The following is a 72,089-nucleotide window of genomic DNA, read 5'->3' as shown; positions in this document are numbered from 1 at the left end:
AGTTATCATAATCTATCCTCTGAACTACTGGCCCACTCTTGCCTCTCCCCCAAACCATTCTCCAAAATTCATTCAAACTATTTTTTTAATTTAACTGAAAATCTGATCACATTTCAATCACTTCTCTTCTTAAACATATCAATGTCTTCTCCTTTTCTTAAGATAAGACAAAAATCCTTAACATGCCCTATGCAGCTCTACATTTTCCTCTGCTTATTTTTTCAACCACAGCTAGCCACATTCTCTTTCTCCATTCCTATGCTCCAGCCACAATTTTTTCAATGTGCCCATGCTTTCACCCACCTCAGAGCCTGCCACATGCAATTCTTCTGTTCCTCCTTGCAATTAGTGCCTTTCCTTTGATTAGTTAATTTGTCAATAATCCTGCAGAACTCAAATGTCCTTTGATCTCTTTGACCACCAGACTAGATCAACTCTGTCAGTATGCATTCATGTAGCATCCAGGACATTTATTTCATGGGATTCACCATGTTTTGTAATGAAGAGAAAATAGCCAAACTTGTCTAGCATATACAGACTCTAAATTCAGTTGAGATTGTGTGGAAGAGGTAGCCTGAGCCCTAAAAAAGGAAATGTGTGACCCATAGAGGCGGAGGCAGAGACTTCTTGATAAGTACCATTTCCCACTATAAAAAACCAGCACTTCTTTAAAAAGTGTTAATACTATGTATAGGACAGGAAGTTTAACTGGTATAGGACAAGTTAAAACTGGAATATATTGTCAAACCAGAAAGAGAAATGAAAAACTGTAGATTAAGAGACACAAGAGAGTGGGAGGAATCTCAACCAATTTCAATGTGTTAACCTTGTTTTCATTTTTATTCAAAATAAATTATTAATAACAATTTTAAAAGAAACAGTGAAATGTGTAAAAATTGGAAGAGATATCTCTTATTGGTTGAATTGTGTCATGTCAAAATTTGTATGTTAAAGTCTTAAACCCCAGTATCTCAGAATGTAACTGTATTTGGAGGTAGAGCCTTTAAAGAGGTGATTATGTTGAAATGAGGCTATTGAGGTAGGTTCCAAACCAATCTGACCAGTGCCTTTATAAAACAGGGGAATTTAAACACACAAAAGAGACCCCAGGGGCATGTGTGCACAGATGGGTGACCATTTGAAGAGGCAGCAGGAGGGTGGCCATTTACAAGCCATGAAGAGATACCTCAAGAGAAGCCAAAAATTATGAGAAAATAAATTTTTGTAGTTTAAGTCACCTAGTCTGTGGTATTTTGTTATGGCAGTCCTAGCAAACTAATACAGATGCTAAAATGATAACTATGTCCACCATTCAATTAAACTTGAAAATGCATATGGGGATATAGAAGTGAATATATCATGTATCCTGGAGCAATAATTCTCAATTGATGAGATGTAGACAGTCAAATCTTCTGGAGAGAATGTGGGTCATATATAATTTTAAAAATTCCCAAAAATGATTCTAAATTTCCTTCTCTTCCCACTTAGAAAAACTATCTTAGACTCAACTCTGTGGAATAGCACACATAAATAAGGGCAAGGGTATATTACTACTTCTCTTGGCCACTCAATTAATTCTATTTACACTTTTATAGTGATAGCATATACAATTTCACCAACTAGAATATAAACATTATCACTAGGTATCTACCTTATGTATAATATTGGGACTGATGTTACTCATTCCCTTCCATTTTCATTCAAAATTTTATGGCAATTTACCACTTACATTGGAGTTTATAAGGAAATGAAAGAAAATTGTTTTTCTTTGAAGGGGGCATAGATAAAGAGTGGTAAGACAGGGGAAAGAGCAATAAGCAGAATAACTGAGAATATTCCATGAGATTCTTTATTCTCACATATAAATTCTCCATCCTATTAAAAGACATGACTGTGACAGTTCCAAGTTTCAGCTGCCCACTATGTTCCCATCCACTTCATTTCCCAAATGTGTTTAAAGCATTAACAACAGCTTGTGTTTCATCCTAGAGACAGCTGGGTTTCAGTCAGAAGTAAATGTTTCATTATCTCACTCTATTGTCCAAGACAAATGTGCTATTGTATTACGTGTGAAATGTCATCTTTGAAGTTTATTAAGGATGTGCTGTGAAATGAGCCATCTGGAAAACACAGTGTAGACTGAAAAATAATTATAAGCCAGTTTATTGCTTTTTTTTCCTGTTAAGCCTACCATGACACCTGCTGAAAACACTATGTAGTGTAAAGAGTAGAGGCTTTGAAGTCACACAGTTTATACCCCACCTCCAACAATGGTTAGATAATATACAAGTTACTTAAATTCTCTGATCTTTTTGTCTTGTCTGTAAAATTGAGATATTGATACATGCCACACAGAAGTTTTATGAGCACTAAATTAAATAACAGTCGTAAAGCACTTAGGACAGAGTAGACAATAAGTTTGATTTCTCTTCTCTTAAATATAGAGAATATTTAATATTCTTTATAGAGAGTAAATATTAGATAAAATCCAATATTTGGAAACTAGGTTGAGCTGGTCAGTTTTGCAAAGAAGTCCATTGAGTTTCCATGGGATCCTTTTTATTTCAGGATAGAAAAAGACTTTGGAACATCAAGTTTGAAGCTTATTTCAGAGTTCTCAGTCTGGAGCAGGTTAGGACCACCCAGACATGCGTGTTAGCAAAGCGCTGTCCGTGGTGCTAGTAAGCGCGAATGCCTCTGGCAACCTTTTCCCTGCGTAAAGTTCTCCATTCAACTTGCTTAGCGAAGCTCACATATCCATCTGGCGGAAGATTCTCAGTCATTCTGTTCATTGGCTTGTTCCCTATCTTACCACTCTTTATCTATGCCCTCTTCCAAGAAAAACAATTCTCTTCCATTTCCTTATCAAATCCAAACAGTCTTTATTTTTCAGATGCGTTGGCCATGCCTACCACCTAAGAAAGTGGCTCAGAAATCAGATCAGACTTTTTTCCTAACTTTTTTCTTTTTGAGACAGAGTCTAGCTCTGTTGCTTGGACTAGAGTGCAGGTATCATCATAGCTCACTGCAATGTCAAACCCCTGGGCTCAAGCGATCCTCCAGCCTCAGCCTCCCAAGTAGCTGGGACTTCAGGCGCATGCCACCATGTCCAGCTTATTATTTTTCATAGCAACAGTTTCTCACTATTGCTGAGGCTGGTCTCCTTACCCCTCAGCCTCCCAAAGTACTAGGATTACAAGTGTGAGCCACTGTGCCCAGCCTCTTTTCCTAACTTTTTGATAAGTTTCAGAGAAATCCAAAGTTCAAGGCAAGAACACAGGAAACAGTTCATTTCTAATGCATTCGTTTAAAACATTCTTCAATTGGCACCTTCTCTCAGAAACTTTCCCTGTACCTCCACCCTGAGTTAACTCCCTCTCTTCCTTACTCCCAAAGTACCCTGTAGATATATCTCTCAGTAAAGTTATCATATTAAATTGAAACTCGATTTATTAGAGTGCCACTAGAGAAAGTTTCTTAAAAGTGAGAGTCCATGTTTTATTCAACTGTGGATTTCTAGAATATAAGACATGCTGAATTAAGTTTTTTCATACTAAATTTAATTACTATTACTGGATCCATGAGAGAGAAGGTCCCAACAATGTTCCTTAAAAGGCAACCTTCCTTGTTGCATTTGACAGATATTATGGTAGCTAGGCTTTTCCAGTGAAGATATTATGTAATGAGTACATTTGCCACCACATCCACCAACATCAGTCTGGTGACGAAGCCTCTCAAGGTGACTGGTAAAGAACCAATTTACTTCAAAGGCTCCAGCTTCCCACTGCCCATCTTTTCTCCTCCCATTTTACCTACACACCTGTAATCCTCAGTACATTGTGCATGGGGACTGGTTCTCTAGATAAAAACTGCTTGTCAATGCTTTTCATCCAGAAGTAGACTTCTGTTCTTCTAGTTGAACCTAAGAATGGAGTGACCATCAATAAATTTTAAAACAACAACATTTTTTACAAATAAATGTAAGAGTTCAAAATAAGATTGAATTAAACTGAAAACTAAGAAATGGGGGTGGGATGGCAAAGAAGAAGAAATTGTTATTAATGCTGTCCCCTGTTCTCCTTTGTCCAGCTGGATTTTAGGACTGCTGAGCCTCAGTCAGTGTATCTTCAGCCCTAACTACCATTTCCATGGGCCCCACTGTCTTTAAAGGAAAAAGCCTTCCTTCCTTCTGCAGGGATTTGGGGGAGAGGGAGTTAGAGCTAAAGTATGCTAGGGAAAAAATGTGGAGTCTCTCATTTTTCAATAATCAAGCAATTGGCCTCCCTTTAAAAGTTGTCTTCCTTAGCATTCTCAACCCAAATGATTTTGTAAATAAAAATTGTTCAGTGTTAGGACAGGTTCACTCTTACGTAGTTCCTCACCAAAGTTTTTAGGCAACAGATACACAACTTGTGCTTCTCTTTTTATTCAATGTAGTATCAGCTGTAATTTTCTAAATCCTTAAAGCACTAAATATGTTGATTCAAACTCACCTAGGAAGATTAGGAAGAAAAAAAAGCACTTGGCCTTCAAATCTTCAGAAGAGAATTTAATGACAGGTTCAGCCTGTTTAATGACAGGCCCAGTACCACACCTCTGTTTTATTATGTTTCTTTATTACTGCATAACTTTCCTTTATTACTCATGATAAACAAAAATCAAATACTTGCCAAGGTGGGTTTAAATAGGTAAAAGTGCAAACAAAGATATACTGTACAAATATGAAACTGGGATCTCAGATTCTTAAAATATATATTTTTTGTCTTATGTGTGCCAGATTTTCACTGTCAGTCTCAAACTAGTTTTTGTTTTTGTTTTGTTTTAGGAGCGTATCCATAATTCAAAGATGAAAAAAGAATTAAAAAGCACCTGTAGGCCAGGCGCGGTGTTTCAAGCCTGTAATCCTAGCACTCCGAGAGGCCGAAGCGGGAGGGTTGCTTGAGCTCAGGAGTTAGAGACTAGCCTAAGCAAGAGTGAGACCCGTCTCTACCAAAAAGAAAAGGAAAAAAACAGCCGGGAATTGCGGAGTGCAACTACAGGGGAAGCTGGGGCAGAAGGACCGCTTAGAGCCCAGGAGTTGAAGGCTGCAGTGAGCTACAATGACGCCCTGCACTCTCTACCCAGGGCGACAGAGTGAGACTCTGTCTCAACAAAAAAACAAGCCAACTGAACACCCCTCTTCACAACCCCCACCCTTTCAAACTTAAAATAATAATAATAATAATAAAGCCCATGTAAAACCGGACTCTCAGGATTTTTCACTATTTTTATGGTTGATTCGAATCGGAAGACCCACGCAAAAGCAAATTGCTAAGGTTGATACAAGAGGTGAAAGTTGGGAAGTTCGAGCGCTGTTTGGGGATGAATTTTACTGGCAATGACAGAAGCAAACCTGCCGCATTTCAGGCAGGAGTTACTTTCAGTGCCTCTGGGTGTCCACTAACGTCTCCAGCCGGCCCCAGGCGGAAGGAGCCGACGCGCTGCGCTCCGCCTGCTGGGGCTTAGGCGCCGCGCGAGGGCAGGGGTCCGCATCTCCAAACCTTAGCCCTGGCCTTGCGCGGCGCGCAGCGAGCAGCCCCGCCGGCGTTCCGGGCGAGGCCGGGGCCCAGCCTCCGGCGCATGCGCCGCGGCACCTCCTGGCGCGCGGCCCCGCCCCCCGCCGTCGGTGACGGAAGCGGCGGCGGGCCTGGCCTCCCCGCAAGTTCAGTGGGCAGCGCCCGCCGCGGCCCGCCGACGAGGGGCGGAGCACAAGGGGGTGGGGAGAGCCGGCCGCGCCGCCAGCTGAAAACGGAATTCTTTCCCAGCTGGCTCCCCACTCTGCCAGAGCGAGGCCGGGCGGGGCGGGCGCCGCGACGCGTCCGCACTCGGGGCGGCCGTGCGCTTGGCCGTGGCCGCGCGAGACGCGCTTTCCCAGGGCCGGGCCAGGCGGGTCCTCCGCTTCGCGGGCGCCGGCAGAAGCCCAGAGCTAGCCGCCGGCCGCTCAGCCGCTGCACGGGCCCCCGGGCCGCAGGAGGACGGCGAGAGGGGGCTGAGGCTGAGGCGAGCGCTCCAGAGCGGGGAGCGTGCGCCGGGGCCGGGCGCGGAAGGAGGGAGGAGGGTCGCGGAGCTCACGGCCAGCAGCGGATTATCCGGGCCGCTCCGTGCCTGGGGGCCGCGGCATGCGCGAGGAGAACAAGGGCATGCCCAGTGGTGGCGGCGGCGATGCGGGCCTGGCCTGCGCCGCGGCGCGGGGGCAAGTGGAGAAGGTGCGACAGCTCCTGGAAGCGGGCGCGGATCCCAACGGAGTCAACCGCTTCGGGAGGCGAGCGATCCAGGTAGGTGGGGCCCCGGGCCCGGCCGGCAGGGGGCGCGCGAACGCCGGCGCGGCCTCGGTCCGCGGGCCCCGGCCGGGACTGCGCTCACCGACGTAACTTGCGCAGCGGCCGCTCTTGCGGGAGGTGTAGAGCCCAGGCGTACAGCAGGCTTTCACTCTGCAAAAATCGTGAAGAGAGGGACTGGAAAACCTACTGCTTCGGTCTGGTTTTCTTTTTAATGGTGGGAAAATATAAATATTTTTCTGCCATCTCGTGACCAGAGATTTAAAGAATAGATTCAATTAGGGGGGAAAGGAAAGGTTATTTGGGGAGGAGGATTATTTTGTCCGTCTGCTTTCAACGATAAAGATAAGTCAATTATAATCTACACAATCTGGATTGGATTTAAGGAATTCTACAAACTCATAGCACCATGAAAAAACTTCAAGGTGAACTTTTAAGCCGCTGTTCGAGATCTTTTGTATTCTTTTCTTATAGAGGCAAACTGAGTTCAAAGGAATGCGACAGGATTCCTCAACCACAGTACTTAATTCCTTTTATTTTATCTTAGCAGCGTCCCTTGAGTGAGGCATAAGATTTTTTAAAATGCTTTTATAGATTTTTTTATGTTTAATTATCGTACTCAATGCTGTTAGGTCCTCTTTGAATGGCAAAGGGTCTTCATAAATAATGTCTCTTCATTGTTAAAATATGCTTGTTAAATGTTTTACTAATCCTAATCCCACTTTAATTAGTATTGATTTTTTAAATTCCTTTAAAATCTAAGATAATGGCTTTGTACTCTGTTTACTATTATGGTTATATTCAGTATTCACCTCATCATCACCCTCCATAATTAAGCTAATATTAAGGAATCTTGTTAACAGTGTAGATTTTTAAGAAAAATGTTCATTCCTTTTGAATTATTAGAAAAGTGGTATAACAAATAAGGGATATTTTAAAACAGCAAAAATATTGTAAAGTGGTACTTAAAAACAAAACTCTATACAAAACACTTTTTTCCCCTCTTTTGTGTATGTAAAATACCCTTTACATCACTAGTAAGAAATGGTAACTTATGGTTATGGTTTTTAAGGGAGGAAATAAACGTTTCTAATATTCATGAAACAAGCAAACAAACACAAAACACTAGAGGCATAATGCCTTTAAATTAAATGGTACATTTTAAAGCACATAAACCCACAAGAACAAATAACTCCATTTTGAAAATTTAGTTATCAAAAATTATTTTATCATTAACTTATAATACAAAAGTAAATGCATGCATGATGTACATGTACACATATGGCTGCTATAGGATGACTCCTTTAAAACACTGATTTACTTAGTGAAGCACCATTCTGACTTGACTGCTAACATCTAAGCTCTTTTTATGTAGAAAATATTTGCTACTTAACATAAAATCTTAGTAATTATAGAATCCTGTACAATGTCAATATAGTGTTAATTTTACATGTTACATTGAATATATTGCACTATTAATATAGTTAATGTAACATGTAAAATTAAATGTTTTAATATAACATTGACTTCAAATATTAAAAATAGTGAACTGTTTATTTAAAACAAATCATTCGTTTTCATCATTTTTATAAGATTACGTGTGACTTGGTTTAGTTTTTCCCTTCTGATCTCCAATTTTGGCTCAAATGATGAGACTACAATACTTTTATGAGCACAGACACATATGACAATGAAAAACAAAAGCCTTCCACAAGGGATTTCCTAGGAGAACTAAACAAGCTAAACCTTCTTAAGAAACTTATTTGTTGCTTATTTTCCCCCCTTAAGCATTACTCCCCACTTCTAAAAAGAAATACCAGTTGACTACCTAATTAATATTTTTAGACTTGGATTATGGAGGGGTTGGGGAAAGCAGGAAGAAAGAGCTTTAAAAGCCACTTGAACTTCACCCCATAAATTAACAAAAGAGATTCCCATGTGCCCATGGAAATCAATAACTTTTTTCCTACAATGACGATAATCACTTTACCATCAGCTGGTTCTTGTCTCTGCACGTTTGGAGAATAAAATGTAATTTTAATTAATGCTGGGTAAAGAGTACAGTAACTTGGGGGGGGTGGAGATTGTGTCAGCAAATGAAGAGAAACCAGCCGCCAGATGCTTGCGCCCTCTGCTTTGCTGGGTCTTCGCCGGTAGATACTTCGATTAAGGGCCTCCCGTGCCGCGCGGGCGCCGCCATCTTCCGCCCGCACCCTGGCCCTGACCGCTGTGCCCTCTCCCGCCCGCAGGTCATGATGATGGGCAGCGTCCGCGTGGCCGAGCTGCTGCTGCTCCACGGCGCGGAGCCCAACTGCGCGGACCCCGCCACCCTCACCCGACCGGTGCACGACGCCGCCCGCGAGGGCTTCCTGGACACGCTGGGGGCGCTGCACCGGGCCGGGGCGCGGCTGGACGTGCGCGACGCCTGGGGCCGCCTGCCCGTGGACCTGGCTGAGGAGCGAGGCCACCGCGACGTCGCACGGTACCTGCGCGCGGCCGCGGGAGACTGACGGAGGGTTCACCCAGCCGCCCACGACGACTCTTTTCCTCCCCAGTTCCCCACCCCCACCTAGTCCAATGAAGGCTACCAACGTGGAGCGGCGGAAAGCCTGCAAGCCTTCCGGAGCGACTCCACTCCCTGGAGGAAGGAGGAGCCAACCGGGAACAAGTTTATATTCGTTTTCTCTTAATCTGGAGCTAACCCTCAACACTCACCGTGAAGCCAAACGCGGAGAGGTGGATTTCCAGCCATGTTAAGCAGTGCGTGCGGGAAGCTCCAGGGTTTCCGAGTTTTCTGATGCACGATGCCCGGGTGGAGTGGGAGGAGGCGTTGGGGTCGTCGGTGTGCTCCCCCGCTGACTGCGGGAGAGCTCCGAGCTTGCTCCCACTCTTCGGGCGTTAGCCCCTGGGGGCAAGAGAAAACCTGAAGACTGAGGCCAAGAGGGATGACGGTTGAGGTGTGGGCTTCAGTAGGTGCCAAGTGCTTTACTCTCTATTCCCTGTGCGGTGTGCTCTGCTCGGTGCTCAGTAAGTCACCAGTAAAATGATTCTCTCTGGAAGCCCTAGGGACAGGAACTTGGCTCCACCAGCTAGCAGAGGGGAGGAGAGGGTGTGGAAGCAACAGCAACGGCTGATCTGCTTCATATCCTAAAATCCCAGGATCACGATGTTGCAGGGGGCAGCTATGGGACAGGTGCAGGCTCTGGCTCTTATTCCGTGAAGAGGAGATTCCCACTGAGTTCTGGATGCGCCGAGTCTAACAGGATGAAGTGGTGGATTGCAGTGAGAGCAATTGTAACGGTTAACTGTAACATTTTGCTTCATCTAATAAGATGCAGAAATCCCCCTATGAATTGCTACTTGAAAAGATTTCGTGATATTTTGTACTTTTGAGTTGTTCTTCAGTAACAGTCTTATTTAATTGGAAGACTTTACATAACAAAATAACTCGTGTCCTTCAGTAAAGAGGTGAGGAAGAACTCTTAAAGCTATGACACTGGCAAACTCGGTGCGAACCCCTAGATTGCCTTCATCCTTAACCTATTTATTTCTTTGTTAAATTCTTCTGATTGTTTCTTTATAGAATGTCTGGGGGGGGGGGTCAAACTATGAAATATTCCAAATGTTTTCTAGAAGATAGATGCACTTATTCCATAAATTAATTATCTCGGGATATTTCCCAGGGGTTGCTAAAAAAGTAGATTGAGTATAAAACTGTGGAAAATATGTGATGAAGGCTTGTGGAGTATCTTAATATCTGCTGAACAAACTAAAGGTGCACTGCTTTGGGATTTAATTTCCAGTATTACTTGATTCATTGTATCATTGGAACAACTCATACTTCACTACTTTAATAAAGAATTAACAGTAGAGATTGAACTCCAAGGTGTGGATAATTTGGTTTAGAAAAGATATATTCAGGTATATACCACTAACTTCAGACAAATCTTAAGAGTTCAAGGGGTTTCCCTTCTCTCACCCCTTCTAATAACTGTTGATAAGCAATACCAACAATTTATAAAAACTGCATACATATAGAAAGTTAAATATAAGATTTATACATGTTTTATGCTCCTAAGTGTCCATTCTACTATGTATGTATACATTTAAAAGACAGAAGAGGACTCTAAAAAAAGTAATTTGAGAGTAGAGACTTATAGGAAGTGATGCCTTTGAGCTAAATACACAAATCTTTACTTATCTATCAATTCCTATTCCTCAAATTAATGTATTACTAGGGAAGGTTAGTTCAGAATCAGAGCCTATCATATTGGGGAAATGATACATTTATTTACACATAATTTGTACCAGGCATACTTTAAAATATATTTATTCATTTAACACTTAAACCTGAGAGATAGGTATTGTTTCCCAGATAATAAAGCAGAAAAATATTGAATAACCTGCCAAAGGTCACAAGATATTCATTCTATGGATGTGTGAAGTAAGTTCACCTGGCTCCAAAGCTTGTAGTTTAGTTTTGGTTTTTCTTCCCACTGCACCATCTTATCCTCCAAAATCATTAGTGATACATATGAAGACAACCAATTTAAAAAAACAAAACAGAAATACACAGTGGTCTCCCTTATAAATTCCTGGCATGGCTTTTCTTTAACATCTAGTAAATATAAACAGATTGTTTTAAATCTATTTTAGAATGTCAACAATAGGAGAATAGTCCCCAAAAGAAACACCTATAAAAACCAAAACTTTTGGAACAAAAATAATGGAACCCTCATTTTCAAATTAAGCTACAAAGACAGAAAGTACAACTCTAGTTATCATTTAAGCACTCAAATCATTATTGGCTACAAGAATACTTTTAGAGTTTATATTACTTTACAATTACTAAGAAACATTCTGTATAAAAGAAGTCAATTGGTAATTTCAAATCCCCCATTTGATTTATAAAATCCTTTAATTTTTCCTCTATTTCTTAAGTTCCAATATGTTTAAATTTGCTAGTTGTATGAGATTGAGTCATGAAAAATGGTAATCTTTTTGAAATACATATGAAACATGTTACTTTAGTCCTAATTTAAAGAAATTGTGGAATCTCTCTTAATGATAACCTGATATTAAAGGAAACTAAAACAAGAAAATGTGATTGTGAATTCCACAGTACTATATTACATTGGTTTTTAGGCTTTTTGTTTGGTATAAAGTAAAACCAAAAATTACTCAAATTAATTACCACCTGGTGGGACTGCAATAGTAACTTACTAATGATATATAAAAGTTAAGTTTTCAAAGCCACCTGGAAGACAGGTTTGGCTACTGTGTTTTATCAACAGCACAAGGAAATATATGCTGTTAAATCTGTTAAGGATTTCACTTTGAGGGATACAGTCAAGAAAATATATAGTTACTATTAATATATTCCTAAATCCTGCTTCTGGCTCCATTGTGGAATTACAGAAATTAAATATTATGCCTGTTAATTTCTGTATCAAAGTCTAAAACATTACCAAAGTTTATACAAATTCTACTACCTGACCTTTATTCCAAGAAGATCTGGAAGTTAAATAAATTTAGAAATTTAATAACATTCATTTTGTCTAATTTTTATATTTCCTTTCTCAGCTAAGTGGTGGGTTTTTTAAATGATGATTTGTTATGAAAGCAAAATCTACTTAATTGGCCTGTGCTTTAATGGTTAAAATTAGTAATTTCAGAATTAAAGAATGAGACTGATTCAAAAGTGGAGCTAGAGTTTCATAAAACCCCAAACACCTTTGGGAAAGTGTGTACTTAGGAATGCTTTTATGATATTTTATTTCTCTATTATGGTGAACACAATGGAGTGTCCAGGACCAAATAATTATCATAGGAAAGTAGGTAACTGACCTTCAGCAAATACAACTAATTTCACACTTACATTGAGACTCTATAGTACCCTTCCTTTATCCAATATGTTAAAAAACAACTGTGCATTAGCATGTTATAGTCAATAGGGATTCTTTTTACTACCTTTATAATCACTTCTCAACTATTCCCAAAAGTGAAAGACATGCTCATTTTCCCTGTATGTGTTACCAGAACCTGATTATTTTTATAACAGGACATAATTTTTACAGTGTTTAATACACTGACATTCTACCAAAAGTGGAGCAAGTAGAATTAATATTACGCAAAACTTATAGGAATCATCTGAAGACTCCTTGGGGACTGCTTTCTTGGGCAAATGCAAAAGTCTGTGTTGTGTAAATAAAGTACATTGATGTCTGCCCTCACATTTTATATCAGCAACTAATCATAACCAAATTTTGACATGCTCCGCAGATTTTCATTATTAACAGAAACTATCTAGTTATTTAGTGAAAACTTGAATAATTCTTAGTTTGGTGTAATTTCACAGTGTTCAATTACTAAGCTACAAATAGATACATAGATACATTGTCACATATAAAAGAAAATAAGAAAATTTTAATTTTAGAAATTAATTGAAGGAGCAACAAAGTTTATTAAAGATATTTTCAGTATATTCTTTTTATATTTATAATTCCAGGAAAGAGGGAATGGAGGAAAGGACTTGATTAGAAGATAGAAGACCTGAGTTTCCATATTGATTTTTTAACTAATTCAATATAGCACTATTAAGTCATGTGACTTTGATTAGCCTCAATTTTCCTCATCTATAAAAGTAGGAGTTGGGCTACATTACATCTAAGTTCCCTACCAACACTGAAGTTCTATACCTTTATGAATTTGTTGCATACATGACTGTGGTGGTTCTTTTATTAGTAACAATTTTGCCATAGTGTGAGTGAAGGAAAGATGCATAGAGAGGAATGGGGAGAGGGATGAAGAAAAAAGAAACTTATTTTAAAATTCTGGAGCCCTAGGGAGAAAAAATATATGTAACACATCCACCAGTTCATTGAAAAATTACAGACATGTTTCAAAGAACTAGGACAGAAAGGTGTCCTTGCAAAATAAATACCTAGTTTAATTTTTAAGCTCTTTTTCACTTCATCTTCTGATTTTTCCTGTTGCCTTTTGCATTTCCTCATGCCACATAGAACCACTAGAATAATTAGCTTCTTAAAGTGAGCTGAGTAGGTTCAATAAATTTATAAAATATCACTGAAGGCAGGTATTTACAAACTAACATAAGTGCTCTGAAGGGAAAAAAAGGTGGTTTTTATATAAGCATATAATAAGAGTTTCTGACCTAACTGGGATTAGTGTAGGGAGTTAGGACCAAGAGAAAAAGGTGGGAATTTTGGCAAGAACAGAAAGTTCAAAGGTAAGAGAAGCTAAAATATAGAAGAAATCAGAGGCTGAGTAACTCTCTATGAACATCTGTCATGAATTTATAGACCCATTATTAAGGGTCTAGTACTTTCTGATTTGTTTCCATGAGATTTTTTGAAACTTTAGATTCTTAAATCTTGCCTGACTGATAGTAGGAACTAGCTAGTTAGGGAAGATGTCTGTATCACTTCAATATGTACACGTCAGCCATTTCAGGGGGGCAGAGAATGAGATTTCTAAAAGGGAACAGAAGGAGTGGAAGGAGAAGCAGCATGGTGGTGTTTTGTGGAAGATGGATCAACAGTCCAACAGAATTAATCAAACCAAGACAAATTGTGTCTGGTAAATGCTGATGAGATTTGTGAAATATTTCCAGGCCTAAAATAATGGCAATGTGTTCATTCTCTACTACTATCCTGATTTTCCATAAAACTTTTTTCAATTTCAGCTGTCCAGATGGAATTCCTTACTCCTTATTTGCCTCTTGAACCCCCTACTCAAAGATTTTAATATCATTCCTTGCACAAGAAAAAAAAACTTCATTTTACAGAAACTCAGTAACTTTCAGATATAGCTGTATTAATTACATAAATAAAAGGAAATTTGCTTTAATACTAGTGCTGCTAATGAAATAATATGTAACTGACATGGATTATATATTAAGCACAGTAATATAAATTAATGCATGGGTCAAAAACAAGCACCAATTCTGACTAAATTGAGGTCACTAAATATAAACCAAATAGTTTGCTGGAAAAAGAACTATGAACCATGTATTAATATGACATGCTGACTACCTCACAGCTATCCACATTATACTAGAAGTTTACAAAGGAATCCCAAACACCTATTAATCCATTTTCCACTCAGTAGCCCCTGGCATTAAACTTCCAGTAGCTTCCAGTATACAGAGTCAGTGCTGGCACAGAAAATATTTTACAGCAGAGTTCAAGTCAAAACTTTAAGGCCAATTACAATAATTAAACCATGCCTCATTTCCCTTCCATATTTGGCCTCCTCTCCAAATGCATAATCTTCTATTTATCTATCCTCCCATTATCATAATTCTCTCTATTATGATGCGGTTGGGGCTACTTCCTCTGAAATCTGTCTTATGTGATCTCTGGGTCTCCATTCCATTTTAAACAAACTCCCAGCTACCTTATATCTGTTCAAAACTTTCTCCATTTCCATTGCTTTGGCTAAAAACTGTATCTTCCTCAGAATTCAATTCCACTTTCTTCCACACCAGATACTAGGTACTGAGCTATGGATAACAGAGAAGGAGTTAAGACCAGAAATGTGTGGTGTTGAGGTAGCTTTCAACATAGTCCAAAACCAAATATTTAAGGATTATGCATTTTTCTTCAGGTTTCTCTTTTAGTATAAATATGGTAATTGCATTTTGTTTTCCTTATCTAATTGAGCTGGAAATAGTGTCATTGTATGTTATTCGTATTTTATAATTATAAGAGATAATACATAAACATAAAACAATAAAAAGTTTATTCTGTTCATAAACCCACAGACAGATCAGCAGAATATTAACACATGACATGGAGTTTTCTTCTGAAGGGTAACTATTGGAAAGATTTATATAGTATAGCTCCTTATTCCATCTGATTTATGAATTTCTAAGCTCTGCCACTTTTACTAGGGCACAGAAGTGCCCTTTACTGTTCCCTGTATTCTCTACCAGCATGCCACCTAGAGTTACAAGCTATTATCTTACTTGGAAAATATTTGATCATCCTCTACTACTCTCTAATTTCTGGACTGCCTTTGATATTTAGAGTTATTAAAATAAGCCTGTTCCAAAATTTCATGGTGACTTCTGATCTGTTTAAATTCCACCATAAACAGAAATCCCCTTTCTATGGAAAAATTTAATAAAACTTCATTCTACATTTGCCCCCCTAAGTACTTCTTATACCTATGCAAAGATGGTGTTGGCCCCAGTAGTCACTTCACTTGAGGGCCATTAGTTTAAATCATTTCCATGCAAGAGAATTGGTTATCAACCCTGGCTCCACATCAGAATCACCCATGGATATGTTTTAAAATTCAGATTTGCTCTTTGGCTCCAGGTCTACAAAATTAGAAATCTCTAAATTTCTGTGGTTGTTATTTAATAATTCTTGCTCACAGTAAACTTTGAAACAGCCCAGAAAGCAAAAACAAAGTAAAAATCTTCTAAAACCTCCCCACCCCCCATTCTTGCTACACATGGGTAAACATTATCAAAAACATTTTAATTACCCTTCCAGAAATACAGGTACATATAATTGTAAACATCCCTCTCTCAGCATGTACATTTAGAAAAGACAAATGGGATCATACTATGCTATTATATTACATGCTTTCTTTAATTAGCAATAGCTCTTTGACAACTTTCATTATTAGTGCATATAGATATACTTCCCTTTTTTATGGCTGCACAGTTTCATATTTTATATATGAACTATAATTTTTATAGAAAACTAGTCTCTTATCACAAACATGTCAACTGTTTTCTCTTTTGCATTTTTTTGCTACTACATACTGCTATAAAGAACCATTTTTGCATACTTATGCAAGCTATAAATTGTAGCGATTTATAGGAGTAAAATTGCTGCAGTTAAAGATACATCTGTGTATGTGTGTGTATAAAATCTATCCATGCTTATATGTGTATATATATTTGTGTGTATATCTTTCCATACTTATAAATATGTGTATGTGTATACATATATATATCATATATATTTTTCATACTTATATGAGTTATAGGAGAATTACTGAGTCAATGGGTATATACATATTTTTATACATACACATATATACAAACATATTTTTCGTATTTATATATACTGTATTATATATAGTATATATGTATTTTCATACATTGTGTGTGTATCTTTGCACACTTATGAGTGAAATAGCTGGGTCAAAGGGCACATACATACACATACAATTTTGACAGATATTGTAAAGTTGCCTTCCAAAAGAATTATACCAAGTGATAATAGTGTGTAAGAGTGATTGTCTTCAGAAAACTTTGCCAATGTTATCACTCCTTTTTCCTTTTGCTACACTTACAGTTATATGCCAGTAAGTTTCTGTTTGTTTCTGTTTACTTTTGTAATTAATGAGTGAGATTATCTTTTCATTTATTTTTTGACCATTTGTATATACTCTACTGAAAACTGCCTATTGTATTCTTTGTATATTTTTTGACTGGATATTTGTTTTATTGCTTTATATATTTATGTGTTCTAGAAATTATGTATTCTAGAAATTAATTTTTGTTACATATGATCAAATAATTTTTTTTTTCAAAATAGAGTCTTGCTCTATGCCCCAGCTAGAGTGCAGTGGCATGATGCTCACTTCAACCTCAAACTCCTGGGCTCAAGCGATCCTCCTGCCTCAGCCTTCTGAGTAGCTGGGACTACAGACACACACCACCATGCCTGGCTAATTTTTTCTTTTCTTCTTCTTCTTCTTCTTTTTTTTTTTTAAGTAGAGATGCGGTCTTGCTCTTGCTCAGGCTGGTCTTGAACTCCTCCCACCTTGGCCTTCCAGAGTGTTAGGATTACAAGCTTAAGCCACCACGCCTGGCCTTAAATAATTGTTTTTAAATCTTATGCTGTCTTTTGTGTTGGGCCTTTGGGGTTTTGAGTTTGAGCATATGCAATATTAGGAAAGTTTCTCATGGAGTTTTGATAATCAAGAGTTACCTAAGGGATAAAGCTAATGTCCCAGGATATTAAGTAGGAGGAAGAAGACAAGGGACGTTCAGTAAGAATTTCTCTCCTATCTCTACCTATGCAATGAATTTGCTGATCCAAAACAGAAAACTGCTTTCCTCTATTAAAAATCAGAGAATTGACTGTCAGTTTTTTACGCCAATGGAAGAGAGCACAGAAAAGCTCCAATATTCAGTGATTCTGTCTGCATAAGTGAGTGACCCACAGATAACTCAGTCCTTACTGACTCTGGCCTTTGGGACAATAGAAAGACCACAAGGCTTGTAGTCCAAAGACTTTCCTGAAGATTCCAGCCCTGGTACCCACTGGCAATGAAGTATCCAAAATTTGAGCCTCTCTGGGCCTCAGTCTTTTCACCTGTAAAATATAGATAATAATCCCAAATTCAAAGGGCCGCTATGAGGATAAAATAAGTAATACAAGTGAAAAGTAAACACACATAGTACTACTCAATTTTTCATTATTAATTTTTTGAAAAGCACATAGCCAAAAGTAATTTGGAATTCCAAAGGTTTTTGGAATACCACATATTAAATGTTATGCCAGAGAATCGCCTTCATAATTATATTTTCTAAGACTAATATTAAAATTAAAATTCCCCTGCATACCATAACTGATAGAGAACAAGTATTAAGCAGCAGGGGACAACCAAGATGGAATTTAAAAGTTCAAATTTTATAAACTACATTTTTGAACAGAGAGTTTACTATGAAATCATCCTCTTACTCAAAGGGCATTCCTCTGAAGTCATCAACTACGCTTATCTTCAGGACAAGTTCCCATGGAGAGAAAATTATTACAGTTTAAGATATAAAGTTCTTATAAATAAAGACTGATCCCTGAATTTAAATTTGGCCCTCAGAAAACTAAGGGTTAGAGGACCCCTCAGGTATAATGGAAATAATGAGATGGTTAATTTTATGTATCAACTTGGCTAGGCTGCGGTATCCAGTTTTTTTGTCAAAAAACAAATTCTAAATGTTGCTATGAAGGTATTTTTTGAGTGAGATTAACATTTAAGTCAGTAGACTTTGAGTAATGCAGATTGTCCTCAATAATGTGAGTGGGCCTCATCCAACTGTTGAAGGGCTTAAGGGAAAAGACTAAGGTCTCTCAAGGAATTCTGCTTCCAGATTGCCTTGGGATTCAAGACTACAGCATCAAATATTTCCTGGGTCTCCAGCCTGCTGTGCTAAGCTGCAAATTAGCGTCTTGCCAGTCCCCCCCCCAATCTCCTGAGCCAATTCCTTAAAATAAGTCAGTCAGTCAAGACTCTTTATCCATTATGCAGCATATATGTGTGTGGGTGTGTATATATACAGAGTCACGCAGCACATATGTGCATTTATACGCACACACAGGTACTGCACAACGATGCTCCAGTCAATGATGGACAACATATACAATAGTGGTCACACAAGATTAAAATGGAGCTGAAAACTTCCTGTCACCTAGTGACATCACAGCCATCCTAACATTATAGCACAAGGTACTACCTTTTCTATGTTTAGATATATTTAGATAAACAAATACTTACCGTTGTGTTATAATTGCTAACAGTATTCAGTACAGTAACATGCTGTAAAGGTTTGAAGTCTAGAAGCATTAGGCTATACCATACAGCCTAGGTGTGTAGTAGACCACGCCATCTAGGTTTATATAAGTACACTCTATAATGTTCCCAAGAGGACAAAATCACCTAGCAATGCATTTCTCAGAACATATCCCGTCATTAAGCAACTTATGACTGTGTGTGTTTATAAATATACACATACTGTATATATACAGACACACAGTTGGTTCAGTTTTCCTGGAGAACTGACTAATATCGTTAACAGTTTCAAGAGATGTGTAATAAGGGCCTTTTCTCCCCTCTCCACCAAGGTTTATTGCCACAGCTAATCACACTGTCTAGGCCCAAGAAACCTTTCACCTCTCCATTCCTTCAAAATCTTCAAATGAGACTATCCTGGCATCAGGCATCATTTTTTTTTTCCACGATGCTTTCTTTGAACTAACTAACTCCCCTCCTCCCAGAGTGCCCTTCCTCTGTAGGCTATAAAACCAAATGCCCTCATTATAATCCTAGGTTTTTACCAGGCCCCTCTCTTCCCTGACGTTCATGACAGGGGTGGGTGGGAGGTGGGGTGGGCGTAGGCGCAGACCAAGACAGAGTAGCGTCTAGTTCCCAAAGAACTTACATTCTACTGTGAGAGACACACACAACAAACATATACACAAATACACACTTAAGATAATTTCTGTATGCTAAGTGCCAGAAGGAGAAAAAAACAAAACAGAAGATATGATGATGCCTAAAAAGAGCATTTCTGAGGGTGAGGGGGTACTGGAGAAGAGATCTGTTTTAAGGAGCTAGCCTTAGGATGAGCAAGAAAGAGCATTCAGTCTAGACCGAGAGGTGGCAAATAGCCCTGGCACACAGCGCCGGTGTTCAGTAAATCTTAGCGAATCAGTGTATTTGTGAAGTTATGGATAGATATTAGAGTGGCTACTTAAGAGTCATAGCTAAATCTTACCTCATCCAACCAGCCCCTTCTTCAGTCTTGGATTTGGACAGAGGGGCGGCAGCAGCGTCACGTGACGGGGTGGCGGATGGTGAAGGAGAAGCAGCCTGGGGCTCCTCGGTAACCCGCACCGGAGCTTGGCCAGCCCAGGCCTCACCTTCCCCGGTAAAGTGGAAGGTCTAGGCGTCCCATCTATCAGGCCCTGCCGGCTCACGCTGAGGTTCCACTTCTTCAGCTAGGCCACTAAGCCCAAGCACCTGAGCGGGAAGCCACTGAGAAGCAGGCCACATTTCCAGGCTCCGAGAGCTGGGCCTAGTCCCACATCCTCTTGCACACGCCCAGCCGCTCAGGCCGCGGCTCCAGCCCGCAGGGCTCTGGACAGATCCAGACGGACCGCGCGCTCCGGAGGGCTGGGCAGCGGGTCAGCGCGGCTGGCCGGAAAGCGGCGTCCTGGGCTCGACTTTTCGCTGTCGGAGTAGCGGCAAGCCCGCGTCCCAGCCCCGGCGGAGAGCGGAGCCTCGCTAGACTGTGCTCTGGGACCCGGCGTCTCCATGTGCTCGGCCGCCTCCGTGCTCTCGACTCGCCCCTCCTTTCTGCTCCTTCTTTTCCTCCCCCCGCGCTCCCCGCTTTCCTGTTCTGAGACCAGACCGCTGTTACTGTCTCCGAGTGGAGAGAAGGAAGGCAGGGCGTCCAGAGAGAACGGCTCAGTGATGTGGAAGAGAAGAGGGGGGCGGAGGAGGCGGCGGTGGGTGAGAGAGCACGCCGGGTCGCCAGGCAGCCAGAGCGCAGGGTGTCGGGGCGCGGGGACAGAGCGGAGGCGGCTGCGGGCCGCGGCCGGCGCGAGAGCCCGGAACGCCGGGGACCGGGCCGGGCGCGGAGCCGCCGTGGGGGAGGGGAGCGCCGCGGGAGGAAGAAAGAGGAAGAAGAGCTCTGATGCTCGGCTGTGCCACGAAGGTTAAAACCGAAAATAAAAATGGCCTAGAAGAAGCGGACTACGGCGTCCGGCGGCGCGGGGAGCTGGGAGGGGCAGGAGCGCGGAGAGTCAGCTGGGACCCCGGGGTCCGGCTCCGCCTACCTGGTCCGGCGCCCGGCCCGCAGCTCCAACGGCGCCAGCGCCGCGCAGTGTCCAGATGTCGCGCCGGCTGCGCGCAGCGGTTTTGTTTAATTTTGTTTGTTTCCCAAATCTAGAAGCGGAGCGGAGCGGCCTTTTTGTTCAAAACTGACATTCAGCCTCCTGATTGGCGGATAGAGCAATGAGATGACCTTGCTTTTCTTTCTTCTTTTTTCCCCCCCTCTTTTAAATAAATCCATTCTGGAGAAACAGACTTTCGAAGAGGGGAGCGCGGCGGTTCCTGGTAGGGCCGTGTCAGGTGACGGATGTAGCGAAGGGGCGGGCTGCCTGGAGATGCGTTCCCGCGTCAGGCGCTGGGGCTGTCACCGCATGGGGCGCCGGCGCCGACGGTGGGAAGGTGGTGGGGCGGAGGGGGGGCGCGATAGGGCGGGAAAGTGGCTGTAGGCGGGAGGGAGAGGAACGCGGGCGCCCGCGCGCGCGCCTCCCTTCGGGCGCCCCAGACTGCCTTTCCCGCGCGGGCAGGGCACAGAGTGGTTCCGAGATCTTGGGAGGTCGGGGTGGGGGTAGGGGGCGTGCGCGCGCAGGGGACGCGGGTGCGCGCGCCTGCGGGGCGGAGATGGGCAGGGGGCGGCGCGTGGGTCCCGGTCTGCGATCGGGGGGGCAGGGCGGCGCTGCTTACCTCCAGTGCCAAAGGGCGGCGCAGACGCTGCGGAGCTCGGCGGTGGTGGCTGCAAGAGCATGGTGCGCAGGTTCTTGGTGACCGTCAGGATTCGGCGCACGCACGGCCCGCCGCGAGTGAGGGCTTTCGTGGTGCACATCTCGCGGCCCGCCGGTGAGTGGGCAGCGCCTGGCGTGCGGGCCGCTGCGGCCCTCGTGCTGATGCTATTGAGGAGCCAGCGCAGAGGGCAGCAGCCGCATCCTAGAAGACCAGGTAGGAAAGGCCCTCGAAAAGTCCCGGGCGCAGTCGGCGCTTGGATGACTTTGTTTGGCGTGATTTCATACCCAGATAAATCATCTCTGGACGAGGCGAGGAGGAGGTGGTTACGGGGCATGGAGGCTCTTTCCCCCTTCGGGTTTCAGTTAGTCAGACATGTGGTTCTCCCAATACATTGAGCCCGGAGCCCCCTTTACACACCTCCTCGATCCTGTGAAACTCTGAGGTGAACGGAGAGCTTCTGAAACCACCTTACAGGTCATTAGAAGTGAGTGACTCCTGAATTTCCTGGGTGGGCGTCAGTAGACTGCAAACACACACACACACACACACACACCTCGTAGGTAAGGTGTATTTCTAGTGCACTTTATTTCGCCCTGGGCGGAATTATTGCTAATGGTCTTAGTTTTCTGGAGGCCGTCTTTTTTCTCCCCAGCCTCCGGGCCCGGTCACCCCTCTCACCTTCCAGGACACGCTAGAGTAGGGGCACGCACGTAGTTTGACTTCCTGAAATACTAACAGTGATCGAAGGATTGGTAACTGCTACGAGAAGCAAACACTTGCTTCTTGAGCATTTTACAGCCCATAGGGAGATGGCCTTTCCTTGTGAGGGGCTGAGTGATTGAAACTGCTCAGGACAATGCTCATATGTTTAGCAGATGATGGAAAGATAGTGATGACCCTGAGGAATCACAGCTGATCGTATTTTAATCATCTCAGACTATAGTTAATACAATTTAAAAATGAGGCCTACTTCTTGAAAAACAGAATTCGAGGTAATTTTGTCCTCATATCACATAAATCTTTACACAGTTGGTGTAATTTCCTACAGCCAGGATAATTGAAAAAATATATTTAGCTACAATATGCAGAATTGCTAGTTAGAACTTGGATAGTAAGTCTAAAAGTAATTTAGTGAGACTTCATTTTTATGACCTTCCTTGTGGCATCGCTTCTCAGGGAATATACAGCTTCAAGAAATAAAGGCCCGCAGAGGGGAAATTATTTTTTTCAATTGCAAAGTTAAGTGTCTCTTTGACATGGAAATGTAAACCTGTTAAAGTCAACAATGTCTAATTTGGTGCCCTGATTTCTATTAGCAAAAGTTTACAATCTATAGGATAAATGCACATTTTATCTTTTATTTTTATATTATGAAGTTGACTTTTTAAAAAGAGTTAAAGGAGCTTGTAAAGGATTTCATGGCCTGTTGCAGGATTTTATTTTAGTTCATTTTAATACATTAACAAAATGCTGCTTTTTTAAAATGGTGGTGTATCTGTAACAGCAAATGGTTTGGCCACTGTGATACATGTGTTTGAATATGGTTGTTAATATTAATCGCTATATAAAATAGTTTTTTATTGCCATAGTTAATATTACTCTATATAAAATTATTTTATTTAAATTGTGAAGTTGCTTCTGGAAATCTACAGTAACAAAGTAGAAAATGTCAATGTATGTAAGTGCTATTAATTATGTATTTTATATTTTAGGAATATAAAATATAACATTGTGATTACTTTAAGTCAGAGAAATATTCATTTTTAGTTTATTTGTTGTATAAAATGTTAAAAATATTAAAATGATAGGTTCATTGAAAGTGACCATTTCTTGTTATTTAGGTATAAATCAATTTTCAGAATTTAAGTGTAAAGTTATTTAAACATGTATTCACTACATGAAAACCCCAATTTTCAGGAAGTATCTGAAGATAGAACACATGGCTAAGAAAGAATGGAATATATATCTTGAAAATATAAGCAATATAAGCAATTTTCCAATTTTACATTATACACATAATATAAACATCTGGAGGTATTAATTATAAATGATATGTAATTATATATTTCACATTTGTATATATTATGCCTATGCTTATATTGATTTAGGAATATATAGATGCCAATTATGTGGGGACTAATTAATTCCTTGAGAAGCACAAGTGCTGAAAAATTGCTTAAATTAATTATTTAATATTAATGTAAATAAGTAAGATGCTATTATTTTAGCTTGTTAAAAATGTTTCTGCAAATATGTTTATTATGACTTTTTTATATGACTGGAAATGTGTATAATAAAATTCCTCATTACTAGTTTCTTAACCATACATACCTGATGAATTACATCAAGTAATCTGTTACTTCCACCTTGCTGTGTTTACAAAATAGTCATATTTTTATTGTGAAGTTAAATATTCATTTGTTTATAGCTACCTGGTAATGTTCAGGGTTTTTTTTTTCTCTAACAGCATAGAGTCTTCTCAAGGTAAGCACTGTGCAGTTAGTATAAACCATTACTCCCAATGTGTACACCATCCCCAGTTTGTATTGTGTTCTATAAATAGCTCATACTTGTATAGTATGTTCTAAGTAAGCAATAACCCTTTCAAAAATCAAGACTTAATATTAGTTTTACTTCTTTTAGGACTCTTGAATTTTAAAAAGTCCATTGTCATCCTAAGGTAGCAATAACATAGCCTATTGCAGTTTATGTCCCTATTTTACAGATATACTATTCCATGTTCATCACTAGTAATTACCAAGGTAAAGTTGTGAACAACTTAGTAAAGTGATACAAATCATCTCAAAAATAATACGTTCTTGTAGCAAGGCTCAACATTGGGCCCAGTGTTTCTATCTTTTTAAAATCTTCAGTGCTTTTTGAGAAACACTCACAAAATATCTCACTGCCCCCACCCCCACTAAAACACCCTAGGTAGGCCAAACTAAAACTGAAACTTATAGATAGGATGCAAACACCCTAGCCCCTCTATCTGCTGCAAAACCCAACCTAATAAAACGTTTTTGTGGTGCTTTATTTCTGCAATGTAAATTATGAAAGTAAGGGGACTATTTTATTTTCTAAATATAAAATTATAATATTGAATATGAATCGCCTCTATTTATTGCCTAATGAGATTAATGCACATTTTAAACGCCTCACCAGCAAGAAAAACAATTTTGTGTTAGGTACCAAAAACATTAAAAATGTCCATGTATTTTAATTCAGCTATTCTTTATCTAGACATCATCCTAAAGAAAGAAAGATTCTGACAAAGATTAATAAATATGGATAAATAGTAGCAAGAAATTTAAAATTGCCTAAAACTATCAATAAAGTGTTAAATTATGGTATAACTATACACTGGAATATTAGACAATCATTTCTTTATTTCAGCATATTATGGGGGTATGAATGTTAAGGTTATGTATATTGCCCTTGCCACCCCCTTCCCCCCTAGACAATCATTTTTTGAAGAATATTTAATAGACTGTAAAATGATTACATTTAAAGTTAAATGATTTTTTAGAAAGCAAGATTCAAAACAGTGTACAATTCTTATTCTTTCCTTTCCTCTCTCCATCACACACACACATTCTTTATGTACCAAAATATTTACAGTGGTTTCCTCAAGATGAGAGGGATTGGGGAGGATTGGTGATATTAATTTTCGTCGTTACACTTTCGAGTTTTAAAAAATGCTATGACCACCGCTAGTAAAATATGCATTATTTTCAAAGCCTTTGACACTGTACCAACCGCACATTACAGATGAACTAAGAGCTTCCTTAGCCTTAAATGGGTACGGAGGAGGCAAGGCGAAGGAACTGAGTTGTGTAAGTACCATACATAAGAAAGTGGCTTTAAGGTCTGTGACTTCAGAATCTAACGCTTGGACGCTGTGCTTGTTCACCACGAAGTTCCATTTTTAAATAAAAGTTAAAGCCATAGCTATACCTGCTGCCAAGGCTCCATGGTGTTAGGCCTCTGGTCACAGAATTTGCGCCAGCCTCGAGATCCCTTCTCCCCGCACCCGCCTTCACCCACCCCTAAGCACAACTCGCCCTCTCAGGGGACGGCTGGGGCTCACCCACCGCCGGGCCTAGGCTGGAGATGCTGGGGGCTGACTGCCAGGACCCCAAGGGAGCCGGAGGGTAAGAGGGGAAACCCCGCTGCTCAGACCTCACCCCTGTACACGCCTCTCTCCCCCACCCCCTACCCCGCTGCTAACCTCCCCACTCATTCCTTGTGACTCGGGGGAGGTGCAATGCGTGAGATTTAATTGGCAGCAGGGGCAGGACCCTCTGTTTAGAATCTAGACGTGTGGCCACCTACCACTCCCGAGCATTCACCCCTTCTATTTTCAGCCTCCTTTGCGCCTCGCCCTCCCCCAAGTATTTCCGCCTGGGAAAAGATAGTGGTTGCTTAGCCGTAACTGCCAAACTAAAGGGCTTGGGGATTCACCGGGCGGGGAAGGGGTGGGAGCAGGTAGAGTCTGAGTGGACCGAGTGGACTAGGGCGGGGGTGGGGGAGGCGCAAGGCAGGGTATGACCAGAGGCATCTCTAGGTCATCTACTCACCTTGATACTGGTGGCCCGGCCTCTTTTCCTGAGTGGGTGACTGAGTGGGTGGGTGGGGAATGAGTCAGGGTCACACGGAGGAATCAGAGGGAAAGCGCACTTCCAAGACTTGGGGGCTATTTGGTTCCCTTCCGTGCCAGATGGAGACCAAAGAGGGCGGAAAGGCCTAGCCCTCTCTCTGTTTCTCTGTCTGGGGTTGCAGGATGATATGGAGAATGGCCCGTAGTTATTTGTCCCAGTGATGGTGTCTCTCAACTGTTTTCTTCTTACGTTGCAGCTTTCCCCATGTGTGAAAAGTTTCTTCCTCAGTTAAAACGTTCAAATGAAATAGCGATTATAAAGAAGACGTTAGTAGCTATTAAAACAAGACCCATTTCCATGACAGTAAGCTAACCTGTGGGGAAAACTTTGGTAATAAATGAACAACTTTGTTCATTAGATGAAAAAAGGTCCCTTTAAAGATTTTGACCCTTCCTAGAAAATACCTACCAATTTGAGACCTCAACAGATTCACCACATACCCTAATTCACGTTATTTCAATGTGTATTCAGCAAGCCCTTGTGTATTTACAGTTGTTGAAGTTAGCAAACGTCAATAGCATTTATTTTTTAAAAGAAGGAGAGAGTGAAGAAAATCTGAAGTGCTTGTTAGTGTCTCTCAGTGCATTTGTTTATTTCATGAGCCCTGGTATGATGGTTGCATTTCAACAGAACAATATAATCAGAAAGAAGTAACAAAAGGGGAAAAAATTAAAACCATCATCTACAAGATTTAAATTCCCAAAGCACCAGAGGTTCTTTTAAAAAGAGTAAGTTGACTTTAATTTTTTTATATGAGTAACATATTGGCTTTGTTCATGAAAATGTAAACCTTTTATCACAAAAGATTTTTAAATTCTTTAGCTGTCTGTTTTCTCCTTCACCTTCAATACAAAATCTCATAAATTATTTAAATGGCTTCAAAGCCAGTAGGATTTTTTTTTTAAGAGAGAGGTTCTTTAGAAGAATTATGTGAACAAATGCATGTAATCTCTTAAGCAAATTGGAAACTAAAAAAAAAATTGTACGATCAGAGTAATGTAAACAAAATGCCTTTACTTCCTTAATTGAAGTATGCAAGTAACCAGAAATTAAAGATGTGGCGAAGGTTATCAACAGACATCATTACCTGGGCTGCATTAAAAATACACATTTCTGGAGCTCACCACCAGGAATCTGATTCAGCAGATTTGCTGTGGGTGCTAGAAATCTGCATTTTAAATAAACACTTGAAGGGAATTCTGTTACCAGTGGTCCATTGGGACACAGTTTGACAAATATGGCCAATATTGCTTTTTAAACCTTAGTTTTGTTTGTATATTTTTAAATTGATGTCTGGGCTTTTAAAATATTAAAGATTTTAAATTTTAGATTTAGTTGATCACCCTTCAGATGCCAGGAAGGAGAGCCTGAGTAATCAATGGAGGAGCTATTATAACAAATGAAGGAAACCCTTTACTTTTATGTGATCCTTCATCCAAATTGGAAAAGATTATCTCATATATCCCACATTTTTACAATCAGAACATATTTTGGGGGGAAAATAGCAGGATAGATTTGTGTTTCAAAGCTCTCAGCACCAAACAGAAAATTTCCACATAAGACAAATATGGTATCTTATCTTTTTAAAACACTACGTACACTCACCTCTATTTACCCAGGATGAATGAATTTCTGTCTATCTATGTTGTAATAAGGAATTTCTTTCATTTCATTTTATTATCCAAACCAGGCTCATAATAAACATGACAACCTAAAATTATGTAAGAGAAAAAAATATCAAAACACAGGTTTAAATTGTGTTTATTTAAGATTAAGGCAAGATTGCCGTAAAATGCAGCCATAACAGAATAAGTCACTTATGGACAAAATGATGGGTCTTGTCTCAGTAAAAGCACAGTGACAAGGGGGAAAATATAGAGGAATAATTTAAACTAAAGATTGACAATTAGAAGAAAAACTAAAATATGACACTTTCCAAATTATAGCTATTATTTTTCTACTTTTAAGCTATAATTTGTCCAATATTACATCAACGACTTTGCTGATGTATTAGGAAAAAGCTCATGTTTTGCTTTCTTTTCTCGAGTGCCACCATTTTCTTGCTCTGATTCTCTCAGGCTGCCAGATCATCTGACTCAGCAATTGTAAAACTCACCCAATTTAAAGAAACAGCAGCTATCTACAGAACAATATCTCCCACTAATTAAAAATCAAATTGTTAAATGTCTATATAGCATGGGACAGTTTGAAGTTTACTCCATGTAGTTTACATGCTGAAGTTTACATAGTTGAAGTTGAATACATTTTATGTAACATTTGATTTTTAAAAGAAGCTTATTGAAACTTTCTTCCTAAAGCATATGGTTAAGTTCTCTTTTTCCTCAAAAGTAATTATGAATAGCTTAACGATAATAAAATATTTCAACTTAAATTATCTCATTTAATTATCATAGTATCCTTATGTTTTAGATATTTGACTTTTTCATTTTGTAGATGTATAGACTGAGGCTCAGGTAGGTTGCATGGCCTGCCAAAAGTCATTGACTAGTAATTTGTGTACAGTTGAATTTAGTTGCCTTTGAAGTGATATAAATATACATATATTTATGTGTGTGTGTATATATATATAGTTTCAACTCCATCTTTTCTAGGTTGTTTAACCCTTTGGGGCCTCTGTTGTACTCAGCATCAGCCACATATATCCCAGTAAATATTTATTGATTGACCAAATGAAAAAGTTCTGAAAAATGAGGCAATATAATAATAACTAAAGTTCTTAGGGTTTCATTGAATCTCATAATAAAATAAGGAGGTTAACACCTTTCAAAAACTTACTTTTTGCCCAGAATAAAACTAATTGAAAACTCCCTGTGAATATAAATATAAATGACTTATTCCTACTTCTATTTAAAAGTAATAAATGAGAAACCAGCATAGGAACCAGCATAGAACCACTTGAAGCATGCAATAGAAAAATCATTTTCTTGGCATTGATATGACCTGTGATCAGATTCCCTTTCCTTTACTTATTAGCTGTTGTGGTATTGGGACTAAGTATTTAAAGCTCTATGTGTTTGAATTTTCTCATCTGTAAACCTGAGACAGTACCTTACAGTATTCATGTAATAAGAAGTAAATAAAATAGTATATGTAAAGATTCATTGTAAATTTTCAAACAGCATGTATTTGTCAGTTATTGTTAAAGTACCTAATTAAACTATGCCTTTAAGAAAGTACATTAGTTTACTTTTACAGTAAATGCCTATTCATTAGCATTTAATTATTGAGTAGCTAGAAATTTGCAAATTCCATTTTAAAGAATATAGATATCATAATAAAAATATATTTATTCAGATTCTTGGTATACTCCAAGGTGTTAGATAAAATCAGTATAAATTTGAATACTTTTTTATTCACACCTCTACATAAGTTCTTTTTTTTCATTATAAAAAATAATCAAGCAAATATAGTTTCTATAACAAACATTGTGTGTACATAGCCTTAAGATTAAGGATACATAATACATAAATTCTTCTATGATGGCCTTTATGAAAATTTACAAGGATGTGACTCTAAGCTCTTCTAGTATTGTTAATTAAATGTTAAGCAATGCTCTGTATTCTAAGGTAGGAAATCAAGCTAGTTTTAGAAAACTGAAAGAAAAATGTTATTAACCCATCTCCAATTTATCAAAAAATTTAATAACTCAGAATAATTATTTCTGGAGGGAACACTAAAGGATTTTTAATTCCTTCAGAATAGTTGTCCCAGTCTGAATATCTGAATCACTAGTTTTGGCCAGAACAACTTTCTAAAAGTTTTTTAGTATAAAAAATTGTGTATGTGTTTGTGTGTGTGTGTGTATAATAAAGGAATGATGGGCAGAAACATTAACATCACCCTGGAAACCTTCAAAATATCTACCTTAGAAGATGAACTTCAATTATTCCTATACATACTTGAAGAAGTTATTTAGAAATGGGTTAGCAGGCTGGGCGTGGTGGCTCACGCCTGTAATCCTAGCACTTTGGGAGGCGGAGGCCGGCGGATTGCTCGAGGTTCAGGAGTTCGAAACCAGCCTGAGCAAGAGCGAGACCCCGTCTCTACTATAAATAGAAAGAAACTAATTGGCCAACTAATATATATAGAAAAAATTAGCCGGGCATGGTGGCACATGCCTGTAGTCCCAGCTACTTGGGAGGCTGAGGCAGTAGGATTGCTTGAACCCAGGTGTTTGAGGTTGCTGTGAGCTAGGCTGACACCACGGCACTCACTCTAGGCTGGGCAACAAAGCGAGACTCTGTCTCAAAAAAAAAAAAAAAAAAGAAAGAAAGAAAGAAATGGGTTAGCAAAGAGACAAAATACACTAAATATTATACTTCCTTAAAGCTAAATTGCCGTAAGTGTTTAAAATTGATGCAGACTTATCATAAAGTATATTCTGTTATCATTGTCTTTTTAAAAAATAAAGTGTGGAAGTTACAACCTTAACCATAAGAAAGAAAAAGGTTAAACTATGTCCTCAACCCAGAGACTCAAAGGAAAACACGAGTAGAAATTTTAAATCTGTTCGTGAAAGGTGCTAAATCATGAATAGGAAGCATTTTTTTAAATTTAATTAGGGTTGATTACATTCATCATGAAGTTGATTCCCTTGAGGGAAGTTTAATCACATTTCAGGTAAAGAATGTGATTTGAGGAAGAGTTGTCCAACACAAGAAAATGTTCTTATGATCTCTTATAATATTAATATTATAGGAGAGTTTGGCTTTAGAACTCTCAGAAGTTCAGGAAAGGTGACAGAAAATTGAATATAACAATAAAATTATTGAGTCCCAAGAAAGCGGGCTACTTTTAAAGGATAGTTTTGGGGGGTAGTGGAGATTGTGGCAGACAACCACTCTCCATTTGATGAGGCAAGCTTTGATATAGATGGTACCCCTGAAATTAGAATATCCCAAATCATTGTTAAACCTATCAATCAACCATGAATACTCAAACTCCACCCCCAAGAGTGAAAACTGAATACAATATTATTCCTCTATGAGTTTCAACAGTATCTCTGCATTCTAATAGTACTTACATGCATCAGCAGCATAAGCAGAAATGGGATATTATATATGTTTATGGTTAGCAATTAAAAAGCCAACACATATTTGAGAGGAGAAAATCTATCCCATCAAGGAGGAAAAAGAGAGAGGTTGGGAATAGAGATTTAGAGAAAGTAAACATTGCAATTCTTCACCTTTGCCTATGGTTTCCCCATTGTAGTTTCCATTTAAATGTCCCCCAAGGAGTGGTGGTGGTGAGTGGCAATGAATGAAGAGGAAACATTGAACTCAGGGACCCATGATTTAGTGAGGATTTTTGTGGAAGGTCTTTTGTTATATCACAGGCAACTTTGTTACAAAGAAACTCTGTTTTCAGGGGGTTAGAATTCAAAGAAAGCAGAATTAATTATACCTTTTAGAAGGTATTTTCTTGTTGAAACCACAGATATCTGCCAGAATGCACAAATGAACAAAAAATACCCAAGAGGAAATTGATTTTGATGGCCTAAATGAATAACTTGATAGTAAATGTTGTATGTATTCTCAAAAATAAAAAAGTATGTTTATTGAGTACCTACTGTATACCTGGATTTCTATATACCTAATATTCTTTATTCCTTATAATAACCTTATGAGGTAAGTTTTATTTTCCCTAGTTTGCAGGATGAGGAGGAACTGGAGGCTCAGAAAGTTTACTATAATGTATTCCAGCCTGCAGAGCTGGAAAATGAGGGGTCAGTTCTACTAAGTGCAAAGAGTAGGATTGGCCCATTATCCTACACTGCATTTATGCCACCTCCAAAATTATGATTAAGGATACAGTTGGCATTCCCACCACCCAATCAAAGTAAGTAGCTGTAGCCATACAAAGAATAGAGATCAGAAAGAAGAACTGAGTTCAAGTTCTGCCCAAACATTTATTAACTGGGTAACCATGGCAATGTACCTCCATTTTGTTATGTATAAATCAAAAGGGTGGCAATTTTGCAATATCTTTCAAGACCTTATACTCTTTGAAAAACTGTTTTAGTGGCAATTAGAAACACCTTAAATATCTGAAGACAAAGGCATCATTAAATGAACAAGAATTTTTTTACTGGAATATTCTGTAGGTGTTAAAAGTAGTGTTTATGACATGTTTTTGGAGAAGTTTGGAAAGTGCTCTAATGATAAGTCAGAAGAAAAGCTCATTTCAAAATTGTGTAATAGTCACAATACGAAAACTGAGCAAAGAAAAAGACAGGAAGGAAATATTTCAAAATGTTAATAATTATTGCTTTGGCATAAGGTAATTTTTTGTTTATGTAGCTCATTCCTTAATTATTTTTATATGTGTGAGCTATAATCAGAGAAAAAAGTCATTCAAAAATGAGGGACTGGATTAAGTGACTTTGAGGAGACTTTGGGTGACTTTGTGGTTCCAATTTCTATCACTATTTATTACTACCAAAGAATAATCACAGAAACACAATGGTTCCCTAAAGTGGGAATCCAGTCACCTTGGTCTAGGCTTCACAACTTGCTTGATGGCAGGCACCATCTTCAAAGGAAAGGAGCATTACCAAGTTGTCCACCATGTACTGTATAAATTAGTCAACGGGATAAAAGATATCATAGTGGGGAGAATGTGGACCTCTCAAACAGAAACGGAAACCTCAAGTTTGTATTCTTATCTTCTTGTGCATTATTTAGCACTCTGAGGCTCTTTTTTTCCTTTATGGGAAAAAAGCTATTTATTAATACTACTCTGTATCCCATAAGACAGCTGGGGAATTAGAAATGATATATGTATATATATGTAAAACTGCCTAATGTTTGTTCAATAAATGATAGCCATTGTGACTTTCTTGATGACTTTCAATGAATTTCTTATTATCTTTATTTCTGTATGCTTAACTCCTCTAATTATATGTCTTATTACTTATTTTGTTCGTCAGGATGAGGCTAATTGTCAACATCTGTGCTGTGCAAAATACGCACCATATATACCATATATGTACATATATATGTACATACACACAAACTGTGGTAATCTTTTGTTACCCCAGCTGACCAAATAGCTATAAATAGATTTAAGTAATTCACCATAAGAAATTTATCAACATACACAAAGTACGTTTACAAAATAGTTAAGTTAGGGACTGTTTTCATGAGCTTCAAAGATTCCTCATTTTACAAGAGTCCACTCTATAGATATTTTTAATAGTAAATTCCTTACACAGATTTAAAATCACATTTGTTTTGCATACAGTTTAGAAAAGATATCTTCTGTATAATAAGTAATATACTTTTAAGTTACCTTCAAAATGTTCTTGGGAAGATGATAATAGATACTGCAGATTCTATACCCAGTTAGCATTCTGGAAACCAAGGTTGAAAAATTGTGACTTACCTATAATTATGCATTAAGTGTATAAAAAATGAAGGCATTTTGAGTTTTGTACTCCTTGCTAAGATCCTGCTTGACCATGAAAAGGAATTTTACAATAATTCTGAGTAGAAATAGCACAGAATCCCTAAAAAAGAGTATCTTACAATAAATACTCAATAATTGTGCTATGTTGAATTTGATTAAATAGAGAATAAAGGGAGAAAGAAACATCTTCCATCTTGAAGCTTCTAGACATGTGTTTCTGGGAACACATTGCCTTTTCTTAGCAAATGTATTTGGAGGTCTGCTCTACTTTCTCAGAGGTCTCCCTTTCATGCTAAAACTATCTTTCCTCCTTGTGGAAAATAAATAAATTCCTTGTTATTTTTTTACCCTGGGGAAATGCTTGTCACCCATACTTTCACCACCTACTTTGGACTTTGAACTCTCAGATTTCTTATCCAGGAGCAGTTTGAGGGCCGAACAATCTCTTCTGATACATCTATTATTATGCCTACTTTGTAGATGAGGACATTGCAGCCAGGGAAAAGGTATCACTTGTTCAAGGTAACAAAGTAGGTGGCAGACCTGAGACCCTAATTTCCTTGTATTATTGTTTTTCTAAATTAAAGGGAACGGATGGAATTATTCTTCTGTTGCCTTTGTCTTCAAATAATTCTCTACTGCACCCAGTTTCCTATCCTAGATTCTGTGCTATTTCCACTCATCTAGACAGGCTTAACATAGCTATGTCTAGAAGCTCCATTACAGGGTATATATCTTGTTCTCACAGGCTATTTCTTAAGGAACTCTCTTTAATTATGGGATCTCTTCCATACTTGGAAATACATCTTTTTCCTGGTAACACAGATGTGAGGTGTCAGTTATCAGAATGTATCACCCCCAGTCTTCCTTCCCTATGCTGTTAATGTAGGCTGCCTTCAAGAGCTCATCCCAGTTCTCCAGAGAAGCAAATATCTTAATGGTTATTACCAATGCATGCTCTTGATTAAGAAACTCTTCTTGCCGGGCGCGGTGGCTCACGCCTGTAATCCTAGCTCTCTGGGAGGCCGAGGCGGGCGGATTGCTCGAGGTCAGGAGTTCGAAACCAGCCTGAGCAAGAGCGAGACCCCGTCTCTACTATAAAATAGAAAGAAATTAATTGGCCAACTAATATATATACAAAAAATTAGCCGGGCATGGTGGCGAATGCCTGTAGTCCCAGCTACTCGGGAGGCTGAGGCAGGAGGATTGCTTGAGCCAGGAGTTTGAGGTTGCTATGAGCTAGGCTGACACCATAGCACTCACTCTAGCCTGGGCAACAAAGCGAGACTCTGTCTCAAAAAAAAAAAAAAAAAAAAAAGAAACTCTTCTTTCTTAATATCCACAACTTTAAGCCAAGTGCCTGACATATATAGTAGGTACTCAGTTACTCTTTGTCCATAGTTAGGAATGATGATTCTAAAATTAGTTAACTCATCTGTCTATTAATTGTGTTATGTTTATTTAATTCATTAGAAAGGCTATGCACATAGTAAAAAATTCAAACAATATAAATTACAGAATGTGAAAAGTAAGTCTCATATCTATCCCAGTTCTTCATGTCCTTGCTCCACAGTTAACAGCTTTTTATGTATCTTTCCAGAGGTAGTCTATGTATATTTTATTTTTAACCTCAAAATATGTTTTAAACAATCATTTTTAATAACAATGTTAATATTGAAAATGATAAATATATGTATATGCTTTTAAAACAACTTTTGTTTTACTATGTGTGTACTATCTCTCTTGATGTAATAATCTTATCAAGCATAAAGAATAGAACAAGATATAGATCATTTTTTAAATTGTGCACATTGAAGCTAAAAATAGTCTCAAAGGATTTTACAGTAGAAAAAAACCAGTTCATTAGATAAATCAGGTCACTTGGTCACTTAGTCCCAGTCTACAGCTATTGCTCCAACTCCTTTTATTTTTCCTAGCAAAATCATATTGCTTATCACATGAAATACTTGCATAGCATGCATATCATACCTTGCCAATCCTGCAATACCTAATTTCAGAATACTACCTTCTCAAATATTAATATATTTGTCTCTGTCTGGTGATGTGTTGAGTTAATATCTACATCAGTGTTATTATTACTTGATTTGTAGGGTTTCTGAAATAATAGCACTGTTGCAAGGTTCTCCTTAGTTTAAAGAAAGTAGTCAGGTGTCCCTGTAGTATCATGATCTCCACTCTCAGCTGGGCCCTGCAGTCTGATAAAAAAGGCTTCTCTGAGTCCTACTCAGGTCCATCATCTTTCTTTACAAGAGGAAACCTTTACCATTCTGAACTTTTACCATTCTTAAACTTCCTAACCCACCACCTCAACCTCACTCTGCGAGCAAACTGGCCTCTGCAATCATGGAAGGAAGTGCCTAAACTTCCTCCCTGCTCTGACCTTTTCTTCCTCCTCAAATCTACCTGTATCTCCTGTGTCCAAATATATGACTACTCCTTGTGCCTTGGGTTCCATTTCTTCCTGACCTTTTAGGAACTTTGGGTTCTTGAAAATACCCTATCTTGCTGTGTGCTTGACTTTTATTGATTGATTGATTCTCTTCTAATTGTCCCTTCTTTTCACCTGGCACTTTCCCTTCAAGGTATATATGTGCTCAGGTCTCTTCCATCTTCCATCTGCCTTGCTTCTCCATACTTGTCCTTGAACTATCACAGCCAAGCTGTGAAAGGGTAGTTCACACAGTGCCCCCACTTCCTTGCTATCGCACTCACTCCTGGTTTTCCATCTGGCTCTCTAAGCAGTCCTTCACAGGCTCTTTTTCAGCTGCTTCTTTCAGAAATTCATTTTTGCATGTTCTCTCCATATGTTCCAGTGAATTACTTTCAGCTTTCATAAACTTCTATGCGTCTGCATGTGTTCTCACCTCTTCCTGGAATATCTTTCTTCTTTTCCATCTTTATACACTTATACCTTTCTTCAAGCCTGGGATCAGCTCTCGGCATCCAGGAAGCCTTTGGCTAAGCTACTGGAATTGCTTTGGTTCCCTTTTCATTTTCTTGTGTCATCTTCTGCTTCCTTTTGCTCTTCTAAAAGTATTACATGTAATGCCTCATGATTTAATCCCCCACACAACTGTTTGAAGTGAGTACTATTGTTAACCCAATCATCCAAATGAGAAAACAAATGCCCAGAAACTTTAAGTAACTTTGTTCAAAGTCAGAGAGCAGTGAGTGGAAAAGCCCTGGTCTAAACGCAGGCAGTCTGGCTCTAGAGCTCTTACCTGTAACCTACCCTCATCCCATGCCTACCCTTAGCCTCTGAGCTTGTTGAATGAATGAATAAGTGGCACCATATTTTTTAAAAGACTGATCAGAATTGAGACATTTAAATTTAATTGTATAGATTTTCAAAACTGCCAAGACAGCACAGACCTAAGAAAGATCATGGCATTCTCAGGGAAGAGGAAAAGTAAGTATGGGGGTGGTAATAACAGCAACCAACAAACTTTAGAATTTAAAATACTTTTTGACATACATTATCTTATTTTTATAAACCCATGAAATATATTATGATCCCATTTTACACATGGGAAATCTGAGGTTGGCATAATGAGCCCCAGGATCCTGGGCTTTATATTTTAATTCTTCTGGGGTTTTGCCCCTCAGATCTGAGCTGATATGAGTAAGTAAAGTGGAAGTGTGGTAGGTTATTTAAAAGAAGAATTGAGAATATTTTCACACTATTATCAACTATTTATTTACACAAGATTTATAATTGATAATGGAGCCAATTCCTAGCACAAAGGAACCCCACCCAAGGATGCCATAATCCTTCTGGAACTCTACTGTAAATGCTTGAGCTAGTATATGCATGTCTAAAACCTGTTCTCTGTTCTTGATATTTACAAAGCAGTCAACTTCCATGTCCATATATAATGCATCCAAAGATTGTTTTTGTAGAGTTCTAACTCCCAATAGCCCAAAATATTGCAGAAAAGCACAGAGTTTTTGGTTTTGCTTTATTGATTGATTGACTGATTTTTCTTGAGACAGGGTCTCACTTTATCACCCCAGCTAGGGTGCAGTGATCGTAGCTCATAGCAACCTCAAATTTCAAACTCCTGGGTTCAAGCGTTCACTCCTGTCTTGGCCTCCCAAAGTGCTAGGACTACAAGTGTGAGCTACAGTTCTTGATATAGGAATCCATAATTGAATTTCAAAGCAATCCTTGAATTCCCTGAAAGTTTTATTCAGAAATGTGTGTGCATGGTGAACACACCTTTTATAAAAAAATCATTACATATTTTTTTTCTTGAGGAGAGGGTCTATAGCTTTCAACAGATTCCTGAATGAGCCTACTCTTCCCACCTCCCCACCCCCATCCCCAAGATTAAAAATCATTATTTTAGTAATGGAAACTAACATTGATATTGGTCTAAAAGCCAGACATGTTACAAAAGAAGTCTGTGCCCTCCCTCTCATCATCACAACCACTATTTCCTCCTTTCCCATCATAAAATACCTTAAGCTAAATTAAAAGAATTTTATGTTCTTCATCCACAGTTTGAAATTTCCACACCATTGCTACCCAGATAATTGAGAGGTGCCTGAAGGAAAATACAGATAGCACAGTGATGTCTTGTGGATTTATATAATAGATGTAACATCCCCAAGGTGTTTTCATTGGCATCACTTTAAAATTGCATGTTTTGATGATGGAACTGCAACTGAAAGTACAATAAGGTATTCTGGGTCCGCAACATAAGTCAACCAGAGATTGAAACATAACTTCTAAACAGTGCTGGATTATCCAGTAGGCAGATTAAACATGCACCTAAGGCATCAGCAAAGTCTGAGCGACCCAATATTTAAAAATGTAATATATATATATATGTGTGTGTGTGTGTGTGTGTGTATTTAAAAGCATAAAAAGTAATAGCCACAGGAAATAGTATAACTATGTTGCATTTCCTTTCTTGTTATATACCCTTTAGTTTTGTTTAATGTTTCATTATATGTAAGGGTGGTAGAGGGTGCCCATCATCCCTTCTGTGGTTAAGGCCTTCTTGGTCTTTCTTTTTATGTAATAGTGATAATGCTATCCAAAGGATTTTCTTTCTGTGCCTCACAAAAAGACTACAAGAGAATTCTCAAAATGGATAATTTAATAGCTAACAGGTATCAGTTTAGGGTGTATGGCACTGTTCTTAATGCTTATATATACATCAATTCATTTAAATTCACAACCATCCTGTAAGGCAGGGACCACCCTTACCCACCGCCGGCCTTTGTAACTAAGAAAAACGCAAGATATTTTCACTAGGAAGGAGAAGTTTGGGGGGTTGCAAAGAGACCCAGACAGTGTGTGAGCCTGGTCTCTAAATCACTGTACAACTCTGCCTCTAGAATACTGAGCACTTCTTCTGGTCTAAGAATAATGACTCGTTAAGAACAGAGTCTGTTCTTCCAATGATTTCCTCCCCACTTTCTTGGCTGCTTACAGGCAGAATTCTTCCCCATGCATATTAAATAGACTTCATCTTTTCCTAGCCAGCCCTTATACCAGGTAGTGCACATGCCCGAGACACCCTCGGTCCAGACATCCGTTTTAAACGTGGGAGGGTAGTGAGGAGCAGAGGCTAGGGAGGAACAGACTGGCGCGCATACTAACTCTGCAAAATGAATCCTTTGAGCTAGGATTCTGGCCTGGTAAATCGCGCGGGAAAGCCAGGGTTGAGCGGGGGAGGGTGAGAGTGTGTCATCGGAAAGAAGGAACGCTTCCTACCCATACGGGCGATAAAGATCCTCGGTGTGGCTCTTACCGCCAGGAGAGAACAGCTTTGAAATTACTTAAGATTAAAAGGAAGCAATATTTTGCCTATGACATCGAACACCCTGGTTCAAATTTGGCAGTTAGGAACCTTGCGCAGCTTTGTCACGCCAGGAGGTTGTACCAGGGAGGAAGGAAACGTCAGGGGAGATTTCATTTTAACACAATGAAAGCTCTCGGAGACTCACGTGCGCCTTTGCGGGGGTCGGGGGACGGGGTGTTGGGGGGGGCGCGCAGCAGTGAGGAGGGCAGCCAGGGCGCAGAGTTGGGGGCAGGTGGGGAGGAGCCCGGGGCGCCCTCCTCCCACCGCCGGGTCGGCTCTGGGCGAGGACCGCTTCCGGCCGGCGCCCCCAGGAGAGCCCCGAGTGGGCCGACTTCAGGGTCACAGTCGCCGCGTGTTCGGAGAGAACGGGCACTTTCTCGGAGAACACGTGAACAGCGCCTCCTGCCACGCACAGAAAGACGCCTGGATCCCTTGGGAGGAGTCGAGGGGCAGAGTCTGGGGGCCTCTTCCGCCAGCCCGGGAGGAAGACCGAGGAGGGGCGGGCTGGTCACGGGAGCGCGGGGCGGGCTGCAGGCGCTCGGCCGCGGCCGGCGAGGGAGCGCGCGCGGCGGGCGGCGGGGCGCGGCATGGAGCCCACCGCAGACTGGCTGGCCGCGGCCGCCGCCCGGGGTCGGTGCGAGGAGGTGCGGGCGCTGCTGGAGGCGGGGGCGCCTCCCAACGCGCCGAACCGTTACGGCCGGACCCCGATTCAGGTAGACAGAGGGTCGGCCGCGCGAGCAGGGGCGGGCGGGCAACTCTAGAGCACAAAGTCTGCAGCTGCGTCGGAACCAGGTCCCGCTTCGATTCTGGGAAAGGGGGAGACTGCCTTCCCGGGGAGTTCTCAGAAGGGGTTTGTGATTGGAGACCTCCTCCCGGCGACGCCCCGGGGGCTCGAGGAGCCACAGAAGTGAGGACACGCGCTGCTGCAGATCTCCAGAATGCTTTGGAGATCCGGAGGGGGGAGCATGTTTGCATTAGCTCGAGGTATGCTCTTTGTCAGATATAAAACTTACGAACGTTCGGGATAAAAGGCGAGTTTTAAAGAAATGTAGGATTGGTTGGGATTACTTAGCCCCTAACTCACAGACCCCCGAATGGAGCTTATCATCTTCCCTGGTAGGAGGGATTTCAGTGGAAATCTACTGCCTGATACGCTGGAATAAATATCAATGGAAATTATTCAGAAGCAACTACGTACTGTGTTTATTTTTATTTTAACTGAGTAGGGGAAATATATGCTTATTATAAGAACTGAGGAAATAAAGATGAACATTTATGAAGAAAACCATTAGTGTGATCTCTCCTGAGATAAAGTTGTGAATTTAGTTACTATTTGGGGCACACCTAATATTATTTTTGGTGTTGTTAACTTACTTGATACAGTTTAACTTACTTAGGATAGAGTTTTCAATTCCTCATTGCTGGCAAGTGTATTTCTCCTTCGGACTTCGGTTTTGTGAGGGGCGGGGAAAGGAGTGTCGGTGGATTTTTTACTTGTTTGTCTTCGCTAACTTCCTAAATTTTAGACTAAAAAACAATTTTTCCTGGCAGTCACCATCCTGGTTTTATTCTCAGTGGCGACAGTGATTCTAATTTTGAAAAAGAAAATTTATGTAAAACAAAATACATATTGCATAAAAAGACAAAGGAAAGTTACTTGAAACTTCACAAACTTCAGAATGACTTTCTTCCTGAAACTATATTACACAAGTTTAATTTTTAAACTTTAAAATACATATATTAAAAGGTCAAAATGCTTAAAGTTTGAGATTATTTGAGATCTGAAGTGTGAAGAAATTTTGAGACTGGAGAGGTTGGGTGGTTACACAAGATAACTGTGGGTCCTTTAAAAGTAATGCATTCCTGATTCATACTTTGGCATTTCTAAAGTTTTGTCAGCAGCTTGGAGACCAGGAGTCCTAAAATATGTTAGAAGAGACTCATTTGTTTAAGTGCAAAAAGGAAAAAGTGGATAATTAGTTTTGATAATTTTTTTAATGAGGGGAGAAGAATATGAATTAAAGGGAGTATGCTTTTGGTTTAGAACCCTAACCAAATTGGTGTTAAATGTAAAAACTTTAGTTTATAGAAAAGAAAAAAGTTAAAGTACTAAATTCAAAGTAATTTCTTATCAAATGGTTTTAAGCACCCTAAACATTTTCATTTAATTGATTCATTTTCTTTTTGCTTTGGATTGCTATCATGATTTAAATATTTATATGTGGGTTACTTGTCAGCTTCTTCATGCCATGGTATATAAGAAAAACATTTAAAACTAGTTTTATGACCAAGATGAAGGACTTCCTTAGATACACAGAATAGAACACTGCAATTTTTTTCTTTTTGTAGGTATAATTTGGTTCTCTTATATTTTCTCCTTGTATTTTTGAAAACTAAGTTAGTTTCACTTTCTCAGGGCAGGATTCAACCATAATATAATTTATTATGGTTCCTTGATTTAGACAAATTAATTTGTGTTTGATACAGAATATAACTAAAAATAAGTAATTCCTCTTTATAATGTCAATATCCCTGAGCTAATACAACCAAATTCTAAAAGAATATAGGAAATAACCTTATCCTAAAAGGAATTGTCAACTACCACCACCACTCACTATGCAGCACTCACATTGTAAAATTGCTGTGAATATAAGCACCATTTAAAAAATTCCTCTTTGGGAAGGGCTTTGTTTCAAAGGTAATTTAGGAACCAAAGAGGTGACCGTCTCTCATTTAATGAACTCTCAAATCATAAGCTTGGGAAGTGTTTTAGTTTCCTATAGTTGTTGTAAAAAATTATTGCAAATTTAATGGCTAACACAAACACAAAATTATTATTTTAGAGTTCTGAAGGTCAAAAGTCTAAAATGGGTCCACAGGGCTCTTTTCCTTTTGGAAACTCGAAGGGAGAAGCTATTTCTTTGCCTTTTTCAGCTTCTACTGACTATCAAATTCCTTGGCTCATGGCCCCTGTATCTTCTGTCTGATCTCTGCTTCCAGTCTTCATTCTTCTCTCTATGACCCTTTTATGAGAATATTTTGATTATGTTGGGGCAATGTTGAAAATCCAGGATAATCTCCCTCCAGACTTTAAATTTAATCATATCCTGTAATGTATCTTTTGCCATTATATTCACAACTTTTGTGGATTAGGAGGTTGACATCTTTAGGGGGCATTACCTACCACAGGAAGGAATTTTAGGGCTAATTAGATATGCCTTCCCATTTTATACACAAAGAAATTAAAGTTTTTGAATTGGAAAACATTATGCTAAGTGAAATAAACCAAACACAAAAAGACTAATATTTCCTGTTCTCATATGTGGGATCTAAAACAACTTTATTCATAAAAGCAAAGAGTTACCAGATGGTTACCAGAGGCTAAGGGACGGGGGAATGGGGAGATAATAATCAAAGGATACAACACCTCAGTTAGATAGAAGGAATAAGTGAATTTTTTAAAAGATCTATTGCACAGTGTGGTGAATATAGCTAATAACTGAGTACTAAACATTTCAGTATCCCTAACAGTAAATGTCACACAATCATTTGACAAAAAGTCAAATATTTGAAGTGATAAGTAAATTAGCTTGAATAGTGAGGGTGTTTTCTTTTTCTCTTTTTAACAATTACCATGTTCTGGGCTTGGATATACAGCAGTGAACTGAACAAAATCTCCAGGCCAACATAATTTCATCTCAAAATAAGGAAGGAAATACAGCGAGTTAGGCTGTAGTACAAGCTAGTTTGTTGCTCCCATTTTTGCTGTTGCCTGTGACTCTGGCAGCGTTCCTCCTGTGGCTAAAGCTTCGCAAAAGTTTGACTGTATGATGGAATTCAATGTGTACTGGAAAATGGGATGGATAAGGAGGGAGTTGGTAACTGGAAACAAATGAAGGGTAATTAGACACCTGTGGCTTGCACAGGCATCTGCTTGGGGTGGGGCAACTTCAGAGATAAGATTTCTGGCAAACAGTTCTGCCAGCACCCTCGCCCTGACCACTGTGCCTTCGCCCGCAGGTCATGATGATGGGCAACGCCCGTGTGGCCCAGCTGCTGCTGCTCCACGGCGCGGAGCCCAATTGCGCGGACCCCGCCACCCTCACCCGACCTGTGCACGACGCCGCCCGCGAGGGCTTCCTGGACACGCTGGTGGCGCTGCACCGGGCCGGAGCGCGGCTGGATGTGCGCGACGCCTGGGGCCGCCTGCCCGTGGACCTGGCTGAGGAGCGAGGCCACCGCGACGTCGCACGGTACCTGCGCGCGGCCCTGGGGGACACAGAAGGCGGCAACCAAGCTGCGGAAGGCCCCCCAGGTGAGGACTGACGATCTAAGAATTTGAACCTTGAGAGCGTCAGAAGCTCAGGCCACTTCTTTTCCAGAAATAAAAAAAAAAGTTGAGTCGGGAGAGCTGGGTCTCAGGTCTGCTTCAGCTCACTTGCCAACCTGCGGGACAGCCGGAGTCTCCTGATCGAGCCGCCTAGCCAGGGCTACAGATGGAAAGGAGCCAGAAATGGACTTGCACACGTGAAAGCTCATCCTATAAGGCCTACCCAACCCACAACAACCCAAACACCCATCCTCCCCGCAGCTCTGGGCGTAGACTGCGGGGTATTGAAGACTCGAGAGGCTAGATAGAGGTCTAATGCCCCTTCTTCCTCCAAACTAGCTGGCCAGCCACATCCACTCGTCAGTCCCAGTTTCCCCATTCGCATACATAGGTGGCTGGACCAACCCCGCGACTTCCAAACACAGTTGTGCAGTCGCATCATCCAGAGATCTGTCATTCTCTGCTGTTCTGCACAACCCTACTAATGTGATCCTCCGCTCTATGTGGTGGAGTCTTCCAGAGCTTCTGAGAGCATCTGGATAGAGACCTCGCCAGTCCTCACAGTTTGCACACCTTAATTTGCAGCACTCTAAGGGAAACAGAGACTCTCTCCTCTACCTCTTCTTCATTTAAACTTTCCATAACTTTCCGTTTCTGCAAGCGATCGCTGAACAAGGAATATGGAACCGTGATCCTCCCAACATTTCCCTTCAAACACCTCAAAGCCAATTTTTTTTTTTTTTTTTTTTGGACAGAGTCTTGCTCTGTTGCCCAGGTTAGAGTGCAGGGGTGCCTTGGCACCATCATAGCCCACTGTCACCAAATTCCTGGGCTCTAGAGATCCTCCCTCCCCAGCGTCCCAGAGTAGCTGGGGCTATAGGAGCAGGCCATCACAGACGGCTATTTTTTCTATTTTTTGTAGAGATGGAGTCTTCCTACTGGGTTTCCCCAAAAATAAGACAGGATCTTATATTTATTTTTCCTCAAGAAGACAACCTAGGGCTTATTTTCAGGGGATGTGTTATTTCCCCCTCAAAGCCTCAGCTTGCAGCATGCCCAGGATGACCAGGACCTGACAGGGGGAGCCGACCTTGTTGGTGGGGCTGCCCACACCTTTCCGTTCACCTCTGGGATAGTAGCTGTCAGGATGGGGCAGATGAGAAGGGCTGCTCGTCTTCTTTGCCTCTTGGCCACAAAATGCATGGGTTGTGCAGATATGCTTCCGTAGCCACACCCATCACTAGGTCTTATGTTTGGGGTAGGGCTTATATTGCGCAAATGCTTAGAAATCCTGCTAGGGCTTATTTTATGGGTAGGTCTTATTTTCAGGGAAACACGGTGTGTTGCTCAGGCTGGTCATGAATTCCTGAGCTCAAGCAATCCTCCTGCCTCAGCCTCCCAAAGTGCTGAGATTTCAGGCGTGAGCCACCACGTCCAGCCGTTCTTTTCCCCTACTCCCACGTCTGTCTGTCTTAAGTGCCAACTTTACTCTGATGATTTTTCTGGATAGGGAACGTTTGTTTTAACAAAATAGCTATACGAAGCAATACATAAAATTAACACGAATATTTAAGGTAAAATATGACTTTGAGGATACTGAAATCTATTCTATTTTGGCTCAGAACTGGGGCATTGGGGTCCCTGGGCCTTAGGGGAGCCAAAGAGGACAGGGTGTGGAGTCTACCTCTAGGCCCTCTGTCGGGAGGTGCCGTGAAACTCCGCAAAGCCCCTGGCACCTTCAAAGTGAGAGGCGCGAAGAACTCCTTTAGTCGGCCCACCCTCCGTCCTCCTCCAATTAGGATGAGAGGCCAGTCACAGCGCTGTTGCGGAGCGGAACAAGAAACTGAAGGCGCTAAGGTAGAAGAGGGAGTAAACGGTTGAAGTCGGTCACTGGCAAATGAGTAAAATGAGCGACCCTTAAAACCAAACTGAAGATGTTTAACCCAAGCACACACGTCCGTCTTCCTTCCTTCCTTCCTTCCTTCCTTCCTTCCTTCCTTCCTTCCTTCCTTCCTTCCTTCCTTCCTTCCTTCCTTCCTTCCTTCCTTCCTTCCTTCTTTCCTTCCCTCCTTCTTTCCTCCTTTCCCCCAACACCTCCTCTCCAAGCAAAATTAACTCTTCAAGATGCGATTACAGTGATCAGTCCGTTTTAGGTGCTGAGAACACAAAGATGAGACAAAACAGGATCCTGCCGTCATAGAGTTTACATCCTAGGAAATGCATTGAGCAAGATTAACAATGTATTTGCAGAGAATGAGTTTGTAAAAGCAATGCGATGGGTAAGAGTGAAGTGTCAATAGGAGGAGAGGCTAAAGAGTGGTCAAAGAACCTGACTGAAGAGAAGAAAGCTAGGAGAGGAAGACTCAAGTGTAAAGACTGAGTCAGGAATGAACGCGCAAGGTTGGGAGGACCAAACCGCGAGCAGGAGCCTGCATGCCACGAGATTAAGGAGGAGAGCAGGGCTGGGGCGCGGTGGCTCACGCCTGTAATCCTAGCACTCTAGGAGGCCGAGGCGGGGGAATTGCTCCAGGTCAGGAGTTCGAAAGCAGCCTGAGCAAGAGTGAGACCCCGTCTCTACTAAAAATAGAAAGAAATTAATTGGCCAACTAAAAATATATAGAAAAAAATTAGCCGGGCATGGTGGCGCATGCCCGTAGTCCCAGCTACTCGGGAGGCTGAGGCAGGAGGATCGTCTGAGCCCAGGAGTTTGAGGTTGCTGTGAAGTAGGCTGACCCCACGGCACTCTACCCCAGGCAACAGAGTGAGACTCTGTCTCAAAAAAAAAAAAAAAGGAAAAGAGCAAAAGCCAGATCACTTAGGAGTCTTATAGGTCTAAGAAAGGAGCATCCATTTTGTTCTAGAAATGATAGGAAGCCATTAGCGGGTTTGGAGGAGGAGGAGGAGGCGTTGGGAGGGAGGCGATGGGACTGGAAACAAATTTTCCCACAAGGTGGAGACGCGCCAAAGCCTGACACGCCCTTTGTTTACCGGGAACTCTCTGGCTCACTGTGCACCAGGTGCAAGAAGTGCCTGGGGACACGGGAAGGGCGAGGACATATCTTCATGCCCTCGAACCTGCATTGTGTCAGAGAAGCACTGGCATTCGTTACGTAATACTTGTTTTCCTCTTGCAACGCCACGGGTAGCGCGGTCGCGCGCTCCCTGCGCTCGCCGGCGTGGGCTGGGAGCAGCCGGGTAGGCCGCCGACGCGCTGCTGGATCAGCCAGGCTGGGGAATGCGGTGGCGGTTGGCAGGTTCTGGAGCCGACGAACAGACTCTATAGCGAGTGTTGGTGGATATTGAGAGGTGTACGTAGGCGGGCGAAGCCATTGCAAGCATGTTATCCATAAGTGCTTGAATACGCAGCGGGAACCGCAAAGCAGGAAGGTGGGATGGGCCATAAATCTTTGGTTTCTGATTTCTAATGTCCATTTTCTTTCTGCTCTCTGCAGACAGGCCCGACCTAAAGAATCTTTGAGACCGTGAAGATGGTGACTCTTCCACCTCAAAGAACTGCTCCCACCTGATCCTTCCCTGCCTTCTTAGTTGCAACTTACATTACAAAGTAGAAATTGTTTTTTAGAAAATTTGAACTGCTTTTTTAGATTGATCAGCATTCCCCCTCCCCTAAATCCCCATTTGTACATTGTTATAAAAGATGAAAAAAAAAACCAAAACATTGTTTCTACCTTTTCTTTGGGTTGAAGTTTTGGGGAGTGAGTGCTCGCAGCCTAAGCACACATGTATGTGGACACTTCCTCTTGGGAGCCTCCCGCGCCTGGAGCTGTTGGCCTTATTACAGCCATTTTGTGAACTGGGAAAGCTCAGAGGAGTTACTTGGCTTTCCTGGAGTCAAGCTGCTGGCAAATGGCAGAGCCAAGGCTGGAATGCAAAAGTTTTCACTCATTCTCACATTTATTCAGTCAACATTTTTTGAGCACCCATTATGGCACTGTGCTAGGGGTATAGTGTGTGTGTGTGTGTGTGTGTGTGTGTGTGTGTGTGTGTGTGTGTGTGTGTGTGGTAACCGGAGAGAGGATATCAACTAATGATCACACAAAACATGTATTTAACACCAATTTCATTAACTGGAAGACGACATTGTTTCCAAGACTCACCGTGGTTTCATGTATCTCTTAGAAAAATACCACAGTTGGAGTGACACACCATTGGGATTGTAAAATACCTCCCGATCTCAGAGATGATAAAATATCAAAAGCCAGGTCCTAAAATTGATGAAATGTGGTTAAAACGATGAATAAAAACTCCAGGGAGACCTCAGATTGAAGGCCTCTCTCACAAACCTGCCATATCTTTATTACCTGGCTCAGGTCTCTAACTGGGAGAGTTTGGGGGCATTTTGCCAATGGTGCTACAGCTGGTAGATGGCAGAAACAAGCCAAACATGGCCCACGGCCTCGGGGTTTGGCTCTGCAGCCTGCTGCGGGCCTTGCATAGGCTGGCTCCCCATCTTCCCCTCTGCACTCTGGGACACCCAGGCTGAGGGCTCCAGAGGGTTGTGAGATTGCCACTGACCACCGCCCAAACCAAAGGTAATTGTGCTTCTCTGCCAGAATAGGATCACTGCAGGGACTGTGGCTGAAACTTCAGCTGGGGTGGGGAGATGCTTCATCATAGGCTGGAACATCATGCCTTTATTATTTATTTTTTATGGAGATACAATCCACATAACATAAAATTACCAATTTTTAAATGTACAATGCAGTGGCATTTAGTAAGTACACTCACAATGTTGCTCGACCATAGCTCTTAACTAGTCCAAAATATTTTCAACTCCAAAGGAAGCCCCATTAAGCATACCTATCATATCCTACTTGCCCCTACCCCCTGGCAGCTACAAATCCCCTTTTGTCTCTATGGTTCTATTTATTCTGGATATTTCTTATAAATGGAATCATACAATATAGGACCTTTTATGTCTGGCTTATTCTGTGTTGTAGCATATATTAATACTTCATCCCTTTTTACTGCTGAATCATATTCCATTGTATGAATATACTACCAGTTATTCATTTGGTGATGAACATTGAATTGTTTACACCTTTGGCTACTGTGAATAGTGCTGTTATGAACATTGATGGGCAAATATTTCTTTGAATACCTGTTTTTAATTATCTGTTTTTAATTTTTTATGTAGAGTTATGAGTAGAATTGTTGGGTTATGAAATATTATAATTCTATGTTTAACTTTTTGAGGAACTACCAAACTATTTTCCACAGCAGCCACACCATTGAACATTCCCAAGAGCAATGTACAAAGGTTCCAATACCTCTACATCCTCATGTTTATTTTGTTGTTGCTGTTTAAAGCCATCCTAGTGGGTATAAAATGGTATCTCACTGTGGTTTTGATTCAATTCTTTCTACTGATATTAAGTATCTTTTCACATGTCTACTGGCCATTTGTATATCTTTTTAGGAGAAATGTCTATTCAAGTCCTTTGCCCAGTTTAAAACTAGGTTTTTTTCCTTTTGTTAAGTTGTAGGAGTTATTTGTATACTCTGGATGCTAGGCCCTTATTAGCTATATGATTTACAAAATATTTTTTCTCATTCTGTGTGTTGTCTTTTCACCTTGATAGTGTTTTTTGATGCACAAAAGATTTTAAAGTCCAATTTATCTAGTTTTTCTTTCATCTAAGAATCCATTGCCAAATCCAATGCCATAATAATTTTCACCTCTGTTTTCTTCTATGACTTTTACACTTTTAGCTCTTGCACTTAAATCACCGGTCTATTTTGAGATATTTTGTGAATATGGTATAAAAGAGTGATGTGTAACTTCATTCTTTTGCATATGGATAGTTGTTGAAGCACTATTTGTTAAAGAGAGTATTCTTTGCTAATTGAATGGTCTTGAGACCCTTGTCAAAAATCAATTGACGATAGATGTATTAACTTATTTCTGGACTCTCAATTCTATTCCATCGGGAAATATGTCTATCCTATGTCAGTTTCACACTGTTTTCATTACTCTATCTTTGTACTATGTTTTGAAATTGAGAAGTATGAGTCCTCAACTTTTTTTTTCAAGATTGTTTTGATCTGTTTCAAGATTGTATTTGGACTCTCTTGCAACTCCATATAAATTTTAGGATCAGCTTTTACAGTCTATTTTTTTAAGTCCATTGGGATTTTGATAAGGATTATATTGAAATGTATATAACTTTGGACACTATTACCATCTTAACATTATTAAGTCTTTCAATCTATGAGCATAGGTTGTCTTCCCATTCACTTACGTCTTCTCTAATTCTAGGAATGCTTTATAGTTTTCAGTGTACAAATATTACACCTAATTCATTAAATTTACTCCCAGTAATATATTCTCTTTGATGCTATTGTAAATGAAATTGTTTTTGTAATATTCTTTTTGGATTGTTCATTGCAAGTGTATAGAAATACAACTGATTTTTATGTGTTGATCTTCTATTCTGAAATGAAGTTGCTGTTTTTTTGTAGCCTCTGTGTGTGTGTGTGTGTTATGTATTCTTTAGGATTTTCTATGTATAAGATCATGTCATCTGTGAGGAGGAATAGTATTACTTTTTATTTTCCTGCTTGGATGTGTCTTATTTGTTTTCTCTTGCCTAATTGCTCTCGCTAGAACTTCCAGTACAATGTTGCTTGTACAATTTTGAATAGAAGCAGCAAACGCAGGCATCCTTGCCCTATTCCTGATCCTAAGGGAAATCTTTCAGTCTTTCACCATTGAGCATAATGTTGGCTGTAATTTTTAATCCCCTTAATTAGGCTGAGGAAGTTCCTTCTACTTACATTTTCTTGAATGTTTTTATAGTGAAAGAGTGCCAGATTTTGTCAAATTTCTTTTCTGCATCAATTAAGAGGATCATATGTTTCTTCTTCATTCTATTAATATGGTGTATTATTACACTGATTGATTTTCCTCTGTTGAACTGCTTGTATTCCTGAGATAAATCTCACTTAGACATGGTGTGTAATACTTTTCATATGCTGCTGGATTTGGGTTGCTAGTATTTTGTTGAGGACTTTTGTAACTATATTTATGAGGAATATTGATCTGTAGTTTCTTTTTCTTGTAAAGTCTTTGATTTTGTTATCAAGGTAATGCTGGCCTCACAAAATGGGTTAGGAAGTATCCCCTACTTTTCTATTTTTTGGAGGAGTTTGAGAAGTGGTGGTATTAATTGTTCTTTAAGCATTTGATATAATTCACTAGTGGTCCTGGGATTTTCCTTGGGGAGGTTTTTGACTACTGATTCAATTTCTTTGTTACAAGTCTGTTAAGATTTTCCATTTTTCCTTGTCAGTTTTTATAGTTTTTTGTGTTTCTAGAAATATGTCCATCTCATCTAAGTTATCTAATTTTTTGGATTGTAATTGTTCATTGTATTATTTTATAATCCTTTTTATTTCTGTAAGATGGCTAGTGATATCCTCATTATGCTGCATTGAAGTCATCTTCCTCCTCCCCCCCCCAACAATTTATATTAAAGTCATTTTTTTTTGACTCAGCGCTTGCTTGGTTGCTGTAAACTTTTGACTGTTTTTCAGAGTTCCCACAAAGCCAGTTCTGGCGGTTTTTACTTATTCTTCCATGTTCCTGTGAAGGGGAGGGCCCTTGGAGCTACCTACTCTGCCACTTTCTCTGACATTACCTGTTTTTTGTTAAGTTTGTTTCGTTTTAGAGCAGAATGGCCAAATGCTTCTGTCGTGCCAAGTTCCTTCTTCATTTCCCGTGCCTGGCCTTCTCACTTTCTGTCTGTCCCCCACCATTTCTATGAACCTCTCTAGCTCTAGCCCTCAGCCATCTCCCTCCAAATTTTTCTCCACCTCACCCCCACCCGCAACTGTAGGAGGACACTCTCCTATGCTCAACCCCTCTCCCAACCCCCACGCCACCCCCACAGGACTTCTGCTTGAGAGATAGAGGCTTCCCAGGTTTTCTTTCCCCGTTGCCAGCAGGCTCCGCCGCGGTGTGGGCACCTCGGGGAGCGCACAGGCGCCTACTTTAGGTCCACTGGGCCGCGGGGTCAGGCAGAGCTTTTCTCGGGGGCCCCTTTTTGGAGACTGGCGTGTGGCGGCGCCTGCAGGCCTGCGCTCCCGGGCACGCGGAGCACACGCGCGCTGGGCCCGGCGGCTGCGGGAGGGGCCTGTAAGGGCCACACCGGGACTAGGCCCGGGTCGCAGAAGTGCTGGCGGAGGAGGTCTCAGTCGCCCTCGGACACCGGACACAGGACACTGGTGAGAAACTCTGGCCGGCTTTCAAGGGTTAAAAAAAAAAAAAAAAAAAAAGAGGGAGGAGAAAGATGAGAGGGACAGAGAAAGGGGAGTGGTTCAAAGCCTGCCCGTACAAGGCCCCGAGGCGGGAAGATGGGCAGCGGGACCGAGGTGGGGGCTTTGACGTCAAGGACTAAACCTCGGGACTTGGCAACCGAAACGTTTTCAAGTTTCTCCTGGAGCGCGCACCCCGAGGGCGGCGAGGCCCAGGCGCGCCCGGCTGCGGCGACCTCGGAGCTGCGGCGCGGGAGAGGAGCCCTGCACTCGCGCGCGCCCCCGAAACGGGCTGGGATCCCCGCGGCCCCAGGCCAGTGCCACATACCCAGGGGCGGGCGCGCGGGGTGGTACCGACTTCGCGCCCTTCACCTCCTTTCAGATGTCGCATGCCTTATTTAAGTAATCAAGTTCAAGAAATAATAAGCAAATAAACATTTTTTAAATGAATACGTTATTATTTCCTCTTTTTTTTTTCCTATTTGAACTTTTCTTTGAATTGTCTTACAGCGCTTAAGTAGTTTTCTGAATTCTTAATTGTGTCTTCCTCAAATAGCTAATTACATCATAATTGAGTGTCGCCACGGTTTTATCTGTAGACTATTTGGTTTTAGAAGATTGTTTCTGTAGTGGAATAGAAGCCAAAGAACAAGTCTGAGGACATTGCGCTTACATTTTCGGCCTATGGATTACTATTTGAGACTACTTAAGTTATTGCCTCTGTTATTATCTTTAAAGCATTTCTAAACAAACTGAGAATAAGCATTCCCTAACCCCTGTCTCCATTCAGAGGCATAATGTAGCTGCCCCAGAGCCTGTTTGCGCTCATTATTAGAAAAAGATATGTGAAATTTGGACGGAAGTAATGTGAAGAGTTCTAACGCTGTAAGTATTCTTTTCAGTCCTTAAGACATTCAAGAAATAATCACTGAGCACCTACTATGTACCAGGCAATAAGAGTAAAGGACTCACCAACTATCTCAAAGGGGAGATAAAAACAAGTAGAAAATTACCGGTGTTGTTCATAAATCTTTTAATGTTTTCTTCTAGCTGCTACCTTCTGGGAGAGTCTTCCCCATGGCATGGAGAAAAATTTATTAACAAATTAAATCCTCCCTCCTCTGTAACTAAGGTGAACCTTCTTGATTGAATAAGCATAGCCCAACTATTAAGAAAAAAAAATAGCTCTACCCAGAATACCCTAGTGTTGAGTATTTTTTCTTTATTGATGTGGGGAGAGAGAGAGAGAGTAGTACTCCCTTCATTATAAGTTATTTAATAAAGTGATACTCATTGGGTGAGAAAACTTGTTAAAGATGAGATTTGAAGTTAGCAACCAAGGAAGACAATCTTAGGATCCTTCTACCTGTCACCAGGGCTGATTAAATGCTGTATAGTTTTGAAGCTATTTTAACATGTAAAAAGTTTTTATTAATTGCCATACTTTCACGTTTTAGATAGATATGAGTAGTATGTCAAAATAGATTTGGCCTTAGAAATCAAGGACTTTATAGAATGAGGAACTAAGAAGATAAGGTTTTACAAAGCCAAATAACAAAGTGTTTTCCTAACCGCCATTGGGATGCAAATGATGACAGCAGCAAGGACAAAAATGAAATGAGTGTGTTTCTCTTTGTTAGGAAAAGTACCTCAAGTAAGTAGTTCTCAGGAAGGTGAGGTAGTCCATCTGTGTACCACCACTGGATCAAAGGTGGATACTTCAGGAAAGTGGGGTGAGAAAAGTGACCCAGGGTTCTGAGGGGCCAATGTGATCAAAGCCAGGTTTTTCTTTTATACAGAAGAGCAGAATTAATAATTCCCATATCCAGTCCTGTATTAAGTAGATCAGTCATGTATAAAGTAAAACAGAAAGAGATTTCATAGTTTTAGTTGGAAATTAGTATTCTAGTAAATGGAGTTGGGGCTGTATGATTGAGCTGCAGAAGTTCTGGGCAAGGCTAAAGAAGAACTTCCTTTGGGTGTTTATAGGCAAATTAGATCGATCTTTCTTCTTTCTTTCTTTCTTTTTTCTTTTTGTTTAAGAAACTACATTGCTGAGGGGAAGTAAATTTATATCACATCTATGGATGAAAATTACCAGTATCTATGAAAAATTTAAAGGGATATGCCTTAGACCCAGAAATTCTACCTCTAGAAATTTATTCTACAGATATATTTGCAAATGGCCCATTTATAAGAATAGTCACTGTAGCTTTGTAATAACAAAAATAGGAAATAATTTCAATGGCTACAAATGAGGATTTAAGTAAATTATGAGGCTTTCCTACAACCAATAATATACAGCTATTAATATTGAAAATAATTCAGTATATTTAGGAAATATGTAATTATTTCCAAGACATATTGTTGAGTGAATAAAAAAGCTATTGGACAATGTATGTAAAATACTTCAAATTAAATTTTAGAAATATTTGCATATGTGCTTGTATATACATAAAATATTTCTGAGAAGACACAAGAAGTTGTTGACTGTTGTCTCAGGGGAGTGTGTGAAGGAAGATTTACTTTGTATTGAATACAATTTGCTACCAGTTTTTAAACTAACTATATGAATTATCTAATAAAAATAAAATAAATCATAAAGTAAGTGAAGCTCTGGTAGAAGGAAGTTTTTCTAGAACTGACTACTTTCTGTTTGGTAAGACTTATGCAACTGTCAAATTACACTAACAGGAAAAGAAAAAAGAACACACCAGGGTAAGTGAGTCACTCCCTTATCTACGACTTAGTTTCCTCCTTTGTAAAATGGATAAAAGGGTAACTACTTTGCAAAGTTTTTGTTTAGATGAGACATAAAAAGTATAAATTACTACATTGTCAGACACACAGTAGTTATTCATTATATACTAGTACCCTGGTACATTACATATCCACACTTCTCTGGCTCAGCCTTCCAGTTTCATCAAGGAATTCCCAAACCAAGCTGGGCTTGAGGCAGGAAGAATTTAGGCATAACCAGAGCATCATCTCACCAGCACAGGATTTGACATTAACAGTAAGACCATCCCCTTCAATTTCATTTACTAAGCAAACATTACCTGTCAGGTGATGTGCTGGGTGACTGGATATAATGGTGAGCAAACAAAATTCTGGTGTTTTAAAAAATAATATACAGTTTGTACATGAATGTATTTACATTCAAACAATACAGAAAAAAATTAGTATTTCTCTTTACTGCTGTTCTTCTCCCCAGAGGTAACTGGTAATATCAGTAAAGTGGGGGAGTCCTTGATGACTCATGGCTTTGGTGCATGTTGTTTCCCCTTAAATAACATCCTACAGTATGTATTGTTATGTAAGTGGCTAAAATATCAGTGTGTCTTGGAGAATTTTGCAAGTCAGAAAAATTCTTCCTCATCTTTTAAACTGCTGCAGGCAGCATATTATTGTATAACAAATGTTCCATTTATTTAGTCATAGTATTATTTAGGGAATTTTATACTAGTAAAAATTGAGAACAACATAAATGTCTATTCCCCTGTTGATAGATATTTAAGTTCTCAATTTTTACTAGTATAAAATAACCTAACTAATATTATCTACATGCTTTTCATATAGTCAAATATTTATTTTTTCTTTCTTTTTTCCTCCAAGGCAATTATTAATCCTTGGTCATATGTTAAAAATGTTTTCTGCCAATCTGATGCTTGTATTGTTATCTAAAGTCCCTATTTTAATAAAATTTCCTTAGTTTTTACATAAATTCTCTTTTGTGTACCATGGTTCCATCTAGGATATCATATAACATTTAGTCATAATGTTTCCTTAGGCCCTTCTTAGCTGTTACAGTTTTTAGTCTTTCCTTGCTTTGGTAACCTTGACAGCTTTAAGGAGAATGGGTCGATTTTTTTGTTAATGTCAATCTTTTGGAATTAGTCAAATATTTTTCTCATTATTGGACTGGGATAATGGGCTTTTGGAAGGAGGACTACAGAGGTTAAAAGTCACTTTCACCATATCATATTAAGAGTACATACAAACAACATGACTTATTAGTATTGATATTGGTTCTGATCACCTTGCTGAGATAGTGCTTGTCAGGTTTTTCCATCATAAGTTACTCTTTTCTTTCCCTTTTCTATATACTATATTCTTTGTAGGAAAGTTACTTTGTGCAGCCCATACTGAAAGAGTGGGGAGTTACACTTCACCTCCTTTCAGGTAGAATATCTACATAAATTAATTAGAATTTTTCTGCATGGAAGATTGTCTCTTCTCCCCCATTTATTTATTTATTCAATTATTTGTTTGTATCTTTATGAACTCCTGGGTGTTTATTTTATACCTTGTGTTATAATTCAATACTATTTTCTTTTATTGCTCAAATTGTTTCAGATTTGGCCATGAGGAACTCTCAATTTGCTCTTTCAGTACATCCCTTTGATATAGCCCTATCTTTATATATTTGTTGTTGTTGTTTTACTACTTCTTTACTTTCAACACTACAAGATTCTACAGGCTCATCATGTATATTTCCTGCCCCAGTCTGAGAACCAGGAATTTTTCTAAGAAGCCCCATTTCCTTGTGTTAGAGAATGATATTATAAACCAAGAACTGGTTGCCAGATGTACTTGTTACTATTGGGGTAGTGCTGCTTCTAGGCCTTCTCAGCTGTCAGTGCAAGAAAAATATGTGTGTATACTCATCCATGTATATATATATATATATATATATATATATATATATATATATATATATATCTTTCTATATGTAGCCATCTGTAGCTATATTAACCTGAACATGATTTAATATTAATGTATCCAACTGTAACCCATTACCACATGGGTCTTCTTAGCCTCATCTGCTTGCTTAGCTGTAAACTCCAACAGTGAGATACAGCCCCCCACTATCCACAATTTACCATAATTTACTTCATTGCTCAATTTCAGTATACTTTTACAGAAGCATTAGAAATATTAATCTGCATCTCCATGAAAAACAAGAGCATGGTGCTTATGAACAGCTTCTTTTCCTTTAGTCTTACAGACTCCACTCATTTCCAGAAGTTATTTAGGTCAGCACTTCTTCTGCCACCACCAAGGGTGAGGTTGTCTCATACATTTGTAATACAGTTAGAATATTTTATCACATTCTGTACTCCATCCTGGAATTTCCTGACCTCCTAAATGATTTCTAAATTTTGCATACATTAAAATTCACTTTTTGTATTATAAAGTGAAATTGGCTTTGAAAAATGCATAGTGTCATATACACACAATTACAGCATATAGAATAATTTCACTGCTGTAAAGTGTGAGCAGTGCCTTACCTATTCAATCTTTCTGTCTTCCTCCCAAACCTTTAGCAGCCACTGATCATTTTGCTGTCACTATTCACAGATATTCAGTGTTAAGACTGGAACATATCTTTGTTGGAGACTCTATTCAACCCACTACATTGCCTAATTCATTGCTTTTTCTCCTAGGATATGGGGGTGGGAGGGAAGTTACACAGGATTAGAGATTGGTTTTCTAGAGATCTTCCCTAAAGATGAAGGCTCTTGAAAGATCAGTCTAAAACATCTATAATCTCTGAGCAATAAAACTGGAGCCCTATAACTGTATATGAATTTTTCCATAAACCCAAAGAGGGTAAGAATCTGACTTCTGTGACCATTAGAAAAATCCAGATAAGATTTCTCTTCCATAAAATGGGGTGGGGATACTAACAGAAATGACCTCTTAATAGGATCAGGTGGATTAAGAAAGATAAATCAGCACACAGGATCAATTGACTCTGGGGAAGAGGAGAGAGATAGAATGGAGTGGGGCTGCCTTCCTCATGAATCCTCCCATGGTGCATTCAGACACAGTCACAGAACAAAATCTTGGTTCAATGTAACTAGAGAAAATTAGTGTCACTTTTTTGTTTCTCAAATGCTTTCATAAATAAGATCTTCATATATTGTTGCTCTAACCTCCTACAAAATTACTGTGCCAATTTTAAAATCAGAAAATAGAATATCTGAGAGATCACATAATTTATTGAGAGCATAAGAACCCACCAGGCCTTCAAATAGTGATACTGAGATCTACACAAGCTTCCTTAACTAAAGGCTATTACTGTACCTATTTTAGAAATGAGGAAGCTGAGGTTTAGGGAGAAGAGCTCAAGAAGAGCTTAAAGCTATCATGACCACTTTCCTTTACCTCCCCATCATCTCCAAAATGCTCTATACTTTTTTGTCCTTAACTCAAACTTCTCTCACCTCCCAAATTTTCCACTGTGCTCCGTGGTACTTCTACTACATAATCACTTAATGCCCCCATGGCCTCAACCTCTTCTCAGTTTCTGCCCTCTTCTTGGTATAAACACAATCCAACTCTTCTTTGAGGACACTGAATTTCCTGCATCCCTCTCAACTGGAAGTTTATTATTCTCTCTTATGACCAACCCAGCTAAAGGTCAGGAGGTAAATTTGAGACACCTCCACTGCCCCCACTTCCCATTGTCTCTTCCCCAACAGGCATGGGTTGAACTGTATCCCTGCACAATACATACGGTTAAGTTCAAGCCTTTAGTACTTCAAAACGTGATCTTGTTAGGAAATAGGGCTGTCGCTAACACAATTAGTTAAGATAAGGTCATACTGGTTTAGGGTGGACCCCTAATCAAATATGAGTGGTGTCCTTATATAAAGAGGAAATTTAGACACAGACCCCCACACAGGAAGAGCACCTTGTGAAGAGGAAGACTGTCTCAGTCTGTTTGGGCTGGCAGAACAAAAATACCATTCAGGGGTGGGGAACCTGCAGCCCCAGGCCACATGTGGCCCTCCAGATCCCTAAGTGTGGCCCCTCAACTGAATCCAAACTTCATGTAACAAATCCCTTTATTAAACTAGTCCTCACAGTTCTGGAGGCTGGGAAGTCCAAGATCAAAGCACTGCCAGAGTGAGTGTATCTATGGTGAGGGCCCACTTCCTGCTTTATAGATGGCCCCTGTATTGCTGTGTCCTCACATGACAGAAGTGGTGAGAGCACTCTCTGGAGTCTCTTTTATTACAGCACTAGTCCAATTTATGAGGGCTCCATTATCATAATCTAATTACTTCTCAAAAACCCCACCTTCCAATACCATCACATTGGGGGGTAAGATTTCAATGCATAAATTTGGAGGGGGGAGGAGTTAACATGCAGTCCATAACAAAGGCAGAGATCTATTAATACAAGCCAAGGAACACCAAGGATTTCCAGCAAATCACTGGAATCTAGTAGAGAAGCATGGAACAGACTTTTCCTTAGTATCCTCAGAAGGAAACAACCTTACCAACACCTTTATCTCAGATGTCTAGCTTCCAAAACTTAGAGGCAACACATTTTTATTATTTAAGCCACTCAGTTTGTGATACTTTGATGGAAGCCCTAGCAAAGTGATACAGCAACCCTCTAGCAAAAACCTTGTTTCATTTTAAGGCTCAGGCTATTCAACCCAACTCTTTCTTCAGATCTCAGTGTAAATGATTATTTCCTATAGGTACTTCCTTGATCAGGATCATCGATATAAACTCTCACAGAACCACTTTCCTTTTTTTTTTTTTCCTAGAGCACGCACTTACCTCAGTTTGCAATTACACAAGTGCTAGATAGTGTTTGATTAACATTTGGTCTTGATTTGCGGGTGGGGGGAGATAAAAAAAAACAAAACAAAACATTTGGTCTCACCTGTAGACCCTAATTCTATCACAACAGCAAAAGTTTCTGTTTTACGTACCACCATATCCCCAGAGTAGGTGTTCAACAAATATTTGTTGTATGAATTAAAGCTTTCTATTGTTTTGAAAGTTAATTCCTTTTTGAAATACAAATAACCTTTGGCAAATAATTCAAGTCTTATCAGTCATACAATATTTAATATGTACATGAATGTCAGGCCTAAGAGGGCACTCAGATAACTGCTTTCTAAATGACAGTTGGCTTCTTACCTACTCCTATTTCTTGATCTTGTCCACTTTTACCATTATTTTATTGAATTCCATAGACCTGTGGTCTCCAGAATCATCTTTATGGTCTTTTAGCAGCAGTTGCCTCTGATATTTTTGTGGGTATCTTGGCAGCAGTTGTCAGATTTTAATTTGTTGTAGCCATTACCTGGCATGTTGGCCACATCCTACGTTTGACCATGACTGTTTTCTAGTCTGGTTTTAGAACATTGTAGATGGCCTGCCATTAATTTTGGCCCCAAGTAGAGGAAACTATTGCTTTTTTCCAAATGGTAGCCACAGATAGCTAGTGCTATTTTGAAATTAGCCAGGGGTGCACTATAGCTCACTATGGGGCAGATAAAGTCTTGGTGATAACTGCGGATGTAAGGGAACCTCAACTGATGGGATACTTCTTGGGTTTTTTTCTTTAAAGATGTATCTTCCCAGTTGGAGCACCATGGTAGACATTGTGAAGGGATTTTAGAGATGATGATGGATTAAGATACCAGAAAAAGTAAGAGGAAAAGTGTCAGAATTTGGCTACATAACTAGTACATTTTAAAATTCCATTTAAATTTTAAGTAGCTATTATAATTGCAAGATTTAAAAATCAAATATTACTATAGGTAATTTTGGTTTAATAAAAAATATATTTCATCTTTGGTCAGCTTCCTGGTACAGAGCTTCTAAAACCCGTAGAATTTCCTGAGCAATCAGACTATGCTAATGAGATGACTCATGGCAGGAGCTCTTAGATAGATTAAAATTAGGGGCTCACTAGAAAGCCAACATAAGAGGGTTGGAACTTTCAGCTCACCTCCTCATCTCTGGTGATGGAGGGCAGTGGGTAGAAATAGGGATCCATCGCCAATAGCTAGTGATTTAATCAACCATGCCCATGTAATGAAACATGCATACAAACCTCTCAACTTAGGGTTCAGAGAGCTTCAGGATTGGTGAACACGTTGAGGTGCTAGGAAGGTGGTGCACGTGGAGGGGGCATGGAAGCTCCACACTGCCTCCCACACCTTGCTCTATGAATCTCTTCCATTTGGCTGTTCCTAAGTTGTTTCTTTTATAATAACCTGGCAAATACAAGTAAATGATTTTCCTGAGTTCTGTGAATCATCCTAGTCAATTGTTGAGTAAGGGAGGGGTTGAAGGAACCCTCAAATTTATAGTCAGCTGGGCAGAGAAGTATAAGTAGCCATCCATGACCATCTGAAGTTGGGACAGTCTTGCAAAACTGAGTCCTTGACCCATGGAGGTCTTTGCTAGCTCTGAGCAGTTAGTATCAGAAATGAATGAAATGGTTGAACACCCAGTTGGTGTCAGATGGTAAAAGGTAAACTTTGGCACATTAAAGTTTTAAAGGGGAGATCACTCTGAATCCTAACTTGTACCAGATATGTTGACCTAAAAAAGAAACTGAGGTAAGATTAATATAAGTAGAGAGTTTATTTGGGCCAAATTTGAGAACTGCAACCCTGGAGATACAGATTCAAGTTGCCCTGAATATATGTTCAAATTAGCAGCAGTTACACATGGGTTTCTAGAAGGAAAAAAGAAGGGGCAGTTCCTAAATCGAACATACACTCTTGATTGGCTATACATTGTTCTTTGTATCACAAATTCCAGGAACCTGGGTGGAAATAATTAATAAATTAAAAAGTCATGTGTATAACTGGATTGGTTTCCAAAATAGGACTTTCTGGCATTCAGCTGGTTATTTTGAAAACGTTTCTGAATTTTCTCTAGGCTCACCTCTTTGTTTCCTTATAAAATCCTGTGGTGAAATTTTATGATTTTGGCTTTCCTTGGCATCCATTTTTTTTTTTTTTCTCTTTTTTTTTTTTTTTTTTGAGACAGAGTCTCACTTTGTTGCCCAGGCTAGAGTGAGTGCCGTGGCGTCAGCCTAGCTCACAGCAACCTCAAACTCCTGGGCTCAAGCAATCCTCCTGCCTCAGCCTCCCGAGTAGCTGGGACTACAGGCATGCGCCACCATGCCCGGCTAATTTTTTTTCTAGATATGTTAGTTAGCCAATTAATTTCTTTCTATTTATAGTAGAGACAGGGTCTCACTCTTGCTCAGGCTGGTTTTGAACTCCTGACCTAGAGCAATCCGCCCGCCTCGGCCTCCCAGAGTGCTAGGATTACAGGCGTGAGCCACCGCGCCCGGCCGACATCCATTTTTAATATTCCCCTAACTAACACACCCAAACTCCATCTTGAAAATGTTTAAATTCTCTCTGAGTGCTTTAAGATGTAAATTTGCTACACTGTTTTATTTAAAACTCTGTAAAAGCTTTGGCCATGTAGGACAGATAAATTTTAACTTGTTGTGTTTACAGAGGCACAATTTAATCCAACTGAATTTTTAAACTAGTGAATTTTACCTATCTCATGGCTAAAATTTTAAAATCAAAGATATAAGACATTTTATTTGTATCTGTGTATATTTTTTGTGTACATGGGTACATGTCTGTGTTTGCATATTGTCTACATGGTACCAACTTGACTTACAAATAAATAAGCATTCATAAATTCACAAGTTCAAGTGCTTCTCAAGTTCACATGACTTTATTAACCTTTGGTAAATAAAACTACCTTTTAAATGGTTGGCAAAATAAAATTAGAATGACTCCAGAATTGTTATTTTTTGAAAGAATAGAGATGTTCAGGAGGGACATGCACGCAATATGAAACAGAATGCATTATAACTATAGTGTAAAGTGGTCACCATGAATCCCTATGTATGTTGGTGAGGAGAGTGGATGGCTGCAGCTTCAGCCATAGGATGAGAACTGTGGAGGACAGAGAAGCAGCTCATTTCCTCTGCACATTTTGGATAGTAAATGTGTGTGTAAAAAAAGGCCAATGCTCACTTTTTGTATTTAAATATTAAAAATGATTTCAACTGGAAAAAAGTTCTAAATTAATAACTATTCTTTTAACAGTGAGCTCCCAGGACACAAAGACATCAAAGATTGTGGCCTCCTACTTAGAAATTGTGTTTATTTGAAATGCCATCAAATAAAAACCTTCCTCCAACCACTTTGGAAGGGTCCATGTCAGGTATTGTTAATCAATATTTGTGCAGATAAATTCAAAAGCAGTGACCCATGGATTCACTTTTTTTTTTTTTTACTTAACAAGGGCAGCTCTGCCTGAGTGGACATCTTCATCACCAGAGGTCTTCAACACCTTGTTCTTTAGACCAGGACAAGAAGTAGATAAAATATTTATTTGGGTTATGTTTAGGAATAAGAACACTTTTCAGATCTGGATTCCAAATTGTTTATTAATAATTGTCTTATTTGTATCACATTTTTGATGTTTAAATTTATTATGCTTTGCATTTCTAAATGTCTAAAGTTAGCAACAGAAAACTAAAATCATGAGAGCTAGACACTCAGAAATGATCCAACATACCACCACTCTTTTTTCAGTGGATGGCCTAACTGAGATCCTGTTGTCCTGTCCTCTTGTGTTACCAATGTTACCTTTAGATCTCATTAAGTTCTTAAGCCATAGTACCTCTCTTCTTTCTCTTCAACGTGGGATGAGATTGCATGGGAATGAGCCTTCTCAGTGATGTGGGACAAACTTACATCTAAAATGTTGATCATCAATGCCTTCAGAAGTCCACACCTTCTGCTTTGATTAAGAGTCTCTAGTGATTTAGCCCTCCTTCTCTTCCTAGTGTAGACAGGAAGACACCATTACATATAGAGACTTTTATAGATGTAAAGTCTCTTACAAAAAGGTATCAAAATAACTACTTCAAAATAATTCTTAGGCTAGATGGGCATATTTTGGGGACTAATTCAGCTAGATCAGTGGCTTCCCCTTCAGTTTATTTTTTTCAACTATATTAATGAGTTCAGAATGGTGTCCATGGATAAATAGGGCAGATAAAGTATTTTCTGTGCCTGGATTCAGCATGGAAAACTTCAGCAGGTTTCTGAATGTTTTCTTTTGTGTTAGGAAAGTCTTTTACTATTGTTTCTGAGCTTAGTTTTTTTTTTTTTTTTTTTTTTAGACAGAGTCTCACTCTGTTGCCTGGGCTAGAGTGCAATGGCGTCAGTCAGGTTAGCTCACAGCAACCTCAAACTCCTGGGCTCAAGCAATCCTTTTGCCTCAGCCTCCTGAGTCGCTGGGACTACAGGCATGTGCCACCATGCTTGGCTAATTTTTTTCTCTATATTTTTAGTTGTCCAGCTAATTTCTTTCTATTTTTTAGAAGAGATGGGGCTGGTCTCAAACTCCTGATCTGGAGCAATCCTCCCACCTTGGACTCTCAGAGTGCTAGGATTACAGGCATGAGCCACCATGCCCGGCCTCTGAGCTTAGATTTTTGACCAGTACATTAAAGTAGTTAAAGAAAGCAGGCCTAGTTCATCTGAGAGTCTGACTTTATAAGGCATTTGTCCAACTTTTTTTTTGTCATCAGAGTGGAAGGTTACTTAGTGAAATGGCTAGTAGATTCAGAGTTATTAGGCAGAGGAGGACAAAGAAAAGGATAGAGAAAAGGAGCAGCTGAAGTTAAGTCAGCCAATGTACTTTTTTGTTTCATCATCAATCAGTTACTTAAGTATTTCATTTGCCTTTTGTAAGAAGTCTTTTAGAGAGGCAAATTTTGATTCATTCCATCTTTTAGAAGGTTCTGCATAACAATTAAAACTCCATTCCATTATTCCTGAAACATTCAGAATCCCTTATTTTCCAATGCACTTCATAAATGAACATCTTTGTCCAGGTTAAAACTTCCCCGTTATGGCCAGTCTAATTCTCAATTATCTTTGGATTTCAAATAAACAACCTAACAATGCTCTTCAAGGAACTGGAAAATCAAGAACAACCCAAACCCAAATTTAGTAGAAAAAAAGATACAATAAAGATCAGAGCAGAAATAAATGGAGTTGAGATAGAAAAAAATACAAATGATCAACAAAACAAAAAGTTGTTTTTTGAAAGGAAAAACAAATCACCAAACCTTTAGCTGACTAAGAAAGAAAGGGAGAAGATCCAAATAAATAAAATCAGAAACAAAAAAAGGAGACATAACAACTGAGATACAGAAATACAAAGAATCATTAGAGACCATTATGAACAACAATATGCCAGCAAATTGGAAAACCTACAAGAAATAGATAAATTCCTGGACACATACAATTTGTCAAAATTGAATCATGAAGAAAGAGAAAACCTGAGCAAACCAATAGCAGTAGTAAAGATAGAAGCTATACTAAAAAGTGTCCCATCAAAGAAAAGCCCAGCATCTGATGGTTTCACTGACGAATTCTGCCAAACTTTTAAAGAACTAATACCAGTTCTACTCAAACTCTTCAAAAAAAATTGAAGAGGAGAGAATATTTCCAAACTCATTCTATAAGGCCAACATTTTCTTGATACCCAAACTGCACAAGGACACAACAAAAAAAGAAAACTTCAGGACAATATCCCCAATAAATATTGTTGTAAAAGCCTTCAAAAAAAAAAAAAAAAACACCCCATAGCAAACAAAATTTAAAAGGTCATTCATCATGATCAAGTGGGATTCATCACAGGGATGCAAGGATGGTTTCAACATATGCAAATCAATAAATATGGTACATCATATAAATAAAAACAATGTGATCATTTCAGTAGATGCTGAAAAAGCATTTGATAAAATTCACCATTCCTCTATGAAAAAAATATTCAATATAGTTGGTACAGAAGGAATATCTCAAAACAATAAAGGCTATATATGACATACCCACAGCCAATATCATACTGAATAGGGAAAAATTGAAAGCCTTTCCTGTAAGATCTGGAATAAGACAGGGATGCCCATTTTTATTCAAAATAACAATAGAAATCCTAGCCAAAACAATCAGATAAGAGAAAGAAATATAGGGCATTCAAATTGGAAAGGAAGATATCAAATTATCTTTGTTTACAGATGCCATGATCTTATATTTAGAAAATCCTAATGAGTCCACCAAAAAATTCTTAGAACCGATAAATGAATTAAGTAAAGTTGACAGATACCAAATCAACGTACAAAAATCAGTAGCATTTATGTATGCCAACAGCAAACCAAAAAAGAAATCAGGAAAGCAACCCCATTTACAATAGCTACAAAAACACATAGGAATAAATTTAACCAAAATAGTAAAAGATCTCTACAAGAAAAACCCTAAAACTTTCACTAGAGAAAGATAACACAAAAAAATGAAAAGCTAGTTCATGCTCATGGATTGGAAGAATTAATATTGTTAAAATGTCAGTATTACCCAATGTAATCTATAGAGTCAATGCAATCCCTATCAAAATACCAATGACTTTTAAAAACAGAAATAGAAAAAATAATCCTACGATTCATATGGATCCCAAAAAGATCCCAAATAGCAAAAGCAATCCTAAGTAAAAAGAGCAAAGCTGAAGGCATCACACCACCTAACTTCAAACTATACTAAAAAGTGATAGTAACTGAAATAGTATGGTACTGGCATAAAAACAAATATATAGACCAATGGAATAGAATAAAGAACCCAGAAATATATCCACAAGTTTACAACCAACTCATTTTTTACAAAGACACCAAGAACAGACATTGGGGAAAGGAACAGCCTCTTTAATTAATGAGATGGGGAAAACTGGATAATCATGCAGCAGAATGAAACTAGACCCCTACCTCTTACCATATAAAAAATGAAATTTAATTGGGTTAAAGACCTAAAAGTGAAACATGAAACTATGACACTACTAGAAGAAAACATTGGGGAAATGCTGCAGGGGTGGGGATCCTGCAGCCTTGGGGCCACATGTGATCTTGAGCCTGCAGGTCCCCACCTCTAGTTGGGCAAAGGTTTTTGAGTAAGACTATAAAACCAGAGGTAACAAAAGCAAAAATAGACAAGTGAGATTTCATTAAGCTAAAAAGCTTCTGCACAGCAAAGAAAACAATAAAAAAAGTGAGGAGACAATGCACAGAATGGAAGAAAATGGAAGATGGATTACAATCTATCCATCTGACAAGGGATTAATAACCAGAATATATAAGGAGTACAAACAACTCAATAGCACACACACAAAAAACCCAAATAATCCAATTAAAAATGGGCAAAAGATTGAATTTGTCAAAAGAAGACATATAAATACCCAAGACATATATGAAAACATGCTCAACATCACTAATCATCAGAGAAATGCAAATCAAAACCCCAATGAGATATGATCTTACCCCAGTTAAAATGGCTCTTATTAAAAGGTAGGCAATAACAGATACAGGTGAAGAAGTGAAGAAAGGGGAACTCTTGTACATTGTTGGTGAGAATGTAAGTTAGTACAGCCACTATAGAAAATAGTATGGAGGTTATTCAAGAAAAGTAAAAATAAAACTACTATATGGTCCAGAAATCCCACTACTGGGCTATATCTTCAAAAGAAGGGAGATCAGTATATCAAAGAGATATCTGCACTCCCATGTTTATTGCAGCACTATTCACAATAGTCAAAACACGGAATCAACCCAAGTGCCCATCAGTGGATGAATGAATAAGGAAAATGTTGTATATATATACACAATGGAATATTATTCATCCATAAAAATAATAAAATCCTGTCATTTGCCACAATTTAGATGGAACTGGAGGCCGTTATGTTAAGTAAAATAACCAATGCACTGAAAAACAAACTTCATATGTTCTCACTCATATGTGGGAGCTAAGAAAGTGGATCTCATGAAGATAGTTACCAGAGGCTGAGAAGGGGAGGTAGGAGGGAGAAAGAATAGAGATTGATTAATGGGTACAAAAATACACTTAGATAGAAGAAATAAGACCTAGTGTTTGATAAATTATTAGAGTAACTATAGTAAACAATAATCTATTTTGTATTTCAAAATAAATAGTAGAGGATAATTTGAATGTTTTCAGCATAAAGAAAAAAATGCATGTTTAAGGCAGTGGGTATCCCCACTACACTGATTTGATTATTACAATTCTACAAATATGTCAAAATAGCACATGTACCCTGCAAATATATACATCTGTTATATATCAATAAAAATCAAATATATTGTCTTGTTATGTTCACTCGTTTTTATAGGAAGCCACAGGTGTTCTGGGTCCATTCTGGGTCCATAATTTTTATATTAATACATAAAATTGGCTGGAGTCCTACATGGAAAAGTCCCAGACTCTTTGGATTCAGATGAACCCATGATTCCTTGTCTTCCACAGATCTTGCCTACTTGAGGACCCAGTCCAGTTTCTGTCTAACCCAACCTGACTCAGGACCCAATCTGGATCAAAAACTGCTCAGATAAAGTCAGAAGTCATATTTTAATGTGTGGTTCTCAGATCTAAGAGGGACTTACTGTTACGATCTCCAGACACAGTGAGAATCGATGAGTGCAACAGGTTCAGCATTCACTGAATCTCACAAGTCTCATTTGTCTCTTCAGACTTTTTTTTTTTTGCCACTTAGTATATTATATGGTCTAAATGTTTTTGTCCTCCCAAAATTCATATGTTTAAACCTAATCACCAATGTGATGCTGTTAGAAAGTGAAGCTTTTGGAAGATGATTAGGTTATGGGGGTATGGCCCTCACGAATGGGACTAGTGCCCTACAAAAGAGGCCTCAGAGAGCTTCCTTTCCCTTTCCACCATTTATGGACATAATGATGAGATGCTGTCTATGAACCAGAAAGCAGTCCCTCACCAGACATTGAACCTACTGGCACCTTGATCTCAGACTTCTCAGTCTCCAGAACTGTGAGAAGTAAATTTCTGTTGCTTACCCAGTTACCAAGTTTGTACTACTTTTTAATAGCAGTCTGAAGGAACTAAGACTGTATTCCTTGTAACTTTTTCTTGAAAGCCAGATATGATGTATTAGGTAAAAGAATATGTTGTAGATAAGCGTTCAGTGTGAGATTTTATGTTTACTTGGCTGGGATTTAGGCTATGGTTACTGTTTCCTGGAGCTTGGTGTCAGAGGATAAAATCTTCTCCACTATATTTATTTTTGTCCTCCTTTTATCTTTTTGTGTCTCCAGGGACTCCTTAAATAGGTTCTGAAGCTGATAGTTTTCTCTTCTGTAATCTCCTGTCATTGTACAAGAGCCCTGTTAATATGATGGTAAGTATTCTATAGTCTGATGATTACGTCTTAGTCTTTCAGAAAGTCTGACATGGGTACCATTCTTCCCATATGTGGAAGGCTAAAAAGGGAGAGAGACTGAGTTGTGGTTATTTCCCTTTGCCAAGTTGGTTAGGCTTTGATAAAACCCTAGTCTTTAGTAAAATAGTTGCCATGCTTTTGGTAAGAGAACAGAATGCTCTGAATACTCATATTCCAAATGGGCCCTTTTCTTCCCCTTCTGCCAGATGTAACACAGGAAAATAACTCCCAATTCTGGGAATCACTTGAAGCCCAAGTGAGTCCTTGGCTTCGTGCAAGAAAGAATTCAGTAGCAAACTGACAGTGTAAAGTGAAAGTGAGATTTATTCAAAAAGTATAAAAAATCTACTCTACAGAGTAGAGGCTAGTTCTCCCTGTGGAGAGAGAACTGGCCCCCATGGTTCCTTGAGTCCCTCTATTTAAGCAACAGCTTAAGTATAGGCTAAACAAGGAGAGAAATATTCATATCTAATTCTTAGAAAGGAGTGATGTTTTCCTGGAATTAGGGTGACACCCTTCTTTTGACTAAATATAATCAATCAGGTGGTGTCATGTTATCAGGTGCATGATGGGAGTGGGAGGTTTCTTTAGAAATTTTTATGGTAATAAGGTATATAATGAAGCTGCAAGGTTAAGAAGTTTAAATTCCTTCACCATCTTAGTTCTAATCAGTTGGACCTTGTCTTGCCCTTCTCTTGTTTTGATCAGGCTAATTCAAAACCTTGTTTCAAGACTTCCTGACTCAGTTAAGGGATGCCTGCACAATTAAGTAATGCCTGAAGCAGTGCCTTCCAGTTCCCTATCTCATTCCCCCTCCTTAAGTGGGGGGAAGGATATAATACTCATCCTTAATCTTCAGGGGTTGTAGAAGGATGTAGGTCTGTCTTCTATAACTACTTCCTGCTGATTTTATGGGCCCTGGCCCTTCCTAGTATTGGAAGAGTAAAAATCTCTGGAAACCTGGTGTAAGGGGCCCAGTGGCAGGATGCTGCCATGCTTTGGATCAGCTGACAAGATGGGCTGGAAACCCTGCTGTGACATCATCTTGAATTGAAATTACTATAACCTGGAAGACACAAATTTTACAAACAGGTTAAACAAACATGGTCCAAAGATTAAAAGAAGAAGGATAGCTAATAAGGGATGTAAGAAGGGAAGGGACAAAATGGTGCTGGACAAATATCCCTTAATAGAATCCCAGATGAGCTGGGCAGTGGGGTTATTGATGTGATGTGGCCAAGTAGCCTGTTGAAGGATGATGTTTGCCTTTTGCTATACCTCCCCCAAACATTAGTGTGAATACAAGATGTGTTTGCAACAGCACATACCCTTCCCTGTTTAGCTAAAATGCAACATGGTTATTCTCTTGGATCCAAGATGGACAGAAAACATCTTTTTCAGGGGGAGGAGGGAGCATAATGTAAACATGCTGAACAAGTAAGGCAAAATGCAAGTTTAATTAATAACTATGCTTCAGCAAGTGACTTGATTCCAGCCACTAGGAAGCAAGCAAAGTAACAATAACCAGTAGATTATTAGGAAAACGCCAACAAAGATTAAGAAAAGATAAGTAAGCACATTCATATTAGTCATTTGAATGAGAGTGTTAGTTAGCTTTCTTGCTGTCTTTGGGAGGCAGCCTTTGGTATAGGTACTTGAGATCCTCTATGGGCTCAGAGGAGAGTGCTAGTTCCTTGTGCCAACCTATGGGAGCTCATTAGAACCAGATTTAATCCTAAACAAATGTTCCCAACTAGCAATTCCTTATAACTTAACAGCTGTAGGGGGCACAACACTATTTTTTATTATTAGACCTGTCCTGTTGTTATTATATGCAGGTGAAGTCTCCAGTCTATCTTTTGTTCTGTTGCCCATTGCTGAATGTCATGTCTTGTGAAATAAGAACCTCGATCACTATCAATCTTTTAAAACTCTTTAAGTAACATAAGAACAGAAACAAAAATACCAAAGGCAAATTTGCAAAATTAAGTTATCTATAAGCATTGAGAAACTTATACAAAACATAACCATTTGAGCCTAAAGATTTAGAGTCTTTTGTGTCAGAATGTTTCCTGTGGTCTCTTCAAAGCATCAACAACGTTTTGAACAAAAATTGTATAAATTATGTCCAGTTCTGATAATGGCAGGAAAAGGAAGCTTATGGTTAGCTAAATGTTTAAGTTATCTAGTAATAAATTTATATTAATTTAGATACAAGTAAAATTATTAAATGAGTCTTAATTTCTCTGAATACAGGCCTGGTCCTGTGTTTCATAAAAGCAGTTTATTTTGATTGTTGTCTTTTTCAAGGTTTGAAAAGAGGACTTTGGTTAACTGGGGTTTGGTATTAGATACCCATGAGTCAAGGCACTATAACTTAACAGCACAAGGGTTAGTCAACAGTATTTGACACAGCTTTGACCTGATTTGAGGATGCCCATCAAAGATGTCAAAAGGCCCAAAGCACCTGATCAAAAGACAGGTGACAGAATCACGTGTCACTGTAAAATAATAATAATTCACTTAAGACTGATAATCAAAAAACTTTAAAGGCAGTACATAAAGATACATGCATGCAAAAACCTCAACTTTTCAAAGTTCAGCCCCTTCCAAGCAATCAAAAACCTAACAAAGACAACATAGAACTATCCTGATGAAACACAAAATCTGTTTCTTAGGCCAGCTACAAAAAGGTAAAGAAAAACCTTCTGTAGTAGGATTGATTTTTTTCTTATGGGAAACCCAGTTAGACAACTTTGAAGTCAAACCTGGTGAAAGGCGTACCCAACTGTATCAGA

The 72,089-nt window shown here is 39.4% G+C and overlaps 2 protein-coding genes across 2 annotated transcripts; both read left to right on the top strand.

Moving 5' to 3' along the window:
- The first annotated feature begins 6,015 nt into the window (after positions 1–6,015).
- LOC105874193 (cyclin-dependent kinase 4 inhibitor B) lies at positions 6,016–10,194 on the top strand. The gene is made up of 2 exons (XM_012769782.3): positions 6,016–6,314; positions 8,567–10,194. The coding sequence occupies exons 1-2, from the start codon at positions 6,159–6,161 to the stop codon at positions 8,825–8,827; spliced, it is 417 nt and encodes a 138-aa protein (XP_012625236.2). The 5' UTR covers positions 6,016–6,158; the 3' UTR covers positions 8,828–10,194.
- Positions 10,195–40,078: 29,884 nt separating this feature from the next.
- LOC105874194 (cyclin-dependent kinase inhibitor 2A) lies at positions 40,079–47,568 on the top strand. The gene is made up of 3 exons (XM_012769783.3): positions 40,079–40,274; positions 43,582–43,876; positions 47,344–47,568. The coding sequence occupies exons 1-3, from the start codon at positions 40,149–40,151 to the stop codon at positions 47,367–47,369; spliced, it is 447 nt and encodes a 148-aa protein (XP_012625237.2). The 5' UTR covers positions 40,079–40,148; the 3' UTR covers positions 47,370–47,568.
- The last annotated feature ends 24,521 nt before the right edge of the window (positions 47,569–72,089 follow it).

The sequence above is a fragment of the Microcebus murinus genome, chromosome 12 (assembly GCF_040939455.1).
Source record: "Microcebus murinus isolate Inina chromosome 12, M.murinus_Inina_mat1.0, whole genome shotgun sequence".
Lineage (NCBI taxonomy): Eukaryota > Metazoa > Chordata > Mammalia > Primates > Cheirogaleidae > Microcebus > Microcebus murinus.
Note: the sequence above shows the minus strand (reverse complement) of the source record. Positions and strands in the feature narration are given on the sequence as shown.

Excerpts from the sequence above, each read along its gene's own strand:
- LOC105874194 (XM_012769783.3), top strand. The coding sequence starts at position 40,149 with ATGGAGCCCACCGCAGACTGGCTGGCCGCGGCCGCCGCCCGGGGTCGG. Across the intron at positions 40,275-43,581 it reads ACGGCCGGACCCCGATTCAG|GTCATGATGATGGGCAACGC; the intron begins GTAGACAGAGGG and ends CTTCGCCCGCAG. Across the intron at positions 43,877-47,343 it reads AGCTGCGGAAGGCCCCCCAG|ACAGGCCCGACCTAAAGAAT; the intron begins GTGAGGACTGAC and ends TGCTCTCTGCAG.
- LOC105874193 (XM_012769782.3), top strand. The coding sequence starts at position 6,159 with ATGCGCGAGGAGAACAAGGGCATGCCCAGTGGTGGCGGCGGCGATGCG. Across the intron at positions 6,315-8,566 it reads TCGGGAGGCGAGCGATCCAG|GTCATGATGATGGGCAGCGT; the intron begins GTAGGTGGGGCC and ends TCCCGCCCGCAG.